Raw genomic sequence first — 65,579 nt, 5'->3', positions numbered from 1 at the left:
CCTTACGAAATTCATGAGGCCTGGCTGTCTTTCGCGAGCCAGGGACCTACTAGAAAATTCATCCCACACACCTGCGCGGTGAATAGAAGTCGTATTTTCACACTTGCCTTCAGTGACTAAAAAAAAAGCTGTGGATACTGAAAGGTGGAACTACAGTGCCCCCAGTGGCGATGGGCCATATCCTCAGCTGGTTCTTCCTGTGGTCTCCAAAGCCTGGGGCTTTGAACAGCCACCACCTGAAGTTCATCTTTAAGTTGCAAAAAAATCAGATTGAATTTTTCAGTACCTTCTGTATTTTATGGATCTTTGAAGTCTAATCTGCCGTTCTGGCTGATTCTTTACTGCTGGTCTTAAAACACATGTACCTGTTGAGAACCAAGGTGCTCAGGGGCCTCTCCGGGTCCAACATCCTCAGGCCACAAAACCAGAGTCTTGCGGTGCTGAGGTTGGCAATCTCCGACGCTGGCCCGATGCTCGGCGGGCTGGGAGATTTCTTTCTCATAGCAGCAGGTAGGCTCCCTGAACAACTCCACACTTCTGACCTGAGAAAACCAAAGATAAAAAACCATAGCAAGAAAGTGTCAAAAAAACTCAGGAAATTCCATCAAGACATTAGGAACACACTCCGAAGCAGCTTTACCTTTTTGCCCCTGTTGATGACGTAAGGGAGATGTAACCACGGTCGAACTTTCATTCCTCACTGATCCTCCAGTCATTCATGCAAGAGGTCTTCCCATTCCTGGGAAAACGTAAAGCACAGAAAAGGGGACTACATCAACTCCAAATAAACAAACAAACTACATATGTGTGTGTTAATAAATCTCCAGTGTTCTTTACAAATAACCGTAAATAAGAACACCGAGTCAAACCTTGACCGTGATGACTCCCTTGCGGCCCGACTTTCTTCATTGCATTGGAAATGATGGTTACCAATCTAAACTCTCCGTTAGCTGAGATTGTACGCAACCTGAAAGGGACAGAGGAAATCATTACACCTGCCGTACATGTATTCTTGAATGACTGTTAGATGTGTCAAAACGTCGTTTCTTTTTATGAATACAAATTTTTTCAGGTCCAGCAGAACTTCCTTAAACCAAACATAAACAACCCAGTTTCACCGTCCTTACAAAAAGAAAACGACTCAGGCATTAAGTCGTGATAGACTCATAACTGAGTAATGACCATTCCACTGTGCACAAATTCCTCGGAGTTGTGACTGGCTTGGAAAAGATTTTTCAGTTCGTTGCATGATAGGTTTCACGGCCACTCATGACTCCGCGGCCGGGATCTCCACGGGGTTGGCGCCTTTGCTGATGGTGTCAAAAAACCCTCTTCGCAATGGCACGAGCCCGCACTGTTGGCAGTGGTGGTGCCATGCCGGCCTTCCTCGTTTAGTGTTGTTAGCCACATCTGCACCAGCTGGCACCAATTTTCTTGTATTTGTCCTTCAGGGGTCGATGCTCTGGCCACCGTCACCACCGTCCTTGGTGCCTTCGGGCTTCCCCCAGCTCTGCTCGATGCTGACCGTGCGACCCTGAAAAGAATTAAAAGTGAGTTAAGGAAGGTGAAATTACATACAGTAAAATGTAGCTGTATTAAAAAACCAAAAAAAAAACCCAACACAATAAAAACACAAACAAACAAAAAAACCACAACACAAAAAACCACACCAAAGTCTGATGCTCCCATAAATACTTAAGTCTAATTATACTTATTTCTGACATTTGTCAGTAGTTCATACAAAAAACAAACAATATTTCATCCGCTATCCTAACTGTTTTTCTCCTAAAGGGGTGAACAACACTACTGGAGTCGATTCCAGCTGTCGGTAGGGAGCGGAGCAGGGTTACACATTTAACTCACAATTTAGTCATTGGCAGAGGCTTTTTAATCCCAAGCCACTTCAAGTTGAGTAGAAGGGCAAGGGATTTAAACGCAATTAGGAGGTTTTTGCCTACCGACCCCCCCAGCGAGAGGTCACCAGTCTATCACCGACCTGGGCATTGTAACAAGCAGACAACCATTTCACACTCACACCTATGACAATTAAGGGATCACCCATTAAAAAAAAAAAAAAAAAAAAAAAAAACAAAAAAACCCCCACGCATTGTCTTGCACTGTGGGAGACGGCTAAAAAGTACACGGAAAGAACCATGCTCCACCCCGGAGTCCTTAGTGACTTATTTCCCTTAAATAACCTCAATTCAGTTCCCTCGGTTCCATCATACTCGACATGTTTGGGACTGGGCAGAAATTCAAGTCTCTGTCTCAGACCTGAGCGGAGCTGTCAAGGGGACCTCTACCCTGAACCCAAATACCAAACCCCACCTCCTCTCTTTAACCTTTGGCCCCATGGTGACGGGGCCACAGCATCGGCAGGCAGGTCCCCCCCCTGCAGCATGAGGGCCACGGGCGTCGGCTCCGAACTTCACCTCTTTAGCGTAGGCTCGTGTTCAGGTGAGGAGGGCCCAGTGCCCGGCACACGGGCCTCACCTGCTTCCTGATGTTGGCAAACGAAACACTCTCTGTAGCAAAGGAAAGAAACAAAAAACACATGAAGGAATTTATTTATATGGTCTGGAGACAGAGTCTTTCATTTAATGTTTCAGTTGTGTGAACTCTGCCATCTCACCGTTTGCAGTTTTTTGGAAAGAGGTGGCATGTTCGCGGAAACAGGGCCCCAAAGACATGGACTAATTATTTTCCAACACCCCTTCGCCCTCCCCCCAGGTGGCGTCACAGGAGGGGTCAGACTGTGTACAAAGCATACAGCGAAATGAATGAAACTTTTAAAAAGGGTCGATTACCCCCAATCTCCTGAAATCCAGACCAACAGCTTCTTAATCACCCCAGACCTCCTGTGGCTGCAAATCTTATTTTATTTGGTTGTCATTCTGTTTTATTTTCTTATTCTTTCAATTAATTCTTTATTAAATTAAGCAAAAATAAAGATCAAGTTCATAAAAAAAATAAATGTAAATAAATATTTTACACCAAACATACAACCGAAAAAACTTACTTTCCTTTAAAACCTCAGAATATTTGGGACATGGTTTTGTATGTTTTTGTGTCGAATAAACTGATTGATAACTGTTGATTTTTTCACTTTTTTGATTTCCAAGGGATTTATGCTTAATTTGAACTGAAAATACATTTGATCTTTTACGTAAAACAGCTTAAAAAAGCTACATAATGGCTAAATAAGCTTTGCTTGCTTTAATCGGTTTTTGTAGAACTCACTATCCTGGGGTTATTTCAATTTAACTTACTTTACATATGATCAATCGAACAAAACAAATGATTTAAAGACCACCATGAAAAAAACTAAATTTACCAAGTAAAAATAATAAAAATGTAATGTGTAATTTCAAGCAGGATAACACAAAACGGGACTTTAGACTAGATTTACAAACTCCAGTATATTAAAAAAATATCAATTACTTGAGATCCTCTGAGATCATATGAAAGGAAAAGGTTTGGTGGTTCCATTTAAAATACAACAATTAACAAACCTGTGTACAGGACTGTAAAGGAGAGGCGTTTATAATGTAATAGTTTTTATATATATAAACTTACTTTATATTTGTGTGCTCTTTATTCTGTTTATCATGCGGTCCTGCAGCAGAGTTCTGGATTAACTGTAGCTTCACATGACTTTATTTATTTGGGTCGACCAGGAACCAAGCCGTCTACTCTACTTAGTTAACAATGTAAACACATTGGCCTTTCACGTTTGCATTATGGAAGTTTGTGCAAATTGACCAAACTTGGAGTCTCTGTGTTGATTAGTTACGGTGTTACTCTGAACTACATTTACTTGTCATTTTATCTTTTTTTACTGTTTTTTAGTTTAACTATCAAAAGATTAATATACGATACAAAATAAATGAAGAAGGCCAGAGTCCACTAACAAAACCATCTGGTTTGCAAAAGAGACTGGAAAACGAGGATTAATCTAAACACATCAACTAACACTTGGACAATTTGTTTTATTTCAGTGAATTAAAAACATTAAAAGTCCACATTTCTTGTAGGTAAATGCGATTTTACCCCACATTGATTCCATTAAGATGCTACACGGACAAAAACAAAATCATCTCTTAACCAATTTCATTTCTGAAAACCCCCGTGTGCTCGTCACAAGGTCACCATTGGAAAAGCGTGTGCGGGTGGGGTTTGGGGGGGGGGGGAACTGCCTCCACTCCTGATCAGAATCAGGATAATGGAGAGGCCCCACCACACTGTTCTTGCCACCGTCTAAATCACTAATACTCAACACTAGGAATTACAGGTACCGACCTATCTTCATTAGGTCTAATCTATTTCCATCCGGCTGCCAAAGAAACCTATAGACTTGAATTAGGAGAAATTACACATGTCAGACGGGTCACGGCACTCCTAACTACATTATATTTACAGGTCGGGGCTATTATAAAACAGGACAGTTATAAAGAAACAGCTAAAGAGGCTAATTAAGGTCTATATTAAACATTTCAGGCATGTATGTCCTGCAGTTGTAAGAAACAAAATGTTAGCTAGCTGAATTTACAGCTCCAGCTAAGAAGAAAACGTCCCAAAACCTATTCAAAGTCTCTTCCCTTGCTAACACAAAAATGTTAAGGCGTTCGCCCAATAAACAGGGGGACGCTACACTTACGTCCTATCAAAGCACGCAGATTTAAGGGGTTTTCATAAAATGTTCAGCACTTACTTGTGAGGTAAAAGACAAGGCTTGTAGCTGCTACAAGGTCTTGCAAGACGGAATGAATTTTAAGGACTGAGGAAGGGAGCGGACGAGGAAGGACAGCCGTTGTGGTGCAAAACCGAGGGGCGGACTGCACATGGGCCTATCACATCCGGGTAATTACCGGCCGCCCGTTACAAAACTGAAAACGAATACATAGCCTATAACACGACCTATTTGACATTGTGATTATAAAACGTATAGTGTGCAACATATTATTGGAATTAACCATATAGCTTCAACCACAATATCATAAATTGTACGTATACCTAATAGTTGTGGGCTATTTTGTCAGAACATAAACAGAATGCTCGTCCCGGGCGGACGGATGTGTTCCATAAATTTCCCGGTGTGCCATTGGAGGAAAAAAAATAAAAGGTCAAAGTTGACCTTGTGCAATTATTACTTCAACCTTAAAATGTGTCCACGACACAATAAAATCACTAAAAAAACAGTTTAAGCATTCATTATGTGTTCGCTGCAGAATGTGTACAAATACAAAAAAGGCTGTTAGGGGTAGATAGTTATTTAAAACCAGGTGTGGCTAGACTTCTTCTTGGAGCTTCAAAAGAGTTCGACTTCTTCATTCAAACCTTATTAAACCATCATTTGTAATATCTGTGCATTTTCAGATCTGCTTTGTGCATAAACGAACAATGTAGGTTTTTATCGTTATGTACCTTATTTGTCGAGCACTCATATGGACTAAATAATAACATTTAATTCCATGGTGGGTCTTTCTCTTCACATTGCGAAATCTGACTTTATGTCATATTGTACAAATATAAAAGCATATTTAATTGATTTGGAACAAAATAAGATTCCGTTTACTTATTGAAAATTTAAGTGCAGCTGTCAAAACCAAGATTTACTACCTACCACAAGCTCAATTGTCACAGACTAAAAAAAAGATTCAAACAATGAGTCTGTGTAAGTATATTAAAATGTAAACCGCAAGTGTTGTACGAAATTCTACCTCCAATGTAATGTTTTGCTATTTGTTTTTATTTATCGTAAATTTTAGGAAACATTTGTTTCATATTTTGCTTGTACATACAAACAGTTTTTTAATAAAGGTTGATTTGAAAAAACGTCCAGGTAGCTACTGCGCATGACATTCTGGAGGGATTTACTCCGTGGGAGACGTCCCCTTCAGTGATCCTCATTCGACGCTCGCCAGAGGGAAACCGGGGGTGCAGCTCCACGCCGACTCTCCGACCTCCAACAAAACTGTTAAGAGATCCAGTTTCCAGAAACACCTTCTTTGTTCATAGGCATGTCAATTTTAAACATCTTTGTCACAGTTTATGTCGCTTTGTGTTTATGATCCTCCAGGCTCCGTTTTCGTTAGCAGCTAAGCTAACGGTTTGATGTTATGTTAGCCATTGTGTAACATCCCCTGACACGGTCAAGCCAGGAAAAAGGTAAAAGATCTACTAATACTACGTGTTATTTTCTTGATGTTAATGCAAGCCTTGTTAAAGCTGTGAGAAGAAGGATTTGTTGGTGCAAAACGCGCAGGGCAGCAGATTGAGAATTACCCATTTTAAAAATCCACACTGTCAAAGATGAATACAATTTTTTTAATCCTCTCATTTAGTTCTTTACTCGCCCATTCGTCATGCAAGATGCTGCTTTTTCTGAATCGTCGTGCAGGCATGCTTGGGATCTTTTGTACAGGACTGGACAGGAGGCGGAGCTGAACCTTCTCAGTGTTCCTGTTTCTACCTGATTGCAAGCTCTGGCTCCATCAACGCAGTTGGTCAGATTCACCTGTCATATGTAAAAAACTATCAGTAGTGCAGCCTTAATCATATTAAGGATAACTTCAATCATTATACTCACGTACTCGAGGCATTGCAAAATAGCACGTAAATGATGAGTAAATCCACCCCCCTATTTCAGCTTTAACATCTGTGATCTTACACATGGGGAATTGCATTAGTAATATAGTGGAGTAGACAATTCTGCAGGACTTTCACATGGTCATGAGTATTTCCATAATGCAGTATTGCTACTTTAATCTAAGTAAAAGTTTTACTAAAAGTAAAACCTACAATATTTAATTTGTTAAATAAAACTGTCAAGCTTTAAATCCCTTTGTATGAATCTAAGATCCAGTTTTCTAGTAACATTTGGTCTTTGAAAAACTAGAAACTCTGCAGGACAACAGTTAAGTATGAGTTTGTCCTGTCAGCTCAGAGATTACACAGTGCTGAGAAGCTTCTGGAAAACTGGACAAACTGGCCTTGAGTGTTATCTTGTCATGGTAAAAAACCTGGAGGACGTTTCATCAGCAGTCAAGGCTCTTTCCAAAGTTTGAATGTTTGGGTGATTGATTCCCTAAAATCCCAAGATGCCTCCTTGTTAACATGACAGCGGGTTATCAGTGACGCGAGCAGGCCTCGTCCCCTGCCCGGTTAACAAACTGGGATTGTCTCCACCCTCCTCCAACTCCCACCACCTCTCCCCCAGACAACCTTCACCCAAGGTCACAGCTCCATCTGCTGTTTTAAATCCTATTAAACCTCCTGTCCTCACCGAGTCACACGCTGCTCATGACTTTACACTTATGACTTCATAATGAAGGTTTTAATCTAATAAACTCAACAAGAAGCTGTTTTAACTTGATCTCCCTTTTTATTTCTTAAACTTTCCCCACAGAGGAGCCTAAGTTGCTGATTAATCACTGTTCTGTTTTAACCTGACCTTTGTACATTCCAACTAAACAATAAGCCAGTGTGTGGAGATGTATCCAGATACTTTACCTGAGTAAAAGTACAATTACTTTAGTGTCAAATGGTCTGTTACAAGGAAAAGTGCTGTAAATATAAAAAAACAAAGCAAAGTGGGCTACCTGGTTATTTTTATTATTGGACTTTGATCTTTTAATGCACTTACCAGCAGACCTCCACCCACCTTACACCAGATTGGAGATTTAATCAGCCACAGTGATTCAAAGCAGGGTGGGGGTGTTAATTCTTTAACTAAGTGGTGTAAATAAAAAAAAAAAATACTTTCAACTACTGACAGTTTTCTTAGTCTATTAATGAGATTGAAAGATTAATTGTACCTGTGGGTGCTTACAATTGTTGCAAAGCCCAGCTTAAAGTCAAAGGGTCAGAGGTCAACTGTCTGGGGTTTGTGTAACGCAGACCCAGTCTCCAACTGCAGGCTGCCCCCTAGTGGTCCCATCATGGTGTTACAGTAGATCTGTTCCTCATGTGAAATGTTATTTCCTCCTCACAGTCTTGGCGTCTTTTCTTTTCTTTTGTTCAGGCCTTCAGAAAATTCCTCCCCCTCTTTGACCGGGTGCTGGTGGAGCGCTTCACAGCAGAGACGGTAACGAAGGGGGGCATCATGCTGCCGGAGAAGTCTCAGGGCAAAGTGCTGCAGGCCACCGTCGTGGCTGTGGGACCCGGCTCTGTCAACCAGGTAATTCTCAACCTGCTGCTGGTGCAGGTTTGGCTCTGACCTCACAACTCATTGACTGATGAGAGGAATCATCTACATGAAGTCTGTTTGGATAATATATAGATATATATTATATATATATATATTTATTTATTTATTTATTTATTTATTTATTTATTATTTATTTAAAACACATTTGATGACTTCACCCTGTTGTTTTTTTGTTATCACTTACAGTATAATATTAATATACAGTATTTTGCTACTCTAACTGTGAAGTAAAAGTACTTCTCTCTCTTTTCTTTTCTAGAAAGGACACGTCCTTCCAGTCAGCGTGAAGGTGGGAGAGAAAGTTCTTCTACCAGAGTACGGTGGCACTAAAGTCGTACTGGACGACAAGGTTGGGTTTTCCCCGAGTCTGAACTTGAATCATGTGTTTTTTTTTTTTTTTTTTTGACTGTTTATTGATTTAATAATTATTTTGTCTTCCAGGACTATTTCCTGTTCCGTGATGGAGATATCCTTGGTAAATACGTCGAATGAGTCTTCGTTGTTTTATGTTTGACGTCGTTCCTACAGAGAAGAAATTAACTTGTCTCATCGTGTCTATTTTTTTTTCTATGTTATTTCAAATGTAAATAATTCTAATCACATTTTGTTACAGTAATAAAGGTGAACTGTTGACTTCCTGTCTCATGAACTTATGTTTTTTATATATATTTCAAATATTCTGATGTCAAAGTTTACTTACTGGCTTTTCTGTCGGCTTTTGACTCAATTAATATTTGATATAACTTAACACATTTGAACAGAAACTTGTCTGTTTAATTATTTTTACTCTGCTACAGTTCAGAGGGAAATGAACTTTCTGTGTCTTGTTTTTATCAGACAACTTCATATGCAGATTCGATTAGTTTGAAAATGATTAACAAGTCATGTACCATAATAATAACAATAATGAATGATTTATGGATCAGAGAGAACCCAAATTCACCTTTGCGTTGCCAGGTGGTGCTCCAGCTTTAGACAGTCATTTTATCTCTTTAACTTATTAGTTAGACTGATGTGACCTCTAGTATCACAAACCAGCTCGGGGAATTTCACAAGCAGGGAGTCTATGCTAAGAGTAAAACAATAAATCCAATATATTAAAACTAAAAAGAGGAGATTTAGGCTGTAGTGAGACAGACATGAAGTTAGTTAGTGTGAGAGAAGAGGATGGGGTTAAATGGAGGCAGATGATTCGCTGTGGCGACCTATGAAAGGAAAGAAGAGTAAAACTAAACAATAAACAGTCAAGATCAGATATATGACAGTGGTTCAGATCTGATATGAAAGAAATTCAGGTCTGGAAGAAATAAAATATGATTTGAGCCTATTAGGTTGATGGTTTAAGTTTATGTGGGAACCAACATGCTTAAATGACCTTGTGCTGATAACAGCTTTATATCTGTTGAACTCAGTATAGTTTGTATTGAACTGAGTAGGAGTTTTCTTTCTGTAGTTTTTATGGCCAGTAACTCGACTTCTTTAAAAACCCAAGAAGTTTTTAGTTTTTCAGCCTATTTCAGAAAAGCTGGAAGCTGAAGAACCTGAGTCGTGCACAAAGCTCCTCGTGTAGGTGGCTGTGATCACTGTTTGTTCCAGGAGGGATTTTACATAACAATAAGCTCTCTGTTGTACTACTGGAGTTAAACAGCAGGGAGAGACAAAGACCGTGTGAAGTGATGATGCTTTCTGCTGCTGCAGGTCTCGTCTGTTCAGCTTCTCCATGAAAAGTTTACACTGAGTGATTTTACATACACCAGGTCAGAGTGCAGTTTCAGAAGTGTGTGAACTTAACTAACAAGTTAAACATACAAATGAAATCTGCAGCTTTCAGGGACGTAAACAGTCACCAAAGAGTAACACTTGGTGCATGTAAGGACAGACATTACTAACATTTAACTACTTTCAACCCCTGAACTCCCTTTAAATAAAACCAGATTTAATTTTAAACACTATTATTGTTATAAAATGTTTTATCCTATTCAACGGTAAAGAGTGAGTGTTGATCGGCCACATTTGAAATAATACCTAAATAAAAAAAGGGCCTCAACCCTGATGGTCAGAAGAAGAAAGCCTTTAATCGTCACATTTACATGTTACAATGAAATTTGTCCTCTGCATTTAACCCATCCCCGGGGGGAGCAGTGGGCAGCTACATACAGCGCCCAGGGAGCTAGTGTGGAGTGTCTTGCTCAAGGATGGGTGATGGGGTATGAACCCCCAACCTTCTGCATTCAAAGCAGATGATCTACCCACTGAGCCACCAGGCCACCACCACCAAGGTGTGCATGTGGCCCCCCACATGCACAGTACAATGTTATTTCAGGGTTTTATTTTAGGTTTTGCAGTGAGTGGATATAATGTATGAGATCACAAAAACACAGAGACAACATTTACTATGTTATACAATAGACAATAGACAGGAGAGGGAGACTCAACTGACCCCCCACAGACAGACTCATCTCACGGTGATTTTGTGAGACAAGGAGAACGACACAGACAATAAAAGAAGACTGTAACTGAAGGTCTGTGAGCTGGTCTGAGACGATCAGAGAGATTCAAGTACAGAAGTGTGAGTGAGGCTGTGGAGCGGCCTGGAGGGACATTCAGCTGGTCCTAATCAAATAAGCCAGTGTAAAATAAAACAGGTGTCCCCCCAACCCCCCACATGGACTCAGATCCAGGCCTGCACATTTTTAAATTACTGATCATCATATAAAGTACTTAACACTGCATGTATATAGAAGGTTATTGTACCTCGCAGTTCAAATTGATCAGGGTCTTGGATATGAAGTTCATACTCAGCGATGACCTGTGCACAGGGAGCTGTTCTTAAACACACAGGACATTAAATCAGTTTTACTAAAAACTGTAGAAATACTACTACAGAGGTCACTGTGCTCCCAATCATCCCCTGAATAACTACCAGTGGTAATTGTAGTATTTCTATACTCTATGTAGAACATTTTATTGTCTGTTATAAGATGATTGACAGTTCTCTGCTGCTCTGACCTATTACATCATACTTTAGGACACTTACATCTGATAAACATTAGCATCAAATGTTTGAAGCACATTTGCATTATTCACTCCACCAGCTGACTGGTTCATTAATTAGGTCTCTGCTGCACAGGTGGGTCAAATTATACTCACACTTCATGTTCTGATGTTACATATAGGCCACATTTGTGAAGTTGGGTGCCCATGTTACACACAGTCTGCGGCCCAAAGCTTATTAGACTGGAGTTGGTAGTGAAATGCACAGTTTCAGTCTGGCCAATTCGCTTTGTTCTGCATCGGCTAACATCAAGTAACTGGTCCGTTTAACCATCCACTTTGGTTTCCTATACCCAGTAAGAACACCGTCCTGCCCGTTATCTCTCTGTATAACTAACTGTTTAAGTTGAGTGTTTATATTGTTGTGTCGCTGCAAACAAGCTGCTTTTGCTGCTGCTGCATTTATTTGTCTCACCGCTTTGCTCAATTAGCAAATACTCAGTTAACCTGCGCCCCCACTGACATGGTGTTTGTGTTTCTAATTAACATTCGTGTAGTAAAAGAGACGGCATCCTATAGACGTAGAGAATGAATCAGCTTCAGCATCACTGCTGATTTTATGTGCGACAAGCAGATGGATTTGAAAGTATCAGAAATAAATTACATGACAAGATCTCAGAGAAGTTCACACTTTAACTTCATTAAAATGAGTTAGTTTTCTGACAGTATTGTGTTTAACTGAGGTTGCATCATGTGTTGATTCTTTGTTTTTTTTTTATCTCGTGTGGATTTTACATCATGTGTTACTTTTAAACGTGGATGTTTTTTAACACCTCTGATTGGAATGATCCCTGTGAGATTACAGTTTGCAGTTTTCTGACATCAGTGGAAGGAGAGCGAGTCATAAGAGAGTCATTAGCTGTAGTAGTGTTTGTTTTGAGTGATGAAGTCTCATGGGAATCTGGAAAGTGAGTGAATCTTAACTTCTCACTATTCTAATAAAGAAGACAGGGGAATAAACATTTCAAAAGTAATGCAAAGAAAAGTTTGAATAAAGTTAGAAGTTAGAATAATGAGGTCAGCAGGAGATAACAGGAAAAGTGATTGTTCCTCGCTAACAAATATCTATAACAGACAAATAAGCTAAAATCACAGTGAGGAGGTTTTTATTTAGTGAGGTCATTGTTGTTTTTAGTCAACAGTAACAAAAATACAGAAAATCCCGACTTTATCCTTTAACCTCCATGTTGCACAATAACATTAGTCATGTAGAAATACAACAATAGGCACAGACACTGCATCGCTGCTGCCTTAAGATCTTAAGATCACAGCCCTGCTACTCAACCATTAAGAGAGGAGACCTGGTCGCCAGCAGGCTCCTGTCAATCAAGGCTTCATCAATGATTTTATATCCTACCACACTGTTTTATTTACAGGGAACTGGGCTCCACGTTCTGGGGTTTGTCCTAAAGTCCAGTATGAATTGTGGGACCTCAAACACACAAGTGTGTAGCTGTGATGTCTGAATTCAAACATAGGGGTTTACTGTAATTGTTTCATTTTCATTTGACAGTTTTATTGACTTTTATTACACAACATAAGACATATAATACATCACAAATATTAAAAACCAAACCGATCCAGATCAGTCATGTTGTCCTGAAGGCCTCAAGGTAAAGGAAGCACACAACAAATCTTCATCAATGACTGATTGTTACCTCTAAGCACAGAGCTGATCCATTCGTGCTGTAATACATTAAAAAAAGGTTATGTAGTAATTTTGTCAGTGGTCAGTACCAACCAAACAGGCGACAGACTCGTGGGTGCCTGAAGCTCACTGATGCATGTGCAGTTGCTGCATGTGGACGTGTGAAGCCACAAATCGGTCAGTGTCCACGCTGACACGTGTCCACTGAACGAGAGCTGCAGAACTGGACCATGGAGCGATGGAAGATCGAGGTCTGTTTATATTTTCTTTTACATCATTTGGATGTGATCAACATTTAGTTTACTCAAGTTTCTGCTCAGTGGTACATAGTGGTTTTGGTTTTGTGATTGGTTCACTATAAAGTCTCTGACTGTTCAGTATGTTTTTACATTCATTTACTATTGGTCATTTACTATTAGTGCCCTAATTCAATCTCTATAGAGATAGAAACAGCAGCAGAGGTGGGGGGAAAGGTGGTGGGGAGGGTGATAAAGACGAGTTAGGTGCATGAATTTGTTCAATAAGCTGCCAGACTTCAGCAGCTTCTCCTCTCTAGTGATGGAGACCTTGGAGGAAACTGAACTGTGCTTTCCACAGCTCCTCAACTCCTCCTGTGTGAAGACAAAGCGTCCTCACTATGAGGCTCTGCTGAGTTACATCCTGCTGTTCTCTATCTCTATGCTCAGTGCATCTCTCAACCTGCTGGTCATCATCTCTATCTCCCACTTCAAGTATCCACTTGTTTTACCTTCAACTTATGAAAGTAGTACATCAGGAAATTAAGAGGATTTTCTGTTCCCACAATTTGTTTTGTATTTCACACTGTATTTGCTTTTTCTGTTTTTGTCTGAACGATGTTGATCTTATTAATAATGATAAATCTATTGCTGGTCTTTCTCTCCAGGCAGCTCCACACTCCCACCAACCTCCTCCTTCTCTCTCTGGCTGTCTCTGATTTCTTCATCGGCCTTCTCTTGATCTTTCAGATTATTCTCATTGATGGCTGCTGGTTCCTTGGTGACTTCATGTGTACTCTCTATCAGTATATAGACTATATTATTACCTCTACCTCAGTGGGAACCATGGTGCTTATATCTATTGATCGCTATGTGGCTATTTGTGATCCTCTACATTACTCCACCAAAGTCACACAAAACAAAGTTAAGATCTGTGTTTGTCTGTGTTGGATTTGTTCTGTCATCTTTCAGAGTCTGATTCTGCAGGATGTCCTGCAGGAACCAGGCAGGTTCAACTCCTGCTTTGGAGAGTGTGTCATTGTTATTAACTACATTGCTGGTCTAGCAGATGTTATTTTTTCCTTCATTGCTCCCATCACTGTTATTGTAGTTCTGTATATGAGAGTGTTTGTTGTGGCTGTGACTCAGGCTCGAGCCATGAGGTCTCACATCGCAACAGTCACACAGGGTTCAGTGAAGGTAACTGCTAAAAAATCTGAACTGAAAGCAGCCAGGACTCTTGGTGTTGTTATAGCTGTGTTTCTAATGTGTCTCTGTCCATATTACTGCGTGGCCCTTACAGGTCAAGACAACTTGATGAATGCTTCATCTGCAGCTTTTGTGATATGTTTGTACTATTTTAACGCCTGTCTGAACCCTGTGATCTACGCCCTGTTTTACCCCTGGTTTAGAAAATCGATTAAACTCATTCTAACTCTTAAAATACTGCAGTCTGACTCCTGTGAGGTCAACATGTTGTAGACAGACACTGCAAATGTATTTAGATTTGTTCATGGTAAAAGCAGGGTTGTTTGAAGTATTGAAAACTGCACAAGAGGCCCCCCCTGAGCTGGAGGGGCACCAAAGAAGTGGGAGAAATATTTGGAAATTTATTTCAGATTGATGCCCATCTATTTTTGACAGTTTGTCATCTATTGTACTCCTGAAAGAATTATATGGCTGCTGCAGTTTATTTGGTGACCTTGCAGTTCATTGACCTACACAGTTACAGTAAAAAAGAATCACACACAAGGTGTAAGTTTGGCCTTAACTGGAATCATGTAATTTTAGTGGCTTTTAACTGTCAGCATCAGCTCAGTATTCTCTGTATAAAGGCTCAGCGTTCTGGATGAGTGACCTGCTGAGCTACAAAATGTACAAATTCAAAATATCAGTCAGTGAGTTAATGAAATGACAACAGCAGCAAACGACTTGACCTTACTTAATACTTAAAATATATAGAAATAAGAAATAATTAGAGGAACAAAGCATTTTGTCTTAAATCAGAGCTACTGAGCAGTTTAACATATCTGAACAGATTAACTCATTTTGATGCAGGCCTGAGGTGTACTCTAAAAACAAACACGTTTCAGAAGATCTAAACTGACAAGAGGAGGATGCCAAAACCCCAGTAAACAGCTGTGAGCAGCTGGATGGATGTCTACAGCACATACTGGGTCTTAAGAAGACCTTCACAGCCACCAGGGAGCTCTGATGGCCTCTGAATGAGTGCTGTGTCGATTAGTTAGAAAGTTCTGGCCCAGTTCTGCCTGTCTGTTGAAGGTTCTGTCTGATATTTACTTTAACTAATTCAGTGATTGATATTCTGCTGTTTTCTGTTTTTCTGCTCGTTATCATCTCAGTCTCTCACTTCAAGAACCCAACTATTTCATACATTAATGAAACTTATAGATAGTAATAAAAAGTTTACTATACTATTAAACGTTTGTGGTAAAGCAAATAACAATGACTTGATGTCCGTATGTGAGGAAGATTGTTTTTTCTGGCTGATTCAGCTGAATTATAATTTATAACATATAATTTATATTATAATGCCAAATCAAATTGGCAAATAATCAAATTATTTCTAATCCGTAGCGTAGATAAGAGCATTTCCACTGTATAATTACTGGAGTGGCAGTCATTAATTCATTTCAGCTGACAACACAACAAGGTCAAATAAATACCTGAATGCACTGAATCACCAGTTTTCACCAGTGCATGGGCATATTCCAAGGTGACAATGTCAGAATTCATCAGGTTCAAATTGTGAAAGTGGTTTAGGAAGTATGAAACACTGACCCCACTGAGAATCTTTGTGATGTTCTGGAGACAACTTAACACAGTGACCCAAACCCCTCATCAATAGTCCTGTCCTGTGCAAACTGACAGAAGGAACAAATATTTAATGATGTTATAGAAAAATAAAAAACTTATTCTGGCTGCAACTACCTTCCCCACAAAAACATATTTGTAATTGTAGTTGAATAGAAACAGATGAACATGTGAATAAGGTACAAGGCTATTTTAAACGTGAAACATGGTGGTGGCAGTGTGATGATTTGGGCCTGCTCTGCTCCTTTTGGACCAGGACAGCTTGCCATTATTGCTTACGTTTTGAACAAGTTAACAAGTTGTTCTACCAAAGAATGGCTGAATCAGTGGAAATTACATTTGTGGACTCCAGATGTGTTTTAGGATTAAATTACTGAAGATTGAAACTAATTATTTCTGTTGTCCTCCTGACGAGAAGGACGAAATATACCTCTTCTAAAGTGCAACATTTATGGCTTTAGCTCGGTGCTCACAGGCAAAGATGGACACTGCACAGATCACAGTCAGCCCTGTCTTAGAGGAAAATGAATCCTGAAAGTTTACTGTAGTACTTCAATCTCCACTGAGACAACTGCAGCAGCAAAGGTTAGGGGGAGGAGGGGTGAGTAGGGAAGATGGAGATAAATCAGATGTGTGATAGAAACCTTTAGTCAACAAGCTGCCAGACTTCAGCAGCTTCTCCTCTCTGACCATGGAGGAAACTGAACTCTGCTTTCCACAGCTCCTCAACTCCTCCTGTGTGAAGACGAAGCGTCCTCAGGATGAGGCCATGCTGATTTACGTCCTGCTGTTCTCTATCTGTGTGCTGACTACGTCTCTCAACCTGCTGGTCATCATCTCTATCTCCCACTTCAAGTATCCACTTATTTTATCATTTTATTGAGCTAGTAGATAGTAACAACAGTTTGTGATGTAGAAAATAGTAATTATCCAATTTAAACAAAACTTATAATAGTATTTGTGTTCCACAAAATGTTTTTTGTATTTCAATGTTTGTTCTTCCTTTTATCTGAATGAGAGTCAATATAATTAACAATGATAAATATGTTGCTGATTCTCTCCAGGCAGCTCCACACCACCACCAACATCCTTCTCCTCTCTCTGGCTGTGTCAGATTTCTTCGTGGGTCCTCTCTTGCTTTTTCAAGTCATGCTTATAGATGGCTGCTGGTTGCTCTGTGATCTTATGTGTTCTCTGTATCAGTATCTAGCAGCCACCATCACCTCTGCCTCTGTAGGAACCATGGTTCTTATATCTATTGACCGATATGTGGCTATTTGTTATCCTCTACATTACTCCACTGAAGTCACACAAAACAAAGTTAAGATCTGTGTTTGTCTCTGTTGGATATTTTCTATAATTTTTCAAAGTCTGATTCTGATGGACAACCTGCAGCAACCAGGCAGATTTAACTCCTGTGTTGGTGAATGTGTCATTGTTATTAACTACATTGCAGGAGTTGCTGATGTTATTTTTTCCTTCATTGCTCCCATCACTGTTATTGTGGTTCTGTATATGAGAGTGTTTGTTGTGGCTGTGACTCAGGCTCGAGCCATGAGGTCTCAGATTGCAACAGTCACACTTCAAGGCTCAGTTAAAGTAACAGCTAAAAAATCTGAACTGAAAGCAGCCAGGACTCTTGGTGTTGTTATAGTTGTGTTTCTAATTTGTCTCTGTCCATATTACTGTGTGTCTCTCTCCAGCCAAGACAACTCGATGAATGCTTCATCTACGTCATATAACTTTGTAATATGTTTGTTCAGTTTTAACTCCTGTCTGAATCCTATGATCTACGCCTTTTTCTACCCGTGGTTCAGAAAATCAATTAAACTCATTGTTACACTGAAGATTCTGCAGCCTGACTCCTGTGAGACCAACATACTGTAGAGAGACACTGCAGATGTATTGGTTCATGGTAATTGTAGTGGCATTTTGAGCACAGATGAGCTCAGTGGTCCCTAGGCTGCCCTCAGCTGGAGGACCAGTATTATTATGAAATTCTTATTGAAATGTGGAGGAAACTTAACACAGTGGTTCAAACCCCTCATCAATACAAGATCTTTGTGAGGCGTTTTTATAACTCTGGTAGAAAATGAATGTAGTAACGTAGTATAAGCCTGTGGCTTGTAAGCAATACATGCTGTAATCAAAGCAAAAGGAAGTCCATGCAATGTTAGAGTGTGCACCTTTTTCCTTTTTGGTTAGGAAGTGTATTAATAATATGCAAAGAATAAATCATGAAAGGAAACAAGTATGTTTTTTCAGTCCCGATTTTTTCAGGTATTAAACACGTCCATACTGATTTTCTAATTTTTATGCAAACATGAAACTGTATAAGAAAATTTGTGAGGGCAACAAATAGTCCTGTCCTGTGCAAACTGACAGAAGGAATAAATATTCAATGATGGTTATAGAGAAATGAAAGTAGTAATTGACTAAACCAGACTTTTTAGGAGAGTAAGTGGCTCTTAATGTGTAAGATTAAAGGCTTAAACACTGATAATGCTGACCACAGACATGTGGCACACAGACATAAAAAGTGGACATATCACAGATGACAGTCAACCCTGCCTTTGATGAAGAGGAGCTAGGATGTCTCACTACTTCAATCTCTGTGGAATAAGAAAAACAGCAATAGAGATGATGAGGAAAGGGGTGGGTAGGGAAGACAGTGATATATCATGTGTGATAGAAGGTTTTGGTCAACAAGCTGTCAGACGTCAGCAGCTTCTCCTCTGTGGTGATGGAGACTTTGGAGGGAACTGAACTCTGTTTTCCACAGCTCCTCAACTCCTCCTGTGTGAAGACGAAGCGTCCTCACTATGAGACCCTGCTGAGCTACATTGTGGTTTTCTCTGTGTCTCTGCTCACTGTGTTTCTCAACCTGCTCGTCATCATCTCTATCTCCCACTTCAAGTAACTAAATAATTCTTACATTTATGACACTGGTAGAAAATAATAAAAAGCAATGTGTGTGATGAAGGAAATAACAATCCCATGATGTCAGTATGTCAGAAAAACAGTAACTTTTGTTTAGCTGAATGTTGATTTATATTAAAACTAATGCCGAACGTGTTGGTCTTTGTCTCCAGGCAGCTCCACACTCCCACCAACCTCCTCCTTCTCTCTCTGGCTGTCTCAGATTTCTTCATTGGCCTCCTCTTGTTCTTTCAAACCTTGCTGACAGACGGCTGCTGGGTTCTGGGCGACCTCATGTGTGCTGTGTATCAGTATATAGACTACATTATTACTGCCGTCTCAGTAGAAACCATGGTTCTCATGTCTGTTGACCGATATGTGGCTATTTGTGATCCTCTACATTACTCCACCAAAGTCACACCAAAAACAGTGCTGGTCTGTGTTTGTCTGTGTTGGATTTGTTCTGTCATCTATGGAAGTCTAAATCTGAAGGATAAACTGCAACATCCAGGCAGGTTTAACTCCTGTGTTGGTGAGTGCATCATTGCCCTCAACTACATTACTTGGGATGTAGATTTTATTGTGTTTTTCATTGTCCCTTTTACTGTCATCCTACTTCTGTATATGAGGGTATTTGTTGTGGCTGTGACTCAGGCTCGAGCCATCAGGTCTCACATTGCAGCTGTTACACAGGGTTCAGTTAAAGTAACAGCTAAAATATCTGAATTGAAAGCAGCCAGGACTCTTGGTGTTGTTATAGTTGTGTTTCTATTGTGTTTCTTCCCGTATTATTGTGTTTTTCTTACAGGCCTAGATACCTTGATGAATGCTTCATCTATAGCCTTTGTCATATGTCTGTACTATTTTAACTCCTGTCTAAACCCTGTGATCTACGCCTTCTTCTATCCCTGGTTTAGAAAATCAGTTAAACTCATCATCACACTAAAGATTCTGCAGCCTGACTCCTGTGAGAACAACATACTATAGAGAGACACCACAACATTACAGGGCTATTATAGACTAGATGTTTGCGTAGGATGCCACCAGTCATAAAGTTAATATCAGATGATCCTTGTACTTGTTGGTCTCTCTTGTCGCCAAATACAGCCCTTACAAACAAACAATCTGCTTATACACTGAAACTACCTACTACTGAAAGAAAACTAGATGCAGCCTGTAACAGGATTCAGTGTTTCTTCCCAGTTTAACATCATTAACCTGGTTATTTGACACAGCTGTGTAAAAATCACGTATGAGTAACCTGGTGACTTATGAGTCATCAAAACATCTAAATGTGATCCACACCTGGATTATTAATAACAATATATGGAGCACCACAGTGGAAAAAAGCTGTTCTTGTGTTGTTATAATTTATTATTATTAGTGTTGTTTGTCTGTATGGACCATAAAATAAAATGATTTTATTAAATATTGACACTATGTGTAAGTGTGCCATCATCTTTAATCATGAAGTAGCCAGTTAGTTGGCATAAAAGTCCAAACAATTAGAGTATTTGTTTTCTTATCATTGCAGACGTTTGCTGTTAGAACAACACTCATTTATATAATAATAAAATGATAGGATTAAGTCTTTGTAGGAGGCAGCTGGTGAGGTAGCTTCATATATCTTCATTAATCTTTGTCACAGCAACCTTTTCCTTAAAGTGAACTTTAGGTATAAACCCTTGTTGAGTGACTGTAGTGTGTGAGATTTGGGGTATTTCAGTGTCAACTGGTCCTAAAATCTGATTAGAGCTTTACCAAGGTTACAATATATCTAAGCTGATTAAAAACAATCATTAACTTTGTTGTAGACAGTTTGTCCATAAGGAACACCATGTTTAAGTATAATGTGTCCAACAGTGCACGTGACACCCTAGGTTGGAGGACGATGATCAACTTCATGATTGTGTCATCTGACCTTTGACAACATGTTTTGGACACTTGGGTGAAGAGAGGGGCTGAGCTGTCAACTGATCACCACCTGGTGGTGACCTGGATCCGGTGGCGAAAGAGAAAGCTGGACAGACTTGGCAGACCCAAACATATTGTGAGGGTTTGTTGGGAACATCTGGCGTAACCCTATGAGAAAAGAGACTTCAACTCCCACCTCCGGGCAAACTCTGGAGTATAATCATGTGATGTGAGCCATGTCTCACAAATAGATATCTCAGTAGACGCACAATGAAACGCTGTTGATTTGCACGTAGCTGGAAATAATTATGGAGTAATCTCAAAGAGTGTAGATATTAATTAGTCCACAGTTAGACAGATTTTCTATAAATGGAGATGATTTGGATCTGTGGATACTCTCAGTGGAAGTGGGCAACCAGCCACAATCACTCCAAAGGAACAATGCTAAACTGTTAATGAGAATAAGGGTGAAAAGAACCATAGAGCAGCAAGCAAAAACTAAAACTTGAAGGATTCAATAGAGTTGGTTACAATCTTTCAACCATACACAAAACATTGAACAGGCATGTTGTCCATGATAAGACATTATGGAAGAAGCCAGTTTCTCTCCAAATGAAACATTGCAAGTTCTAGTTTAGTTCTAATTTCTGCCTAAATTACATTAAGCTACAGAAACTGCTGAATTCGTACTTAACCAATATCTATATTTTCATATTCATGGTTTGCCAGTAGATATCGCGTCTGGATGTGGGCTCTTGTTTTCTTAATATACCTCTGTCAGCCTAAGCATAACTGTTGATGTTGTCCCAGTTCCCAATAATTATGCCCATTCTGCTGGCAGAGGGCACATCCCCGCACTACAGAAGCCTGGTGTAACCCTCCAATCATAACCTTCAACTCAAGTGGGAATCTCGGGAGTTGGCTCCCACGTTTGTTGACCTTATGACATAAGTGATTAATCCAGGCACAGTGAAAGTTTGGTTGATGGACATGTGAAAAAGCTACAAGACCACTTTCTAAATGTTCTGTAGAAAAATTAGACCAAAATAGAACTTTGTGGCTTAAATAAGAATTGTTGGTGATGATCAAACACAATATTTCAGAGCATGAATCTCGTCCAATCTGTGAAACATGGTGGTGGCAGTGTGATGATTTGGGCCTGCTCTGCTCCTTTTGGACCAGGACAGCTTGCCATTATTGCTTACGTTTTGAACAAGTTAACAAGTTGTTCTACCAAAGAATGGCTGAATCAGTGGAAATTACATTTGTGGACTCCAGATGTGTTTTAGGATTAAATTACTGAAGATTGAAACTAATTATTTCTGTTGTCCTCCTGACGAGAAGGACGAAATATACCTCTTCTAAAGTGCAACATTTATGGCTTTAGCTCGGTGCTCACAGGCAAAGATGGACACTGCACAGATCACAGTCAGTCCTGTCTTAGAGGAAAATGAATCCTGAAAGTTTACTGTAGTACTTCAATCTCCACTGAGACAACTGCAGCAGCAAAGGTTAGGGGGAGGAGGGGTGAGTAGGGAAGATGGAGATAAATCCGATGTGTGATAGAAACATTTAGTCAACAAGCTGCCAGACTTCAGCAGCTTCTCCTCTCTGACCATGGAGGAAACTGAACTGTGCTTTCCACAGCTGCTCAACTCCTCCTGTGTGAAGACGAAGCGTCCTCAGGATGAGGCCATGCTAACTTACATCCTGCTGTTCTCTATCTCTGTGCTGACTACGTCTCTCAACCTGCTGGTCATCATCTCTATCTCCCACTTCAAGTATCCACTTATTTCATCAATTTATTGAGCTGATAGATAGTAGTAAAATATGTAATGTAATAGTATAGTATAGTATGTATATGTATATAGTAACTCTCCAATTTAAACTAAATTTATATTAGTATTTGTGTTGTTTTTTGTATTTCTATCTCCTTTATTTTATCTGAATCTATATAAATAACAATGATAAATATGTGGCTGATTCTCTCCAGGCAGCTCCACACCACCACCAACATCCTTCTTCTCTCTCTGGTGTCATGATTTCGGCCTGGCATCAGGCCAAGCTGAGGATTTCCCTCACTGCTCCACCTCACTCTCCCTCTGGACTCCGCCCACCAGCCAGTTCTCTCCCTCTGCTCTTGCCAATCAGCGGCATATTGGACTCACCTGTGTTCCCCTCACACTACATAAGCTCTCCTCAGACTTTCCTCCCCTGTCAGATCGTCGTCGTTCCCCCCACCTGTTTCCAGCGTCATTCCCCCCTCTTGGTTCCAGCGTCGTTTTCCCCAACCTGTCTCCAGCCTGTGGTTCCTGCCTGTTGCTTTCCCTGACTGTTGCCCAACCTTGCTCCTGCTCACTCCTGCTCAGCCCTGTCTGCTTCCCCCCCTGGACTCTGGATTTTGTGCTTTCCCCCCTGGATTCCCTGGACTTTGTTCCCCCTCTGAACTCTGGACTGTGTTACCTGTTTTTTCCCCGTGAGTGTTTTCCTGCCCTTGTGCAGTGGTTTTTGTTTCATCCTTTGATCCCTAAGTTGTTACTTTGTTCTCGTGTTTCTGCATGTTTTTGTAGTGTCGGTGACACCCGCCTTAGTTTCCCTGTTTTGGTACTTTTGCTAATAAATCCTGTTAAGTTCATTCCTGCCTCGTCCCTCTCCTTAAAACTGTGACAGAACGATCTGACCAGACCGCAGCCATGGATCTCTCTGATCCCTTAAATGGCCTACCCAAACTTCCCCCCTGTCCCTGTTTTAAGCACTACGGGCTTTTTTCTGATGCCCTGCGGGAGGAATACCTGGACCTGCGCAGTGCTGCGGATTACCTGTTTAAATGCCTGGACTTAGCAGGAAGCCCAGAGCATATCATGTCAATCACAAAAGTAGCCATAAAAACCCTGACAAAAAAGGACTTTCTCATGTCGTACATAGAATTCAGAAAACTCAAGGACCTTATCCTGTCTCGCCTCACAGCCTGCAAATCCCGGACCCCCACAACCCAGACACCCGTCCACCACTGCAGGCCCGATCCAGACTCCTTGGCCTCCCCTGCTGTTAGCCAGCCTGCTACTCCGTTAGCCTCACCTACTCCCAGGCATGACCTCCCCGCTCAGCCAGCTCTGCTCGACATCCACACCTCACCTTCTCCTCTGACGCCCGTTGCTCTGAGTCCGGAAGAGGCTCGGGACATCTATACCCAGCTGAAGGCTCAGTCAGCCCCAGAACCGGACCTCCGGGTCTCCAGCGAACCCGAGCACTCACCATTCTGGGGTACACGTCTGGTTCTAGCCCCTACACCGATAAGTTACCTGCAATCCAGATACCTGCGGCGGTTCCGCCAGAGGCGTCGGAATGCCACGGCCGCTCCAGTCAGCACGGCCGCTCCAGTCTCAGTCACGGCCCCAGTTCCTGCTCCAGTCTCAGTCACGGCCTCCGCAGCTGCACCAGCTTCAGTTCCTGCCTCGGCAGCTGCTCCTGCTTCAGTTCCTGTCGCGGCAGCTGCTCCTGCTTCAGTTCCTGTCGCGGCAGCTGCTCCTGCTTCAGTTCCAGTCGCGGCAGCTGCTCCTGCTTCAGTTCCAGTCGCGGCAGCTGCTCCAGTCACGGTTCCAGTCGCCGCAGCTGCTCCAGTCACAGTTCCTGTCACCGCAGCCGCTCCTGCTATCGCAACTGCCTCAGCTTCGGCTCCTGTTCTTGATCCTGTTGCTGTCACCACGATCGCCGCTACCCTGGTTGCTGCAATCACCGCTGCTCTGGTCACCACAACAACTCCTGCCCTTTCTCCAGGCGGGTCGACGCAGAGGTCGTCGTCGCCGTCTCTCCTGTCTCCAGGCGGGTCGACGCAGAGGTCGTCGTCGCCGTCTCTCCTGTCTCCAGGCGGGTCGACGCAGAGGTCGTCGTCGCCGTCTCTCCTGTCTCCAGGCGGGTCGACGCAGAGGTCGTCGTCGCCGTCTCTCCTGTCTGTTTTGTCTCCCCAGCCTCTCCTGTCTCCAGGCGGGTCGACGCAGAAGTCGTCGTCGCCGTCTCTCTTGTCTCTCCTGTCTCTGAGCGGGTCGACGCCGAGGTCGCCGTCATCGCCGCCTCTCCAGCCTGTCCCGTTTCTGCCGCCGGAGCATCCGCCCGGCGCTCCTCAGCCGGCACTCCAGACGCCGCCGCCGGAGCATCCGCCCGGCGCTCCTCAGCCGGCACTCCGGGTCTCAGCTCCGCAGCCGGCACTCCGGGTCTCAGCTCCGCAGCCGGCACTCCGGGTCTCAGCTCCGCAGCCGGCACTCCGGGTCTCAGCTCCGCAGCCGGCACTCCGGGTCTCAGCTCCGCAGCCGGTCCTCCAGGTCTCAGCTCCAGGCAGCCGGCTTCCGCTTCGCAGTCCGGAGGCACTCCTGGTCTGTTTGCCGCCTCCTGGCCGTCCGCCGGAGGCTCTCCTGGTCTGCTGGCCGCCTCCGGGACGTCCGCCCGGCGCCCTTCGGTCAGCGGCTCTCCTGGCGACTCCTCCGGGACGTCCGCCCGACGCCCTTCGGTCAGCGGCTCTCCTGCCGCCTCCGGGCCGTCCGCCCGAGGCGCTCCGGGTCTGTTCGCCGGCTTTCCTGCCGCCTCCCGGCCGTCCGCCCGAGGCGCTCTGGTCCTGTTCGCCGCCTTTCCTGCCGCCTCCCGGCCGTCCGCCCGAGGCTGTGCCTTCTGGTTCGTCATCTCTCTGGTCTTGGTTGCCGCCTCCCGGGCGTCCGCCTGAGTCTCTCCTGGTCTGCTGCGCCCGGTCCCTCCTCCTGGCCTCCCTCCGCCCGCCCGGTCTGGTGTTTGCGGGCCCTCCTCCTCGCCTCCCTCCGCCCGCCCGGCCTGGTGCTTTCGGGCCCTCCTCCGGGCCCCCTCCTCCCGCCCGTCTTGGTCTGCTCGTCCTTCCTGGTTTCTCGTTGGGCCGTCTGGGATCCGGCCCTTGCCGGGGGGGTTCTGTCATGATTTCGGCCTGGCATCAGGCCAAGCTGAGGATTTCCCTCACTGCTCCACCTCACTCTCCCTCTGGACTCCGCCCACCAGCCAGTTCTCTCCCTCTGCTCTTGCCAATCAGCGGCATATTGGACTCACCTGTGTTCCCCTCACACTACATAAGCTCTCCTCAGACTTTCCTCCCCTGTCAGATCGTCGTCGTTCCCCCCACCTGTTTCCAGCGTCATTCCCCCCTCTTGGTTCCAGCGTCGTTTTCCCCAACCTGTCTCCAGCCTGTGGTTCCTGCCTGTTGCTTTCCCTGACTGTTGCCCAACCTTGCTCCTGCTCACTCCTGCTCAGCCCTGTCTGCTTCCCCCCCTGGACTCTGGATTTTGTGCTTTCCCCCCTGGATTCCCTGGACTTTGTTCCCCCTCTGAACTCTGGACTGTGTTACCTGTTTTTTCCCCGTGAGTGTTTTCCTGCCCTTGTGCAGTGGTTTTTGTTTCATCCTTTGATCCCTAAGTTGTTACTTTGTTCTCGTGTTTCTGCATGTTTTTGTAGTGTCGGTGACACCCGCCTTAGTTTCCCTGTTTTGGTACTTTTGCTAATAAATCCTGTTAAGTTCATTCCTGCCTCGTCCCTCTCCTTAAAACTGTGACATCTGGCTGTGTCAGATTTCCTCGTGGGTCCTCTCTTGCTTTTTTTAATTGTGCTTATAGATGGCTGCTGGTTCCTTGGTGATCTTATGTGTTCTCTGTATCAGTTTCTAACAGCCACCGTCACATCTGCCTCAGTAGGAACCATGGTTCTTATATCTATTGATCGTTATGTGGCTATTTGTTATCCTCTACATTACTCCACTGAAGTCACACAAAACAAAGTTAAGATCTGTGTTTGTCTCTGTTGGATATTTTCTATAATTTTTCAAGGTCTGATTCTGATGGACAACCTGCAGCAACCAGGTAGATTTAACTCTTGTGTTGGTGAATGTGTCATTGTCATTAACTACATTGCTGGAGTTGTTGATGTCATTATATCCTTCATTGCTCCCATCACTGTTATTGTAGTTCTGTATATGAGAGTGTTTGTTGTGGCTGTGACTCAGGCTCGAGCCATGAGGTCTCACATTGCAACAGTCACACTTCAAGGTTCAGTGAAAGTAACGGCTATAAAATCTGAACTGAAAGCAGCCAGGACTCTTGGTGTTGTTTTAGTTGTGTTTCTAATTTGTCTCTGTCCATATTACTGTGTGTCTCTCTCCAGCCAAGACAACTCGAATGCTTCATCTGCGTCATATAACTTTGTAGTATGTTTATTCTGTTTTAACTCCTGTCTGAATCCTATGATCTACGCCTTTTTCTACCCGTGGTTCAGAAAATCAATTAAACTCATTGTTACACTGAAGATTCTGCAGCCTGACTCCTGTGAGACCAACATACTGTAGAGAGACACTGCAGATGTATTGGTTCATGGTAATTGTAGTGGCATTTTGAGCACAGATGAGCTTAGTGGTCCCTGGGCTGCCCTCAGCTGGAGGACCAGTATTATTATGAAATTCACACTTAAAAACACTTCAGGTCTGTGGACTGACTCACTGCTGAAAGTTCATTCTCACTGAAACTTAAAGCTCAGCTGCTGCTTATTTTGTGACTCAGGTTCATTTGCTCACACAGCTGTGTAAGAACAAATGTAAGTAACCAGGTCACTCACATCCCACATCAAGCTGAGATACACATCATGATTTTGTAAACATGCACAAAGAAAATAAGTTTTAAAGTTTTTTTGTTATTTTCTCAATTACTGTAAATATCTTAATCCACATGCATCATGAAATAAAACTAATTTAATTAACATGGACATGTGTGTAAATGTGCCCTCAACTTAACACTTCAGACAGCAGCGTGTTAGTTAGAGAGCCCGTAGTTGTAATGAGACTCAATATTAGTCTTTGAACAACAGCTGTGTGCAGCCGTTAAAACTCTAAAGGTGTGGTGAGCAAAAATATATATAAAATATTTAAAAAGTATGCCGGTGAGTTTTATCAGCAGCTTTATAATATGACCGAGTGGTGATTTTCGGTCTGTTCAGTGCGTTATTGCAGGTAAAATATTTAATATTTAACCAAGGTTAATGCTGGTGTCAGCATGTATATCTCTACATCCTGCTGCTGCACGAGTTTCAGATTGATATGTACAGTAATGTACAGTACAAATACTAAAGAAAATATTAACATGCTAATAATAAAAATTATAGGAAATAACCATATTCTTTTAATAAAGATGTTAAATATAGATAAATAGATTTATCTAATTTCGATGCCTGAGTGTAGAACACACTGTAATCTGAAATCAAAGAACTAACACTTCACTTGAATCATACAAAGATATGAGTAACATGATAAAGTTATGTTCTATATCATATCTAGAGCACGATTAAAAACAGAATAAGACACACTAGGGATTAGGTCAGTATATATCCCCACCTACAGCACAGTTAAACCCATCATTAACATTAACACACTGCACAGGTGTAAATCTGCTTTTTGCAGGCCTCCCTCAACAACCTTCATCTGTCCTTTATCCCATCCTTCAAACCAGTGAACCATTTTCATCCTAACTGCTTCATACTGGTACAGTGATTCAGAGGCAGAACAGAGTCAGGATCACAGGTTGATGACATGATACAGAGCAGAAGCTGAGTTAAGCTGAGTTAGGTTATAATCACAGATAATAAAGTTCTCGTGCCATAAAAAAACCTACAAAATCACTCCTGTCAGGGTGAATACAGTCCTACTATACATTTAGATAGAAATTCTTTTTATTGGATCTCTTCAGTGGAAAATAAGATGTATGACAGATGATATTCAGACAAACAGCCCTGTCATTGGAGAAGGTGAGGACAGAAGCTTTACTGTGTTACGTTTGTCTCTGTGGAGAGAATACACCAGCAGAGGGGAGGGGAAATGAGGGGAGAGAGGACAGAGATAAATCAGATGTATGACAGGAAGCTTTGGACTAAAAGCTGCCAGATGTCAGCAGCTTCTCCTCTGTGGTGATGGAGACCTTGGAGGAAACTGAACTGTGCTTTCCACAGCTCCTCAACTCCTCCTGTGTGAAGACAAAGCGTTCTCACATTGAGTCCCTGCTGATTTACGTTGTGGTGTTTTCTATCTCTGTGCTGACTGCGTTGCTCAACCTGCTCGTCATCATCTCTATCTCCCACTTCAAGTATCCAAAAACTTAATCACTTTGTGAAACTGGTTCATATTAAAAACTGTTAATAATAATAATAATAATAATAGTTTAAATGTTAAACGTTTTTATATTTCAGTCTTTGTTACGTCGTTGTTGTTGATCTTATTAATAATGATAAATCTATTGCTGGTCTTTGTCTCCAGGCAGCTCCACACTCCCACCAACCTCCTCCTTCTCTCTCTGGCTGTCTCAGATTTCTTTGAGGGTCTGATGTTGCTCTTTCAAATTGTGCTTATAGATGGCTGCTGGTTCCTCGGTGATCTTATGTGTTCTCTGTATCAGTATCTAGCAGCCAGTGTCACCTCTGCCTCTGTAGGAACCATGGTTCTTATATCTTTTGACCGATATGTGGCTATTTGTGAACCTCTGCATTACTCGACTGAAGTCACACAACGGAGGGTTAAGATCTGTGATTGTCTGTGCTGGATATCTTCTATTACTTTTCAAGGTCTGATTCTGATGGATAACCTGCAGCAACCAGGTAGATTTAACTCCTGTGTTGGTGAATGTGTCATTGTCACCAACTACATTGCTGGAGTTGCTGATGTTCTTTTTTCTTTTGTTGCTCCCATCACTGTTATTGTAGTTCTGTACATGAGAGTGTTTGTTGTGGCTGTGACTCAGGCTCGAGCCATGAGGTCTCATACAGCAGCTGTTTCACAAGGTTCAGTTAAAGTAACAGCTAAAAAGTCTGAATTAAAAGCAGCCAGGACTCTTGGTGTTGTTATAGTTGTGTTTCTATTGTGTCTCTGTCCGTATTACTGTGTGGCTCTTTCAAGCCCAGACAACTCAATGGATGCTTCATCTGCTTCTTATTACTTTGTAGTATGTTTGTTCTGTTTTAACTCCTGTCTGAACCCTGTGATTTACACCTTTTTCTACCCGTGGTTCAGAAAATCAATTAAACTCATTGTTACATTGAAGATTCTGCAGCCTGACTCCTGTAAGACCAAGATCATGTAGAGAGACACTGCAGATGTATCAGGTCATGGGGGCTGCTGCTGATTTATGAACCTGTGGTTCATTTGCTCACACAGCTGTGTAAGAATCACATATGAGTAAGGTATGAGTAGGTGTTTTCTCATGTAATTTCTCAATAAACCTAAGTGCCCTTCATCCGTATGACTCTTAAAATGTATAGATTCAATATTGATATGTTCCCTCAATTTAAATAATATATGCATCAATCCAGATTCATGCTCTGGGAACTGCAACTGTTAGAATTAGCCATGAGGTCTCATACAGCAGCTGTCAGACAGTGTTCAGTTAAAATAACATCAGAATTAAAAGCAGCCAGGACTCTTGGTGTTGTTATAGTTGTGTTTCTAATGTGTCTCTCACAAGCCAAGATAACTCGATGAATGCTTCTGCACTACATAACTTTAATGTAATATGTTTGTCCATCTTTAATTCCAGTGTAAACTCTGTGATCTATGCCTGTTTTTTTCAATTAAGCACATTGTTAGACTGAAGATACTGCAACCAAATTCCTGTGAGACCAACATGTAGACAGACACAGCGAATGTATCTGGTCATGGTAGTAGCAGGTTCGTTTGAGGCACAGGTACGCTAGTTGGCTAGTCTGATAATGAGAGAAGCCTGCAGGCGCCCTCACCTGGTTAGTTGTTGTTAGGACAATGTTGGGTTCAGATTCATATGAGGAGATGCAATATTCACACACAGCAAGCTGAAACATGTTGTGTGCTCTGATATCTACATTTTTTCAATGTGGGTCCATCACAACATTAAAACCACCAGGCTGTGAGTTACTGTCAGTGTAGTCACTCACTTTAAAGCTCATCCAGGCTGTAGACTGTTTACAGGCTGCCCACTACCCACCACATTAGTCAATAGATACCTATGTTCATGCGCATGATTTAAAAGGAATATGTTCTTTTACCTCTATTTTTGTGGGTCATGCACTAAATATCTACAGGTTCCTGTTCTGGTGCAGGACTCTGTGTGGAGGTCCACCATGGAAATAAGCCTTTGGGTTTCCTTTAGTTGTGATCATCGATCATTAAGATTATTCTTAGTCTGAATGAAGCATAAAGTACATTTTGTTGATTCTGCATGTTTTGCATGTTTGTCTGAACAGAAATCACATAGTAGTCAATTAGTCAGATGCACGCATGAAATGAGCATTGTACGTTGTATAATGAAAGAAAACGTCACTAAAATAGTTAAATCATGAAAGATGATCAAGATATTTACAAGTAAAGGTCTCATGCTAATGATGATCACATAATGTTATAACCCAACTGGTGTATTTGTATAAGCAGGTTATGTTCAATCTTATGCTCAGCATAATGAAAGTCAGGAAATTACAGGGATGGGCCTTCGTGAGGGGAGGAGGGAGGATAGAGATAAATCAGACGTGTGACAGAAAGTTTTAGTCAACAAGCTGCCAGACTTCAGCAGCTTCTCCTCTCTGGTGATGGAGACCTTGGAGGAAACTGAACTGTGCTTTCCACAGCTCCTCAACTCCTCCTGTATGAAGCCGAAGCGTCCTCATGATGAGTCCATGCTGATCTACATTGTGCTGATCTCTGTGTCTCTGCTCACTGCATTTCTCAACCTACTGGTCATCATCTCTATCTCCCACTTCAAGTATCCACTCATTTCACCAGTTTATGAACCAGATTGATAGTATTAATATTTACTGATAAACTATTTACTAAATTGAGAAAAAAACTGTGTTTTACTTTTTTTGTTTCAGTGTTTTTTGTGTTTTTGTCTCCAGGCAGCTCCACACTCCCACCAACCTCCTCCTCCTCTCTCTGGCTGTCTCAGATTTCTTTGAGGGGCTCCTCTTCTTCTTTCAAATTATGCTCATAGACGGCTGCTGGTTCCTGGGTGACCTCACATGCACTCTGTATCAGTATCTAGCATATATTATTACCTCCACCTCAGTAGGAAACATGGTTCTCATTTCTATTGACCGCTACATGGCCATTTGTTATCCTCTACATTACTCCACTCAAATCACACAGAAAAAAAGTTAAGATCTGTGTTTGTCTGTGTTGGATTTGTTCTGTCATCTTTGAAACTCTGATTCTGCAGGATGTCCTGCAGGAACCAGGCAGGTTTAACTCCTGTGTCGGTCAGTGTGTAATTGTCATTAACTACATTGCTGGAGTTGCAGATGTTATTTTTTCCTTCATTGCTCCCATCACTGTTATTGTAGTTCTGTACATGAGAGTATTTGTTGTGGCTGTGACTCAGGCTCGAGCCATGAGGTCTCACATTGCAACAGTCACACAGCGTTCAGTTAAAGTAACAGCTAAAAAATCAGAACTGAAAGCAGCCAGGACTCTCGGTGTTGTTATAGTTGTGTTTCTAATGTGTCTCTGCCCATATTACTGTGTGACTCTTACAGGCCAGGACAACGTGATGAATGCTTCATCCTTTGTAATTTGTTTGTATTATTTTAATGCCTGTCTAAATCCTGTGATCTACGCCCTTTTTACCCCTGGTTTAGAAAAACTATTAAACTCATTGTTACACTGAAGATTCTGCAGCCTGACTCCTGTGAGACCAACATCCTGTAGAGAGACACTGAAAAAGTATTTGGTTGTGCAGGTTTAGGTCTGTTTTAAGCAGAGTTGGAGTAAGGAACATAAATAAAACCAAATATATCACATGTATTTTAATTCTGATGTCTTTGCCAACACACAACTGACTCCTCTGAGGGTTTACTCTTACTGATTCATGCTGGTGCCCTTTAACAACCTGCAGAAAAGATTACTCTGACTTATTCCAGCGTATTGAAATTGCAGTAGCTGAGGAGAGGGAATTAAAATATGAATGATAGTTTACATCTTTTACAGACAGGAATGATTAGTTTTTTTACATGTCACAAACAACACCAGAATTCTTATCCATTGATGGAACCTGGGCTGAACATCTTAACTACATAAATATGTCAGATTGTCTGAAATGTGTTGTGTTTCTATTCATCCTCAATAGCGACAGCTCTCACTCCCCAGCTTCCTGAAAATGCATCTATCCACACAGGGACCAGTGTTCATGTAAAAACATCTTAGCTCAATAACAAAAATACTGAAATTAATTCCAATTAATGTGTTACTGTTCACATGTCATCATAACTTTCCATGAACATGTCCTTTTTCCCAACATTACAAAGAATAAACACATAAGTAATAATACTTTACTCTCTACAAAAAAAAAGAAAAAAAAAAGAAAAGAGCGGCACAGGTGAGTGGAGGGAGGGGAAGGTAGAGATAAATCAGATGAGTGACGGAAAGTTTGAGTCAACAAGCTGCCAGAGTTCAGCAGCTTCTCCTCTCTGGTGATGGAGACCTTGGAGGAAACTGAACTGTGCTTTCCACAGCTCCTCAACTCCTCCTGTATGAAGCCGAAGCGTCCTCACTTTCAGACCCTGCTGAGTTACATCCTGCTGTTGTCTATCTCTGTGCTCACTACATTTCTCAACCTGCTGGTCATCATCTCTATCTCCCACTTCAAGTATCCACTTATTTAATTGAAACTGTTTTTTGCTCCAAATGTTTTTATATTTCAGTCTTTGTTACGTCTGTTTTTATCTGACTGATAATTGATCTTATTAATAATGATAAATCTATTGCTGGTCTTTGTCTCCAGGCAGCTCCACACTCCCACCAACCTCCTCCTTCTCTCTCTGGCTGTCTCCGATTTCCTTGTGGGTCCATTGTTGCTCTTTCAAATAATGTTCATTGATGGTTGTTGGTTACTCGGTGACCTCATGTGTTCTCTGTGCCAGTTTGTAGCATACATTCTTTCCTCTGCCTCAGTAGGAATCATGGTTCTCATATCTATTGATCGCTACGTGGCTATTTGTGTTCCTCTGCATTACTCCACTCTAATCACACAAAACAAAGTAAAGATCTGTGTTTGTCTGTGTTGGAAATTTTCTGTAATCTTTCAAACTCTAATTCTGAAGGACAACCTGCAACAACCAGGTAGATTTAACTCCTGTGTTGGTCAGTGTGTCGTTGTCATTAACTACATTGCTGGAGTTGCTGATGTAATTTTTTCCTTCATTGCTCCCATCACTGTTATTCTAATTCTGTATATGAGAGTATTTGTTGTGGCTGTGACTCAGGCTCAAGCCATGAGGTCTCATATTGCAGCTGTCTCACTGCAGGGTTCAGTTAAAGTAACAGCTAAAAAATCTGAACTGAAAGCAGCCAGGACTCTTGGTGTTGTTATAGTTGTGTTTCTATTGTGTCTCTGCCCATATTACTGTGTGGCTCTTACAGGTCAAGACAACTCAATCAATTCTTCATCTGCTTTGTACACGTTTGTGACAAATTTATACTCGTTTCATTCCTGTCTAAATCCTATGATCTACGCCTTTTTTTACCCCTGGTTCAGAAAATCAGTGTATTTCATTGTTACACTGAAGATTCTGCAGCCTGACTCTTGTGAGACCAACATGTCCTAGAACAGAGATAGTCAACTGTAATTTCAGGAGATCAAGTTATTGAAAGTTCAGACTGTGTTTTACTACACTTCAGTGTTTTATTGAATATTCAGTTCTCTTTAAATCAATCTTACTCTAACATTCTCTTCATCTTACTCTTTTACACCTGCAGAACATGCTTAGCCTTATTCTTATTACTCCTTTTAACATATATATTTTATAAGTTACTTATCTTATTAAGCGTTATTACATTATGCAATGCATGACATCTTCTCAGGTCTGAATATACAATTTCCCCAAGGGGATCAATAAAGTCACCTCATTATCACAACACCGACCTTACAATTGTGGCATCGACCACCTCCCAGGAACCACTCCTGCACACGGCTAGTTCTACTCCCTGTCTGCACCTGACAGAGAGGGAATGCAACATTACCTAGACAGTGTTGACACTAGAAAACTACAATGTACTGACATTTCTTGGCTTTGCAAACTTTTACAAGTGGTTCATCTGGGGTTATTTCATTTTCTGGATCAAACATTTCAACCCCATATTTTAATTCCCTCTCCTCAGCTATTGAGATTTTCAGTACACTAGAAAAATCCTTCCAGCAGATTGTTCAAAGGGCACCAGCATGCATCCTATTGCAAAAAAAGAAAGGGAGAGCACATCTCCCCTCTGCTGATCTTTCTTTACTGAAACATAAAATAGATTTCTTAGGGCACCATGTTACATCTCTGAAACATCCTCCACTATTCCAACTCCATGCCCCTTAGATCTGAGGGAACAACTCAGTGTGTGATTTAATGGCAGCTTTTGAGACTTTTCATTGTAAATTAGATATATTGAAGAAAACACTGAAACTGAAGAAACTAAAGAAACAAATTCAGGGAGAGAGACACAGGCTTATCTCATGATGAGTTTATACAGAACCTCAAAGGAAAGTTCAGTGATCACTTTGGCTGGTGGCACGAGAGCCTGGAGGAGTGGCAGCACTGAAGCACCTTTGACAGGAGGCGGTCTGGGACATGTAGGTGGAGGGCGGACTGAGGGAGCTAGAGCATGAGCTTGGAGGATTTGGGTGTCCAGGTTGGTAACTCCAAGGTCACTGCAGAATTTGGGTTCAGGTTTAGATTTGTGGGGGGGGAGGCAAACTTTCAGCAAAGCGCATCCACCTTCCCTTCCATTATTGGTTGTGGGTACGTAAGACAAGGTAAACTTAAAATGACTTAAGAAAAGAGTCAGTCGGGCTTGATGGGAGTTTAACTGCTAGGTAGTTTTCAGGTACTCAGGTTAGTGAGGACTATGAAAGTGTTCTCAGCCAGCGGCAGCAGTGTTCCAGTGCCAATTTCACAGCCAAGATATCATCAGGGATCCAGACGAACTTGGATTTGTTGGAGGTCGGCCCTCTGCATAGGACTGGTGATGGTAGAGCCAATCTGAGGAAACGCTGCAGAGCTTTATGGTTCTCCAGGTTCAGAGAGTCCTGTACTGCCTCCACCTTGGCTGTGTCTATTTGAATGTTCAGAGCTGAAAAGATTTTCAGGCTCCTGATTCTCATGTTCATTCAGCTGCTCCCCATTTTCTTGCTGGGCCCAAAAACAATGACAGCACAAAAGCCATCTCGGGTTGCTCGGAGGGAAGAGCTGAAAGTTGAAGTTTGAAAACAATGAAGGAGAAAACAGTCACAGGTAGTTGGAGGAGGAGGGTCCGCCACTGAAACCGTAGGGGTGGATCTCGGCAGGGTCTAGGACAGGGGTCGGGAACTTATGGCTCGCGAGCCAGGTGTGGCCCTTAATGATTGCATCTGGCTCGCAGATAAAACAAAATATTCTCACTTGTTTTAATCCATCCATCGATTTTTCACTGCTCATGTGCAGTTCAGGGCTGCAGTTTGCTGCAGGTGCAATTGTCCATTTTTTTAATTGGATGATACTGGCCTGCGTTGGCTGTGCTGGTAAACGCCCACTTTTGAATCAGTCTGCTCGGTCATTAGCTCAAAGCTAACCCTTCGACAAAGAAGATGGGAAAAAGATAAAAAGATGACGAGTATCATACATTTCGAACTGAAGAATTTGTCTTTGATCTCCACCAGCTAGCTGGCTTCACCTCCAGTCTCCTACAGTCCTTCAAAGCACACTTTGGAGAATTTCGTGAGCACACTCGTCTTTTTAATTCATCACCCATCCAAACGAGTGTTCACTGAACACAGCCGACCTGAGTTACATTGCTGGTGTCTCCATCAAAGATTTTGAAGCAGAAGTGGCTGACCTGAAGGCCTCAGACATGTGGGTAAAAAGGTCAAGTCACTGAATGAAGATTTGGAAAGAATCACACGACAGAAAGCAGAATTGGCGAGCAAGCACATGTGGACAGAAATGAAAAAACTTCAACCCGAAGACCAACTCATTCTCAAAACTTGGAACGCGCTTCCTGTCACATACTACACACTGCAGCGTGAGTATTGCTGTATATGCATGTAAGCAGTCATTATCACATCTTAAAAACATCAAGTCCAATTTACGATCACGTTTAAGGGATGAAACTCTCAACGCTTGCATGAAGCTTAACCTCACCAAGTACCAACCAGACTACAAAGACATCAGCAAATCCATGCAGCACCAGAAGTCGCATTAATGGTGAGTATTATAACATTATTTAAAAGAATAAATTCAGAGGCTTATTATACTGACATTTAGTTGAATTCACTTTTAAATATATTATATGGCTCTCACTGAAATAAATTTCCAAATATTTTGCTTTCATGGCTCTCTTAGTCAAAAAGGTTCCCGACCCCTGGTCTAGGAGAAAGTGAGTTAAGGTAGGAGAGTAAGGCAACAGACGATTAACAGGTAACAGAGTACAAAACTGGAGAGGGACTTCATAAGTGAAGTGACACATTCTGGTTATACAGGGCGAAGTGAGGAGAGCTGAACCAGATCAGGTGAGCAGTGCAGAGAGGAGAGGGAGAGCCACAGGCAGAGAGCAGTAATTAGGCCAAGTATGGTCATGGCAAGAAGTCAGACTAGAAAACATTACACAGGCAAATAAAATGCTTCTTACTCACACTAAACAAGATAAGTAACAAATCATATATATGTTAAGGATGTAATAAGAAGAACATTAAGCATGTTCTGTAGGTTCGAAACTTTTTGTTTATTCAATCACATTTTGTTCTTTGTTCTCTACAACATGTTGGTCTCACAAGAGTCAGGCTGCAGTATCTTCAGTGTAACAATGAAATGCACTGATTTTCTGAACCAGGGGTAAAAAAAGGCGTAGATCATAGGATTTAGACAGGAATGAAATGAGTATAAATTTGTTACAAAAGTGTACAAAGCAGATGAAGAATTGATTGAGTTGTCTTGACCTGTAAGAGCCACACAGTAATATGGACAGAGACACAATAGAAACACAACTATAACAACACCAAGAGTCCTGGCTGCTTTCAGTTCAGATTTTTTAGCTGTAACTTTCACTGAACCTTGAAGTGAGACTACTGTTGCAATGTGAGACCTCATGGCTTGAGCCTGAGTCACAGCCACAACAAATACTCTCATATACAGAACTAGAATTACAGTGATGGGGGCAATGAAGGAAAAAACAACAACTGTAAGTCCAAAGATATACTTAATGACAACGACACACTGACCAACACAACTCTTAAACCTACCTGGTTGTTGAAGGTTATCCATCACCATCACACTTTGAAAGATTATAGAAAATATCCAACACAGACAAACACAGATCTTAACTTTGTTTTGTGTGATTAGAGTGGAGTAATGCAGAGGAACACAAATAGCCACATAGCGATCAATAGATATTAGAACCATGGTTCCGACTGAAACTGAAGAAAGAATGTATGCTACAAACTGGCACAGAGAACACATGAGGTCACCGAGTAACCAACAACCATCAATGAACATTATTTGAAAGAGCAACAATGGACCCACAAGGAAATCTGAGACAGCCAGAGAGAGAAGGACGAGGTTGGTGGGAGTGTGGAGCTGCCTGAAGACAAAGACCAGCAATAGATTTATCATTATTAATAAGATCAATTATCAGTCAGATAAAAGCAGACGTAACAAAGACTGAAATATAAAAACATTTGGAGCAAAAAACAGTTTCAATGAAATAAGTGGATACTTGAAGTGGGAGATAGAGATGATGACCAGCAAGTTGAGAAATGTAGTGAGCACAGAGATAGACAACAGCAGGATGTAACTCAGCAGGGTCTGAAAGTGAGGACGCTTCGGCTTCATACAGGAGGAGTTGAGGAGCTGTGGAAAGCACAGTTCAGTTTCCTCCAAGGTCTCCATCACCACAGAGGAGAAGCTGCTGAAGTCTGGCAGCTTGTTGACTAAAACTTTCTGTCACACATCTGATTTATTTCTATATTCCCCACCCTTACCTCCTCCCCTCTCACCTCTGGTGCTTCTTTTCTCTCTGTACAGACTGATGTACCATGGCTTCTGTGTTCCTCTGTCCCAGTAGACGGAAATGCCACTCACAGTACACAGAATTCATTCCACTGATAGATTTGTAAAATAGCTTTCAAAAAACCACTGGTTCTCCACCACCAGCTCTTTTTTCCCCTCTCTTTCCTCCTGCCCAAATCCGTGAACCTTCTGTCTGCCCACCTGATCATTACAGTGGCAAGAAAATCTTTGTGAACCTTTTGGAATTTCATGTTTTTTTGCATGAATTGGTCATAAAATGTGCTCTAATCTTCATCTAAGTCAAAACAATAGAAAAACACAGTCTGCTTAAAATAATAGTACACAAACATTATATGTTTTCATGTTTTTATTGAACATAACATGTAAACATTCACCGTGCAGGGTGGAAAAAGTATGTGAACCCCTAGCCTAATGACTTCTCCAAGAGCTAATTGGAGCAACCTTGAGTCCAGTCAGTGTGATGATATTGGATGTGTTGCTGAAAGCTGTCCTTCCCTTTAAAAACACACACCAGTCTTGGGTTCACTGTTGCAGCACTGTTGCTACTCTCCCTAGGCGTGGTCGTCCTGTAAAGATGACTACAAGAGCACAGCGCAGAATGCTGAATGAGGTAAAGAAGAATCCTAGAGTGTCAGCTAAAGACTTACAGATATCTCTGGCACATGCTAACATTTTTGTTGACACATCTACAATAAGGAAAACATCAAACAAGAATGAAGTACATGGGAGGACACCACTGAGGAAGCCATTGCTGTCCAAAAAAACATATTGCAGCAGTTTGAAGTTTGCAAAGAAACACCTGGATGTTCCACAGCACTACTGGCAAAATATTCTGTGGAAAGATGAAACCAAAATTGAGTTGTTTGGAAAAAACACACCACACTATGTGTGGAGAAAAAAAGGCACAGCACACCAACATCAAAACCTTATCCCCACTGTGAAACATGGCGGAGGGAGCATCATGGTTTGGGGCTGCTTTGCTGCCCTAATTGCTGCCTTGTTGTCATTGATAATAAAATGAATTCCAGAGTTTATCAATACATTTTGCAGGAAAACTTAAGACCATCTGTCCCCAACTGAAGCTCCACAGAGGATGGGTGATGCAACAGGACAATGACCCAAAGCATACAAGTAATTCAACAAAAGAATGGCTTCAACAGAACAAAATACACCTTCTGGAGTGGCCCAGTCAGAGTCCTGACCTCAACCCAATTGAAATGCTGTGGCATGGCCTTAAGAAAGCCATTCACACCAGACATCCCAAGAATATTCTACACTGATACAGTTTTGTGAAGAGGAGTGGTCCAAAATTACTCCAGATCGTTGTGCAGGTCTGATCTGCAACTACAGGAAACGTTTGGTTGAGGTTATTGCTGTCAAAGAAGGGTCAGCCAGTTATTAAGTCCAAAGGTTCACATACTTTTTCGACCCTGCACGGTGAATGTTAACTTATTATGTTCAATAAAAACATGAAAACATATGTTTGTGTAGTATTATTTTAAGCAGACTGTGTTTTTCTATTGTTTTGACTTAGATGAAGATCAGAGCACATTTTATGACCAATTAATGCAGAAAACCATCAAATTCTAAAAGGTTCACTAAGCTTTTCTTGCAACTCTATGTGGGAACCCAGCTAGCTGCCACTCTTTACATTTTTCTTTTTCATGCAGAGTTAACTTCAATCATCTGTTTCCTCTCCAAGTAATCAAAAGTAGCATTCAGCATTCATTCTCCACATAATTGATCAGGTGGTGCAGACAGAAGATTCACGGGTTTGGGCAGGAGGACAGCAGCAGGTGGAGGAGAAGAAAGAGCTGCTGGTGGAGAACAAATGGGTTGTTGAAAGCTCTTTACAAATCTATCCATGGAATGAATTCTGTGTACTGCAAGTGGAATTTCCCTCCACTGGGACAGACTGAGAGCAAAAGGACAATGATCTAACAATGAACACAGAAGCCATAGTAAATCAGTCTCTACACAGAGAAAAGAAGCAGCAGAGGTGAGAGGGGCGGAGGGCAGGGTGGGAATATAGACATAAATCAGATGTGTGACAGAAGGTTTTAGTCAACAAGCTGCCAGACTTCAGCAGCTTCTCCTCTCTGGTGATGGAGACCTTGGAGGAAACTGAACTGTGCTTTCCACAGCTCCTCAACTCCTCCTGTATGAAGCCGAAGCGTCCTCACTTTCAGACCCTGCTGAGTTACATCCTGCTGTTGTCTATCTCTGTGCTCACTACATTTCTCAACCTGCTGGTCATCATCTCTATCTCCCACTTCAAGTATCCACTTATTTCATTGAAACAGTTTTTTACTCCAAATGTTTTTATATTTCAGTCTTTGTTACGTCTGCTTTTATCTGACTGATAATTGATCTTATTAATAATGATAAATCTATTGCTGGTCTTTGTCTCCAGGCAGCTCCACACTCCCACCAACCTCCTCCTTCTCTCTCTGGCTGTCTCCGATTTCCTTGTGGGTCCATTGTTGCTCTTTCAAATAATGTTCATTAATGGTTGTTGGTTACTCGGTGACCTCATGTGTTCTCTGGTTCTTTTTGTGGCATCTTTTATTTTCTCTGCCTCAGTAGGAACCATGGTTCTAATATCTATTGATCGCTATGTGGCTATTTGTGTTCCTCTGCATTACTCCACTCTAATCACACAAAACAAAGTTAAGATCTGTGTTTGTCTGTGTTGGATATTATCTATAATCTTTCAAAGTGTGATGGTGATGGATAACCTTCAACAACCAGGTAGGTTTAAGACTTGTGTTGGTCAATGTGTCATTGTGATTAAGTATATCTTTGGACTTACAGTTGTTGTTTTTTCCTTCATTGCCCCCATCACTGTTATCCTAGTTCTGTATATGAGAGTATTTGTTGTGGCTGTGACTCAGGCTCGAGCCATGAGGTCTCACATTGCAACAGTCTCACTTCAAGGTTCAGTGAAAGTCAAAGCTAAAAAATCTGAACTGAAAGCAGCCAGGACTCTTGGTGTTGTTATAGTTGTGTTTCTATTGTGTCTTTGCCCATATTACTGTGTGGCTCTTACAGGTCAAGACAACTCAATAAAGACTTCATCTGCTTTGTACATTTTTGTAACAAATTTATACTCATTTCATTCCTGTCTAAATCCTATGATCTACGCCTTTTTTTACCCCTGGTTCAGAAAATCAGTGAATTACATTGTTACACTGAAGATACTGCAGCCTGACTCTTGTGAGACCAACATGTCGTAGAGCATAGATAGTCCAGTTAGTCAAAGTTCAGACTGTGTGTTACTACACTTCAATGTTTTATTGAATAATCAATCTTTAAATCACATTAAAACATTTCAAATATCTGTTGAACTGATAATCTTGGATAACAACAAAATGTGATTGAATTAAAAACTATTTTACACCAACATAACATGCTCAGTCTTATTCAACCTTTTCACATCTTGTCTTCATGTTACTAATCTCATTTAGTGTAAGAAAGAAACAATGAATTTCCCTGTTTGAATGTTGAAATAGTTCTTTACCCAAATAGATGTGCAATGTTCATTCATTCGTTCATTCGTTCATTGTCACATTCTTCCACTACACTGGAAACATTCTGCTGCAACCTCAGATCTCTCAACCCAGAGCAGTTTTCTTCCCTTGTTTCTGCAACGCTGCCCTCACCGCAGGTTCTCTCCACCTCTAACACAGACGCAGCCACGGACCGACTCTGCAACACGCTTTCATTCTGCCTGGATAGTCTGTGCCCGATATCTACTAGACCTGCTCGTCCTTCAGCTTCCAACTCGTGGCTCACTGACCAGATCTGTGAACAACGCACTGTGCTCCGGAGTGCTGTGAGGAAGTGGCGCAAATCCAAGTCTCAACCTGCTCTAACTGAGTATCAGGATTTGCTTTAATCTTTCTCTCACAGTGTCCCTAGGGCGAAGACTGAATATTACCAGGACAAGCTCAGCAACACCACAGACACCGGAAAGCTGTTCTTCATTTTCAAGTCTCTACTCTATCCACCCCCACCTCCACCACCCACCTGTCTTATAGCTGACGACTTTGCCTCCTTTTTTACCAACAAGGTGGCAGCCATCGGCTCCCAGTTCTTGCCTCCTGACGGTGACATTTGGCTAACTAAACCCAAATGGTGCATCTCTCTTCATATTCTCAACACTATCAGAGGACGATGTATCCACCCTCCTCCTCTCCAATCGCCCGACCTCCTGCTCTCTGGATCCGATCCCCTCTACTCTTCTTCAAGCTATTGAACCAACACTAATACCAGTCATTACACAGATCATCAACACTTCTCTCCCAACAGGCACCTTTCCCACCTCGTTCAAGCAGGCCCAGATTACTCCACTGAAGAAGCCTTCTCTGGATCCCTCCCTTGTGGAGAACTACAGACCTGTCTCTCTTCTTCCATTCCTGGCCAAGACCCTGGAACGTGCAGCCTTCAATCAACTCTCTGACTTTCTTTCCTGGAACAACCTCCTCAATGTCAATCAGTCTGGCTTCAAGAGTGGTCACTCCACAGAAACAGCACTTCTGACTGTTGTGGAATCCCTATGGGTGGTAAAAGCTGCAGGTAACTCTTCTGTCCTTATTCTATTAGACCTATCTGCAGCCTTTGACACTGTGAACCATCAGATTCTTATGACTGCACTCTCAGACTTGGTCATCTCTGGATCAGCTATAGCCTGGCTTCGGTCATACTTGTCCGAACGAACCTTGAAGGTATCCTGGCAGGGGCGTGATTCCTACTCTCAAAACTTCTCCACCGGTGTACCGCAGGGCTCAGTCCTTGGTCCTCTTCTTTTTTCATCTATACTTCTTCTCTCGGCTCTATCATCCATTCTCATGGTTTTTTTATCACTGCTATGCGGATGACGCACAGCTCGTCCTGTCCTTTCCGCCTGATGACTCTACTGTCTCGTTGCGCATCTCTGCCTGTCTCTCTGACATCTCTGCTTAGATGAGAGAAAGACACTTTCAACTTAACATTCCCAAGACTGAAATTCTAGTCTTCCCTGCCAGACCTTCGACACAACACAACATCAGCATTAACATTGGACCTGCGGTGATTGTCTCCGCTAAGATGCCCAGAAATCTCGGGGTCATCATTGATGACCAACTGACCTTCACGGAACACATGGCCACAGTCTCTAGGTCGTGTAGATATGTACAGGCATTGATCATATCTTGTCTCGACTACGGCAATGCACTGCTGATGGGGTTACCAGCATCCACGCCCAAACCCCTAAAGATAATCCAAAATGCAGCAGCACGCCTAATTTTCAATCAACCAAAAAGGTCTCATGTCACACCGCTCTTCAGCTCTTTGCATTGGCTTCCTGTGGCTGCAAGGATCAAGTTCAAAGCCCCGTCTCTTGCCTACTGAGTGGTTAACTCTACAGCTCCAACTTACCTCAACTCAGTAATTCCGGTCTACAAACCCTCCCGTCCACTGCACTCGGCCAGTGACAGACAGCTGGTGGTACCAGCACCACACAGTAGACACCAAGGAAAACTCTTCAGCCCAGTGATCCAACGATGGTGGAATGAGCTGCCAAACTCTGCACTTTTTAATATTTAAAAAACTGCTGAAAACAGAACTCTTCCGATTCTTCCTTTACACTTTGAAAATAAAAAAAAACTTTTCTGCTCTCTTGTTCCTAGATCTCTTGAAACAGAAACACTTACTACACCACTGTGCCACCCCCAACAGAAACCAGTGTTCAAATAAAACATTTTACCTCAATAACAAGTATGCCAAAATGGTTGAAATGGTTTTAAATGGACTTCAATTAAAATTAATGTTACTGTACAGATGTCATCATAACTTTGAATTACATGTATGAATGTGAACATGCCCTTTTCCCCACCATTGCAAAGGATAAACACATAAGTGTTAGTAGTTTACTCTCTACAAAAAAAAAAAAAAAAAAAAAAAAGAGCAGCACAAGTGAAAGGGAGAGGAGGGAGGGGATGGAAGACATAAATCAGATGTGTGACAGAAGGTTTGAGTCAACAAGCTGCCAGACTTCAGCAGCTTCTCCTCTGTGGTGATGGAGACCTTGGAGGAAACTGAACTGTGCTTTCCACAGCTCCTCAACTCCTCCTGTATGAAGCCGAAGCGTCCTCACTTTCAGACCCTGCTGAGTTACATCCTGCTGTTGTCTATCTCTGTGCTCACTACATTTCTCAACCTGCTGGTCATCATCTCTATCTCCCACTTCAAGTATCCACTTATTTAATTGAAACAGTTTTTTACTCCAAATGTTTTTATATGTCAGTCTTTGTTACGTCTGCTTTTATCTGACTGATAATTGATCTTATTAATAATGATAAATCTATTGCTGGTCTTTGTCTCCAGGCAGCTCCACACTCCCACCAACCTCCTCCTTCTCTCTCTGGCTGTCTCCGATTTCCTTGTGGGTCCATTGTTGCTCTTTCAAATAATGTTCATTGATGGTTGTTGGTTACTCGGTGACCTCATGTGTTCTCTGGTTCATTTTGTGGCATCTTTTATTTTCTCTGCCTCAGTAGGAACCATGGTTCTAATATCTATTGATCGCTATGTGGCTATTTGTGTTCCTCTGCATTACTCTAATCAAATTACACACAAAAAAGTTAAGATTTGTATTTGTCTGTGTTGGATATTTTCTATAATCTTTGAAAATCTGATTCTGAAGGAAAACCTGCAACAACCAGGTAGATTTAAGTCTTGTGTTGGTGAGTGTGTCATTGTTATTAACCACATTGCTGGACCTGCAACTTTAGTTTTTTCCTTCATTGCTCCCATCACTGTTATTCTAGTTCTGTACATGAGAGTATTTGTTGTGGCTGTGACTCAGGCTCGAGCCATGAGGTCTCACATTGCAGCTGTCTCACTGCAGCGTTCAGTTAAAGGAACAGCTAAAAAATCAGAATTAAAAGCAGCCAGGACTCTTGGTGTTGTTATAGTTGTGTTTATATTGTGTCTCTGCCCATATTACTGTGTGACTCTTACAGGTCAAGACAACTCAATAAATACTTCATCTGCTTTGTACACTTTTGTAACAAATATATACTCATTTCATTCCTGTCTAAATCCTATGATCTACGCCTTTTTTTACCCCTGGTTCAGAAAATCAGTGCATTTCATTGTTACACTGAAGATTCTGCAGCCTGACTCTTGTGAGACCAACATGTCGTAGAGCAGAGATAGTCAACTATAATTTCAGAAGGTCAAGTTAGTCAAAGTCCAGACTGTGTGTTACTACACTTCAATGTTTTATTGAATATTCAATCTTCTTTAAATCACATTAAAACATTTCAAATATCTGTTGAACTGATAATCCTGGATAACAACAAAATGTGACTGAATTAAAAATTATTTTACACCAACATAACATGCTTAGCCTTATTCCAACTTTTCACATCTTGTCTTCATGTTACTAATCTCATTCAGTGTGAGGAAGAAACAATGAATTTCCCTGTTTAAATGTTGAAATAGTTCTTTACTCAAAGAGATGTGCAGGTGTTCATTGACCCAACAGAGACCACTTGTCCATTCAAGGATCACAGGAATGCTGGAGTCTATACCAGCGGGAGTGTCACCTTGAGTTTACATGCTGCTCTTTGCTGGGATAGACTCAGTGCAAAATCAAATGACAAGGCCAACACTGATCTCATCGTTTGGGCAACATTCATGGCTTAAGTCTTGACAATGTTGATGTCAGAAATTTGGAGCACGGTCAAAGGTAGACATAATACATCTCCCAATCATCACTGTCGTTTAGAAAGAGGAACACAGACGCCACATTACATCAGTCCCTACAGAGAAAAAGGAGCAGCAGAGGTGAGAGGGGAGGAGGTAAGGGTGGGGAATATAGAAATAAATCAGATGTGTGACAGAAAGTTTTAGTCAGCAAGCTGCCAGACTTCAGCAGCTTCTCCTCTCTGGTGATGGAGACCTTGGAGGAAACTGAACTGTGCTTTCCACAGCTCCTCAACTCCTCCTGTATGAAGCCGAAGCGTCCTCACTTTCAGACCCTGCTGAGTTACATCCTGCTGTTGTCTATCTCTGTGCTCACTACATCTCTCAACCTGCTGGTCATCATCTCTATCTCCCACTTCAAGTATCCACTTATTTCATTGAAACAGTTTTTTACTCCAAATGTTTTTATATGTCAGTCTTTGTTACGTCTGTTTTTATCTGACTGATAATTGATCTTATTAATAATGATAAATCTATTGCTGGTCTTTGTCTCCAGGCAGCTCCACACTCCCACCAACCTCCTCCTTCTCTCTCTGGCTGTCTCCGATTTTCTTGTGGGTCCATTGTTGCTCTTTCAAATAATGTTCATTGATGGTTGTTGGTTACTCGGTGACCTCATGTGTTCTCTGGTTCATTTTGTGGCATCCTCTATTTCCTCTACCTCATTAGGAACCATGGTTCTAATATCTGTTGATCGCTATGTGGCTATTTGTGTTCCTCTGCATTACTCTAATCAAATTACACACAAAAAAGTTAAGATTTGTGTTTATCTGTGTTGGATATTTTCTATAATCTTTGAAAGTTTGATTCTGAAGGAAAACCTGCAACAACCAGGTAGATATAAGTCTTGTGTTGGTCAGTGTGTCATTGTTATTAACCACATTGCTGGACCTGCAACTTTAGTGTTTTCCTTCATTGCTCCCATCACTGCAATTCTAGTTCTGTATATGAGAGTGTTTGTTGTGGCTGTGACTCAGGCTCGAGCCATGAGGTCTCACATTGCAGCTGTTTCACTGCAGCGTTCAGTTAAAGGAACAGCTAAAAAATCTGAACTGAAAGCAGCCAGGACTCTTGGTGTTGTTATAGTTGTGTTTCTATTGTGTCTCTGCCCATATTACTGTGTGACTCTTACAGGTCAAGACAACTCAATCAATTCTTCATCTGCTTTGTACACTTTTGTAACAAATTTATACTCGTTTCATTCCTGTCTAAATCCTATGATCTACGCCTTTTTTTACCCCTGGTTCAGAAAATCAGTGCATTTCATTGTTACACTGAAGATACTGCAGCCTGACTCTTGTGAGACCAACATGTCGTAGAGCAGAGATAGTCAACTATAATTTCAGAAGGTCAAGTTAGTCAAAGTTCAGATTGTGTGTTACTACATTAATGTTTTATTGAATATTCAATCTTCTTTAAATTATATTAAAACATTTCAAATATCTGTTGAACTGATCATCCTGGATAACAACAAAATGAAATTGATTTAAAAACTATTTTACACCAACATAACATGGTATCCTTATTCCACCTTTTCATATATTGTGTCATTCAGTGTGAGGAAGAAACATTGAATTTCCCTGTTTGATTGCTGAAACAGTCCCATTGTTACAAACAGGCCAACTAGCGAACCCAGTTGCAGAAGGACAACAAAAGCAGAGTGAGATTTCCCAAAAACATTTATTAACATATTAAGTAACAATAAATGCAGAACAGACATAATGAAAATGAGGAACAAACTAAAGAACACTGCAAAAGTCAGGAAAACTAGAATCTCACTAGTCTAAATAACAAACTGAGAAACACAGTAAACGCGATACAAAACGAAAATCAAAATAACAGCTGAAGCTGGAACTAAGAAAACAAAACCACAGGAAAAGCTGGGTCTAATAAACAAAAGACTACTCAGCTGAAACTGGAACTAACGAGAAACCAAAAAATGCAGCTAAACTCTGGAACAAACAAATAAGAAAACTAAACACAGCAAACGCTGCAACAAACTACAAGGCTAAAGCTAAAGCTAATAAACAGACTGACTTTACTAACAAGACTTAAGAACCATGGTGATGAAAGAAGTTGGGAAAAGATGGATGGAGGAAGCAAGGAACAAATGAAATTGACAGTTGACACAGTAGAAAATGAGAAGAGAACAGACATGAACTTAAATACAAGACACAGTAATGACAAACACAAAACACCTGTTAAAAACACACACCTGCTGTCACTTGAACCAGCCAAGACATGTCCCCAGAAGTGAAGTAAAACACAGAACAGGCAAAAATACAGAGACTTCTGGGGACACAGCGTCAGCTGGCCGGAGGAGGGAAATATAACAGAGCCCCCCCCACACACACACCAGTTCCTGGTCCAGGATAAACCGGGACGGAATCCAGGACCGCTCCTCTGGGTCGTACCCCTCCCAATTCACCAGATACTGGAGGTCCCGGCCCCGACGTGGGTGCCGACAATGAGCCACTTTCACTTTCATGCTGGCCGGAAGGGCCAGCTTAACAGCAGCAGCATTGACAATTTTAAACGGACCAACAAAATGAGGTGACAGTTTACGATTTTCTACCTTTAGAGGCAAGTCTTTAGCGGAGAGCCAGGCCACATCCCCCACTTTGTAGGCAGGGGCAGGCTTACGTCCCCCTCTGCTACCCCCGCAGGAGGTGCCTGCGCACTGGTCCCACGTAGACTGGCTCTCTCTGTTGAATGGGGGCTGTGATGGAGGGCACAGAGGCCCGGGAAAAGCGGAGGCTGGTAGCCGCACGCCGCCTCGAATGGCGAACAGCCCAGGGTGAATGACAGAAGAGAGTTGTGGGCGTATTCAATCCAGGGGAACTGCTGTGACCAGGTTGAGGGATTTGACGAGGCCATACACCAAAGCAGCCTCTCCACTTCCTGGTTGACTCGCTCCGTCTCTCCATTAGTCTGAGGATGGAAACCTGAGGACAAACTTACGGTGGCGCCGAGTGCCTGACAAAACTCTGCCCAAGCCGCTGCGGTGAACTGTGGACCTTGTTCCGACAAGATGTCCTCCAGCAAACCGTTCAGCTTGAAAACATGGTCCACCAAAAGCAAAGCCGTCTCCTTGGCGGTTGGCAGCTTGGGCAAAGGCACGGTGTGGACCAGTTTGGAGAACCGGTCCACCACAGTCATAATAATAGTGCTACCACTGGAAGGAGGTAAACCAGTCACAAAATCCAAGGAAATATGCGACCATGGTCGAAACAGAACAAGGAGAGGTCACGGCAAACCTGTATGTGCTTGGTGGGGGTTCTTATTGCAGGCGCAAGTGCCACAGGCAACCACGTAGCTCTATGACAGGCCAATTTAGAGTCATGCCCTCACTGAAGCACCTGTGGATGAATAGAAGTGGGGACAATAGACGACCCATTGTGCAACCACGGGGAATTGGATCAACATGAGAGGCATTTCTTACCCTCTCTATGTCCCACCGCAGGGATCGGACCTCGACTGGAGCGGCAATATGGCGATTGCTGACGTCATCACCAGAGTCTGTGTCCCCCTCCTCGAATTGATGGGACAGCTTGTCTGTTTTGCCGCTTCGGGGACAAGGCCTAAAAGAAAGGACAAAATCAAGTCGAGCAAAGAACAACACCCACCGAGACTCGCGAGCATCGAGTTTTCTGGCCGACTTTATGTACTCCAAGTTGAGTTGGTCGGCCCACTCTAAGAAGGACTGGTTAGCCCCCTCCAATCAATGTCTCCACTCTTCCAGGGCTAACTTCACAGCCAGAAGCTCTCGGTTGCCAACGTCATAATTCCGCTCTGCATCTGAAAAGCGGTGGTAGAGGAAGGCACAAGAGTGCACCTTATTGATAGCGTGGGCTCTCTGGAACAGGACCACCCCGGCCCTGGTGCTGGCTTCATCCACTCCAACAATGAATTGTCTCTTGGGGTCGGGGAGGTTGAGGATGGATGCCGAGATGAACAAAGCCTTGAGACGAACGAAGGTGTCCTCAGCCGCCGGTGACCAAACAAACGATACCTTGGGGGAGGTGAGCATGTGAAGGGGAGCAGTGACCTTGATGAAGCGGCAGTAGAAATTCACGAAGCCGAGTAAGCACTCTGGAGCTGCTTTCGGTCCCTGGGGGTGGGCCAACCTCGAACCGCCGTCACCTTGTCGGGATCTATGGATAGCTTCTCTGGTTCCAGAACGAACCCCAGGAACAAAGTCTTCTGAACATGGAATTCACATTTCAAGAAGAGCTGATTTTTAATAGGCGCAGCAGTACTGCTCGGACGTGTGGACATGTTGATCGAGATTCTGGGAGTAAATTAGGATGTCGTCCAGGTAGACAAACACAAAGTAGTTGATCATGTCCCTGAGGACGTCATTACCCAGGGCCTGGAAGACAGCGGGGGCATTGGTGAGTCCAAATAGCATTACTAAATACTCGTAATGGCCACTATTGAAAGCCGTTTTCCACTCATCTCCCTCTCTTATTCTGACCAGGTGATAAGCGTTATGCAGGTCGAGTTTAGTGAAGATCGTGGCATCCTGCAAAAGTTCACATGCAGACGAGATGAGTGAGATAGTTGATGAGAGGGGGAATAAAACATGAATGATAGTTTACATCTTTTACTGACAGGAATGATTTAGTTTTGCATTTATTTATCAAATTTTTATTTCGAATCACAAACAACACTGGGATTTGTTGCCTAGAAGGTCATTGTCAGTGATGGAGTCTTGGGCTGAACAACAACCTTGATTATGTTAAAACTTCAGTGTGTATGCAACATGTTGATGTGTCACAGAGTTTTAATTACGTCAGCTCCCAGTACATCAGTCTCTGCAGAGAGAAAGAAGAGTGAACATGAGGAGGGAGGGGAGAGGATAAAGATAAATCAGATGTGTGAAAGTTTTAGTCAACAAGCTGCCAGACTTCAGCAGCTTCTCCTCTCTGGTGATGGAGACCTTGGAGGTAACTGAACTGTGCTTTCCACAGCTCCTCAACTCCTCCTGTATGAAGCCGAAGCGTCCTCACTTTCAGACCCTGCTGAGTTACATCCTGCTGTTGTCTATCTCTGTGCTCACTACATTTCTCAACCTGCTGGTCATCATCTCTATCTCCCACTTCAAGTATCCACTTATTTCATTGAAACTGTTTTTTACTCCAAATGTTTTTAAATGTCAGTCTTTGTTACGTCGGCTTTTATCTGACTGATAATTGATCTTATTAATAATGATAAATCTATTGCTGGTCTTTGTCTCCAGGCAGCTCCACACTCCCACCAACCTCCTCCTTCTCTCTCTGGCTGTCTCCGATTTCCTTGTGGGTCCATTGTTGCTCTCTCAAATAATGTTCATTGATGGTTGTTGGTTACTCGGTGACCTCATGTGTTCTCTGGTTCATTTTGTAGCATACATTCTTTCCTCTGCCTCAGTCGGAACCATGGTTCTTATATCTATTGATCGCTATGTAGCTATTTGTGTTCCTCTGCATTACTCTAATCAAATTACACACAAAAATGTTAAGATTTGTATTTATCTGTGTTGGATATTTTCTATAATCTTTCAAAGTCTAATTCGGATGGAAAACCTGCGACAACCAGGCAGATTTAAGTCTTGTGTCGGTCAGTGTGTCTTTGTCATTAACTACATTTCTGGAACTGCAAATTGTACTTTTAACTTTATTGCTCCCATCACTGTTATCCTAGTCCTGTACATGAGAGTATTTGTTGTGGCTGTGACTCAGGCTCGAGCCATGAGGTCTCACATTGCAGCTGTCTCACTGCAGCGTTCAGTTAAAGGAACAGCTAAAAAATCAGAATTGAAAGCAGCCAGGACTCTTGGTGTTGTTATAGTTGTGTTTATATTGTGTCTCTGCCCGTTATACTGTGTGACTCTTACAGGTCAAGACAACGCAATAAATACTTCATCTGCTTTGTACATTTTTGTAACAAATATATTCTCGTTACATTGTTGTCTGAATCCTATGATCTACGCCTTTTTTTACCCCTGGTTCAGAAAATCAGTGCATTACATTGTTACACTGAAGATACTGCAGCCTGACTCTTGTGAGACCAACATGTCGTAGAGCAGAGATAGTCAACTATACACTAATGTTTTATTGAATATTCAATCTTCTTTAAATCATATTAAAAGATTTCAAATATCTGTTGAACTGATCATCCTGGATAACAACAAAATGAAATTGATTTAAAAACTATTTTACACCAACATAACATGGTATCCTTATTCCACCTTTTCATATATTGTGTCATTCAGTGTGAGGAAGAAACATTGAATTTCCCTGTTTGATTGCTGAAACAGTCCCATTGTTACAAACAGGCCAACTAGCGAACCCAGTTGCAGAAGGACAACAAAAGCAGAGTGAGATTTCCCAAAAACATTTATTAACATATTAAGTAACAATAAATGCAGAACAGACATAATGAAAATGAGGAACAAACTAAAGAACACTGCAAAAGTCAGGAAAACTAGAATCTCACTAGTCTAAATAACAAACTGAGAAACACAGTAAACGCGATACAAAATGAAAATCAAAATAACAGCTGAAGCTGGAACTAAGAAAACAAAACCACAGGAAAAGCTGGGTCTAATAAACAAAAGACTACTCAGCTGAAACTGGAACTAACGAGAAACCAAAAAATGCAGCTAAACTCTGGAACAAACAAATAAGAAAACTAAACACAGCAAACGCTGCAACAAACTACAAGGCTAAAGCTAAAGCTAATAAACAGACTGACTTTACTAACAAGACTTAAGAACCATGGTGATGAAAGAAGTTGGGAAAAGATGGATGGAGGAAGCAAGGAACAAATGAAATTGACAGTTGACACAGTAGAAAATGAGAAGAGAACAGACATGAACTTAAATACAAGACACAGTAATGACAAACACAAAACACCTGTTAAAAACACACACCTGCTGTCACTTGAACCAGCCAAGACATGTCCCCAGAAGTGAAGTAAAACATAGAACATGCAAAAATACAGAGACTTCTGGGGACACAGCGTCAGCTGGCCGGAGGAGGGAAATATAACAGAGCCCCCCCCACACACACACCAGTTCCTGGTCCAGGATAAACCGGGACGGAATCCAGGACCGCTCCTCTGGGTCGTACCCCTCCCAATTCACCAGATACTGGAGGTCCCGGCCCCGACGTGGGTGCCGACAATGAACCACTTTCACTTTCATGCTGGCCGGAAGGGCCAGTTTAACAGCAGCAGCATTGACAATTTTAAACGGACCAACAAAATGAGGTGACAGTTTACGATTTTCTACCTTTAGAGGCAAGTCTTTAGCGGAGAGCCAGGCCTCATCCCCCACTTTGTAGGCAGGGGCAGGCTTACGTTGCCCTGTGCTACCCCCGCAGGAGGTGCCTGCGCACTGGTCCCACGTGGACCGGCTCTCTCTGTTGAATGGGGGCTGTGATGGAGGGCACAGAGGCCCGGGAAAAGCGGAGGCTGGTAGCCGTACGCCGCCTCAAATGGCGAACAGCCCAGGGTGAATGCCAGAAGGGAGTTGTGGGCGTATTCAATCCAGGGGAGCTCCTCTGACCAGGTAGAGGGATTTGATGACACCATACACCAAAGCAGTGTCTCCACTTCCTGGTTGACTCACTCCGTCTGTCCATTAGTCTGAGGATGGAAACCTGAGGACAAACTTACGGTGGCGCCGAGTGCCTGACAAAACTCTGCCCAAGCCGCTGCGGTGAACTGTGGACCTTGATCCGACAAGATGTCCTCCAGCAAACCGTTCAGCTTGAAAACATGGTCCACCAAAAGCAAAGCCATCTCCTTGGCGGTCAGCAGCTTTGGCAAAGGCACGGTGTGGACCAGTTTGGAGAACCGGTCCACCACAGTAATAATAATAGTGCTACCACTGGAAGGAGGTAAACCAGTCACAAAATCCAAGGAAATATGCGACCATGGTCGAAACAGAACAAGGAGAGGTCACGGCAAACCTGTATGTGCTTGGTGGGGGTTGTTATTGCAGGCGCAAGTGCGACAGGCAGCCACGTAGCTCTATGCCAGGCCAATGTAGAGTCATGCCCTCACTGAAGCACCTGTGGATGAATAGAAGTCGGGACAATAGACGACCCATTGTGCAACCACGGGGAATTGGATCAACATGAGAGGCATTTCTTACCCTCTCTATGTCCCACCGCAGGGATCGGACCTCGACTGGAGCGGCAATATGGCGATTGCTGACGTCATCACCAGAGTCTGTGTCCCCCTCCTCGAATTGATGGGACAGCTTGTCTGTTTTGCCGCTTCGGGGACAAGGCCTAAAAGAAAGGACAAAATCAAGTCGAGCAAAGAACAACACCCACCGAGACTCGCGAGCATCGAGTTTTCTGGCCGACTTTATGTACTCCAAGTTGAGGTGGTCGGCCCACTCTAAGAAGGACTGGTTAGCCCCCTCCAATCAATGTTTCCACTCTTCCAGGGCTAACTTCACGGCCAGAAGCTCTCGGTTGCCAACGTCATAATTCCGATCTGCATCTGAAAAGCGGTGGTAGAGGAAGGCACAAGAGTGCACCTTATTGATAGCGTGGGTTCTCTGGAACAGGACCACCCCGACCCTGGTGCTGGCTTCATCCACTCCAACAATGAATTGTCTCTTGGGGTCGGGGAGGTTGAGGATGGATGCCGAGATGAACAAAGCCTTGAGACGAACGAAGGTGTCCTCAGCCGCCGGTGACCAAACAAACGATACCTTGGGGGAGGTGAGCATGTGAAGGGGAGCAGTGACCTTGATGAAGCGGCAGTAGAAATTCGCGAAGCCGAGTAAGCGCTCTGGAGCTGCTTTCGGTCCCTGGGGGTGGGCCAACCTCGAACCGCCGTCACCTTGTCGGGATCTATGGATAGCTTCTCTGGTTCCAGAACGAACCCCAGGAACGAAGTCTTCTGAACATGGAATTCACATTTCAAGAAGAACTGATTTTCCGATGGGCGCAGCAGTACTGCTCGGACGTGTGGACATGTTGATCGAGATTCTGGGAGTAAATAAGGATGTCGTCCAGGTAGACAAACACAAAGTAGTTGATCATGTCCCTGAGGACGTCATTAACCAGGGCCTGGAAGACAGCGGGGGCATTGGTGAGTCCAAATAGCATTACTAAATACTCGTAATGGCCACTATTGAAAGCCGTTTTCCACTCATCTCCCTCTCTTATTCTGACCAGGTGATAAGCGTTATGCAGGTCGAGTTTAGTGAAGATCGTGGCATCCTGCAAAAGTTCACATGCAGACGAGATGAGTGAGATAGTTGATGAGAGGGGGAATAAAACATGAATGATAGTTTACATCTTTTACTGACAGGAATGATTTAGTTTTGCATTTATTTATCAAATTTTTATTTCGAATCACAAACAACACTGGGATTTGTTGCCTAGAAGGTCATTGTCAGTGATGGAGTCTTGGGCTGAACAACAACCTTGATTATGTTAAAACTTCAGTGTGTATGCAACATGTTGATGTGTCACAGAGTTTTAATTACGTCAGCTCCCAGTACATCAGTCTCTGCAGAGAGAAAGAAGAGTGAACATGAGGAGGGAGGGGAGAGGATAAAGATAAATCAGATGTGTGATAGAAAGTTTTAGTCAACAAGCTACCAGACTTCAGCAGCTTTTCCTCTCTGGTGATGGAGACCTTGGAGGAAACTGAACTGTGCTTTCCACAGCTCCTCAACTCCTCCTGTATGAAGCCGAAGCGTCCTCACTTTCAGACCCTGCTGAGTTACATCCTGCTGTTGTCTATCTCTGTGCTCACTACATTTCTCAACCTGCTGGTCATCATCTCTATCTCCCACTTCAAGTATCCACTTATTTCATTGAAACAGTTTTTACTCCAAATGTTTTTATATGTCAGTCTTTGTTACGTCTGCTTTTATCTGACTGATAATTGATCTTATTAATAATGATAAATCTATTGCTGGTCTTTGTCTCCAGGCAGCTCCACACTCCCACCAACCTCCTCCTTCTCTCTCTGGCTGTCTCTGATTTCCTTTCGGGTCCATTGTTGCTCTTTCAAATAATGTTCATTGATGGTTGTTGGTTACTCGGTGACCTCATGTGTTCTCTGGTTCATTTTGTAGCATACATTCTTTCCTCTGCCTCAGTCGGATCCATGGTTCTTATATCTATTGATCGATATGTAGCTATATGTGTTCCTCTGCATTACTCTAATCAAATAACACACAAAAATGTTAAGATTTGTATTTATCTGTGTTGGATATTTTCTATAATCTTTCAAAGTCTAATTCGGATGGAAAACCTGCGACAACCAGGCAGATTTAAGTCTTGTGTCGGTCAGTGTGTCTTTGTCATTAACTACATTTCTGGAACTGCAAATTGTACTTTTAACTTTATTGCTCCCATCACTATTATTGTAGTTCTGTATATGAGAGTATTTGTTGTGGCTGTGACTCAGGCTCGAGCCATGAGGTCTCACATTGCAACAGTCTCACAGGGTTCAGTTAAAGTCACAGCTAAAAAATCAGAATTGAAAGCTGCCAGGACTCTTGGTGTTGTTATAGTTGTGTTTATATTGTGTCTCTGCCCGTTATACTGTGTGACTCTTACAGGTCAAGACAACGCAATAAATACTTCATCTGCTTTGTACATTTTTGTAACAAATATATTCTTGTTACATTGTTGTCTAAATCCTATGATCTACGCCTTTTTTTACCCCTGGTTCAGAAAATCAGTGCATTACATTGTTACACTGAAGATACTGCAGCCTGACTCTTGTGAGACCAACATGTCGTAGAGCAGAGATAGTCAACTATACACTAATGTTTTATTGAATATTCAATCTTCTTTAAATCATATTAAAAGATTTCAAATATCTGTTGAACTGATCATCCTGGATAACAACAAAACGAAATTGATTTAAAAACTATTTTACACCAACATAACATGGTATCCTTATTCCACCTTTTCATATATTGTGTCATTCAGTGTGAGGAAGAAACATTGAATTTCCCTGTTTGATTGCTGAAACAGTCCCATTGTTACAAACAGGCCAACTAGCGAACCCAGTTGCAGAAGGACAACAAAAGCAGAGTGAGATTTCCCAAAAACATTTATTAACATATTAAGTAACAATAAATGCAGAACAGACATAATGAAAATGAGGAACAAACTAAAGAACACTGCAAAAGTCAGGAAAACTAGAATCTCACTAGTATAAATAACAAACTGAGAAACACAGTAAACGCGATACAAAATGAAAATCAAAATAACAGCTGAAGCTGGAACTAACAAAACAAAACCACAGGAAAAGCTGGGTCTAATAAACAAAAGACTACTCAGCTGAAACTGGAACTAACGAGAAACCAAAAAATGCAGCTAAACTCTGGAACAAACAAATAAGAAAAATAAACACAGCAAACGCTGCAACAAACTACAAGGCTAAAGCTAAAGCTAATAAACAGACTGACTTTACTAACAAGACTTAAGAACCATGGTGATGAAAGAAGTTGGGAAAAGATGGATGGAGGAAGCAAGGAACAAACGAAATTGACAGTTGACACAGTAGAAAATGAGAAAAGAACAGACATGAACTTAAATACAAGACACAGTAATGACAAACACAAAACACCTGTTAAAAACACACACCTGCTGTCACTTGAACCAGCCAAGACATGTCCCCAGAAGTGAAGTAAAACATAGAACATGCAAAAATACAGAGACTTCTGGGGACACAGCGTCAGCTGGCCGGAGGAGGGAAATATAACAGAGCCCCCCCCACACACACACCAGTTCCTGGTCCAGGATAAACCGGGACGGAATCCAGGACCGCTCCTCTGGGTCGTACCCCTCCCAATTCACCAGATACTGGAGGTCCCGGCCCCGACGTGGGTGCCGACAATGAACCACTTTCACTTTCATGCTGGCCGGAAGGGCCAGTTTAACAGCAGCAGCATTGACAATTTTAAACGGACCAACAAAATGAGGTGACAGTTTACGATTTTCTACCTTTAGAGGCAAGTCTTTAGCGGAGAGCCAGGCCTCATCCCCCACTTTGTAGGCAGGGGCAGGCTTACGTTGCCCTGTGCTACCCCCGCAGGAGGTGCCTGCGCACTGGTCCCACGTGGACCGGCTCTCTCTGTTGAATGGGGGCTGCGATTGAGGGCACAGAGGCCCAGGAAAAGCGGAGGCTGGTAGCCGTACGCCGCCTCGAATGGTGAACAGCCCAGGGCAAAAGCCGGAAGGGAGATGTGGGCGTATTACTCCACTCAAATCACACAAAACAAAGTTAAGATCTGTGTTTGTCTGTGTTGGATATTTTCTATCTTTTTTCAAAGCTTCATTCTGAAGGAAAACCTGCAACAACCAGGTAGATTTTAGTCTTGTGTTGGTCACTGTGTCATTGTTATTAATCACATTGCTGGACCTGCAACGTTTGCCGTTTCCTTCATTGCTCCCATCACTTTTATTTTAGTTCTGTATATGAGAGTATTTGTTGTGGCTGTGACTCAGGCTCGAGCCATGAGGTCTCAAATTGCAGCTGTATCACTGCAGCGTTCAGTTAAAGGAACAGCTAAAAAATCAGAATTGAAAGCAGCCAGAACTCTTGGTGTTGTTATAGTTGTGTTTCTATTGTGTCTTTGCCCATATTACTGTGTGACTCTTACAGGTCAAGACAATGCAATAAATTCTTCATCTGCTTTGTACACTTTTGTAACAAATATATACTCATTTCATTCCTGTCTAAATCCTATGAACTACGCCTTTTTTTATCCCTGGTTCAGAAAATCAGTGAATTACATTGGATTACATTGGATTACAATGGATGATAGAGCCTAGAGAAGAAGTATAGATGGAAAAAAGAAGAGGCCCAAGGACTGAGCCCTGCGTAACACCGGTGGAGAGGTTATGAGAGTCGGAAACACGCACCTGCCAGGATACCTTGAAGGTTCGTTCGGACAAGTATGACTGAAGCCAGGCTAGAGCTGATCCAGAGATGCCCAGGTCTGAGAGTGCAGTCATAAGGATCTGATACTTCACAGTGTCAAAGGCTGCAGATAGGTCTAATAGAATAAGGACAGAAGAGTTACCTGCAGCTTTTACCACCCATAGGGATTCCACAACAGTCAGAAGTGCCGTTTCTGTGGAGTGACCACTCTTGAGGCCAGACTGATTGAGATCGAGGAGGTTGGTCCAGGAAAGTAAGCCAGAGAGTTGGTTGAAGGCTGCACGTTACAGGGTCTTGGCCAGGAATGGAAGAAGAGAGACAGGTCTGTAGTTCTCCACAAGGGAGGGATCCAGAGAAGGCTTCTTCAACCATGGAGTAATCTGGGAATGAAAAAGGTGTTAATGATCTGTGTAATGGCTGGTGCACTAGCTAGAAGAAGAGTAGAGGGGATCGGATCCAGAGAGCGGGTGGTCGGGAGATTCGAGAGGAGGAGGGTGGATACATCGTCCTATGATAGTGTTGAGAATATGAAGAGAGATGCAACATTGGGTTTAGTAAGCAGAATGTCATTGTCAGGAGGAGAACTTGGGAGCTGATGGCTGCCACCTTGTTGGTGAAAAAGGAGGCAAAGTCGTTAGCTGTGACACAGGTGGGTGGTGGAGGTGGGGGTGGATAGAGTAGTGACTTGAAATTTGAGAACAGCTTTCTGGTGTCTGTGGTGTTGCTGAGCTTGTTCTGGTAGTATTCAGTCTTCTCCCTGGTGACACTGTGAGAGAAAGATTGAAGCAAATCCTGATACTCAGTTAGAGCAGGTTGAGACTTGGATTTGCGCCACTTCCTCACAGCACTCCGGAGCACAGTGCGTTGTTCACGGTCTGGTCAGTGAGCCACGAGTTGGAAGCTAAAGGATGAGCAGGTCCTGGGCAGAGACTATCCAGGCAGAATGAAAGTGTGTTGCAGAGTCGGTCCGTGGCTGCGTCTGTGTCAGAGGTGGAGAGAACCTGCGATGAGAGCAGCGTTGCAGAAACAAGGGAAGAAAACTGCTCTGGGTTGAGAGATCTGAGGTTGCAGCAGAATGTTTCCAGTGCAGTGGAAGAATGTGACGGTCTAGAAATGAAGACTGTGAGCTGAATGAAGAAGTGATCCGACAATTGCAGAGGAGGGACAGATGTCGTCCACAGTGCAGTTCCGGATCAGAATGTGGATCAGAGTGTTGCCAGCTTTGTGGGATGGAGTAGTGGAGATTAGTCTCAGGTCAAATGTGTTCAGAAGAGCAAGCACGTCAGTTGCCTGTGGTTTGTCCAGGTGGATGTTCAGATCTCCTAAGACAATGAGAGAAGTGCCCTCTTTAGGGAATTAGAACAATAGCATATCCAGCTCGTCACAAACCAGGGTACATCCTGGACAGGTCTCCAGTCCAACGCAGGGCCTACATACAGAGACAGACAACCACATTCACACATAAGAGGCCGGAGTACCTACACAGAAAGGTAGCCGGCTAACCTGTGGACTCGAACCATGGTCCTTCTTGCTGTTCTAGTCACTACACAATAACAACTATGCCAAAATAGTTGAGATGGTTTTAAATGGACTCCAATTCAAATTATGTTACTGTACAGATGTTGTCATAACTTTCCATGTCATGTATGAATGTGAATATGCCCTTTTCCCCACCATTCAAAGGATGAACACATAAGTAATAGTACTTTACTGTCTACAAAAAAAAAAAAAAAAAAGAAAAGAAAAGAGCAGCACAAGTGAAAGGGAGAGGAGGGAGGGGATGGAAGACATAAATCAGATGTGTGACAGAAGGTTTTAGTCAACAAGCTGCCAGACTTCAGCAGCTTCTCCTCTCTAGTGATGGAGACCTTGGAGGAAACTGAACTGTGCTTTCCACAGCTCCTCAACTCCTCCTGTATGAAGCCGAAGCGTCCTCACTTTCAGACCCTGCTGAGTTACATCCTGCTGTTCTCTATCTCTGTGCTCACTACATTTCTCAACCTGCTGGTCATCATCTCTATCTCCCACTTCAAGTATCCACTTATTTCATTGAAACTGTTTTTTGCTCCAAATGTTTTTATATTTCAGTCTTTGTTACGTCGGCTTTTATCTGACTGATAATTGATCTTATTAATAATGATAAATCTATTGTTGGTCTTTGTCTCCAGGCAGCTCCACACTCCCACCAACCTCCTCCTTCTCTCTCTGGCTGTCTCCGATTTCCTTATGGGTCCATTGTTGCTTTTTCAAATAATGTTCATTGATGGTTGTTGGTTACTCGGTGACCTCATGTGTTCTCTGGTTCCTTTTATAGCATCTTTTAATTCCTCGGCCTCAGTAGGAACCATGGTTCTTATATCTATTGATCGCTATGTGGCTATTTGTGTTCCTCTGCATTATTCCACTCAAATCACACAAAACAAAGTTAAGATTTATGTTTGTCTGTGTTGGATTTGTTCTATAATCTTTCAAAGTCTGATTCTGAAGGAAAACCTGCAACAACCAGGTAGATTTAAGTCTTGTGTTGGTGAGTGTGTCATTGTCATTAACCACATTGCTGGACCTGCAACTTTAGTTTTTTCCTTCATTGCTCCCATCACTGTTATTCTAATTCTGTATATGAGAGTGTTTGTTGTGGCTGTGACTCAGGCTCGAGCCATGAGGTCTCACATTGCAGCTGTATCACTGCAGCGTTCAGTTAAAGGAACAGCTAAAAAATCTGAACTGAAAGCAGCCAGGACACTTGGTGTTGTTATAGTTGTGTTTCTATTGTGTCTTTGCCCATATTACTGTGTGACTCTTACAGGTCAAGACAATGCAATAAATTCTTCATCTGCTTTGTACACTTTTGTAACAAATATATACTCATTTCATTCCTGTCTAAATCCTATGATCTACGCCTTTTTTTACCCCTGGTTCAGAAAATCAGTGAATTACATTGTTACACTGAAGATACTGCAGCCTGACTCTTGTGAGACCAACATGTCGTAGAGCAGAGATAGTCAACTATAATTTCAGAAGCTGAAGTTATTGAAAGTTCATGACTGTGTGTTACTACACTAATGTTTTATTGAATATTCAATCTTTAAATCATATTAAAACATTTAAATTGTCTGTTGAACTGATAATCCTGGATAACAACAAAATGTGATTGAATTAAAAACTATTTTACACCAACATAACATGCTTAGCCTTATTCCACCTTTTCACATCTTGTCTTCATGTTACTAATCTCATTTAGTGTAAGAAAGAAACAATGAATTTCCCAGTTTGAATGTTGTAATAGTTCTTTACCCAAATAGATGTGCAGGTGTTCATTGATCATGCTCGGACAGTCATTTAATTTGATAAATTGTGATAATGTCAGGTCGAAAATTGATTCAACTATATTAATCTCAGAGGGAAATTGTTTTGCCTCATTGCGATGTTCCTAAAACAGACAGAAAGGGAACCACAACCAGGAAGGGTCAAAACCAACATAAATACACAATAACATCAATAGAGAAACCTCAATTTACAGAATATGTGAGATGAATGAAAATGACTTAATATTTATAGTCCATGGTGGAATGACCGCAGTTATATGTCAAGAAATTGTCAGTTCCCCCACCCCTTACAGAGGGGGGAGTAATTGTATATAATAATAGAGCTTGATGGCCACAGGTAGGAAGAACCGCCTGTGGTTCTCTGTGGAGCAATTATTGTTAAAAAGTCTTTGGCTGAACGTGCTCTTCTGTCCAGCCAACACACTGTGCAGTTGGTGGGTGGGAGGGATTGTCCAGGACTGAGAGGAGTTTGGACAGCATCCTCCTCTCAGCTACAACATGTAGAGGGTCCAGCTCCACCCCCAGAACAGAACCAGCCCTCCTGATCAGCCTGTTAGTGTCTGCCACCTTCATGTTGCTGCCCCAGCAGACCACAGCATAGAAGATGACACTGGAACCATAGACTCATAGGACATCATCAGCATGGTGCTGCAGACGTTGAAGGACCTGAGTCTCCTAAGAAATTACATCAGGCTGTGAGCCTTTTTGTACAGTGCTGCTGAGTTCTTAGTCCAGTCCAGTTTGTTGTTCAAGTACACTCCCAGGTATTTGTACTCGGACACCATCTCCACCTCCTCCCCCTGTATAGAGAGAGGAATGACAGGACTCCCAGATATCTTAAGTCCATCACCAGCTTCTTTGTTGTATTGATGTTCAGTTGAAGGTACAGTAGTTGACCTAACACAAGTCAACAAAACTGTCCACCACCCTCTGGTACTCTGGGACATCTCCACCCTTAATCCTATGATTGCAGAGTCATCAGAGACCTTCTCAAGATGGCAGGACTCTAAGTTGTACCTGAAGTCTGAGGTGTACAGGGTGAAGAGAAATGGAGACAGAACTGTCCCCTGTGGAGCACCTGTGCTACAGACCACAGTGTCAGACACACAGTTCTGCAGGCGGATGTACTGCGAACAGTCAGTGGGGTAGTCCATGATCCAAGAAATCAGGGGAGTGTTAACCTGCATGTTTTTTAATTTCACTCCCAGCAGTGCAGGCCGAATGGTGTTGAATACACAGGAGGAATCTAAAAACATGATCCTCACTAAGCCCCCAAGCTTGTCCAGGTGGGTGTAGGTGCGATGGAGCAGATGTATGATGGCGTCATCCACTCCAACTTGGTGTTGATAGGCAAACTGGAAGGTGTCAAGTGAAGGTTTGACCAGAGGTCGGAGGGACTCCAGGATCAGCCTCTCAAAAGCATCATAATGTGTGATATCAGAGCCACTGGTCTGAAGTCATTGAGGACTCTGGGACGTGGCGTCTTATTCACAGGAACAAGGCACGACTTTTTCCACCCAAGAGGAACTCTCTCCAGATAAAGGGTGAGGTTGAAGATGTGCTGGAGAAAACCACAGAGCTGAGGAGCACAGACTTTCAGCACCCTTGGGCTGACTCCTTCTGGACCTGCAGCGTTTGTGGGGTGAAGCCTGTTCAGCTCTCTTCTCACCTGCTCAGCTGAGATCATTTGGGTCTATCTCAGTCGTGGTGGAGGGACTGAGGAGCCATTAGTGAACTGCAGTGGGCTCTGTGGCTCAGCCTGGAATCGATTGAAAAAATGATTTACTTCGTTGGCCCGGTCCACTGTCCCCACAGTCTCCTGGCTGCTGGACTTGTAGCCAGTGATGGTCCTCATGCCCCTCCACACCTCCCTGGTGTTGTTCTGTTGAAGGCGTTGTTCCAGTTTTCTCCTGTAAGCCTTCTTCCCCTCCCTGGTCTTGACAGACATCAGTGTCTGGACCCTCCTTGCTGCCTCCCTGTCTCCTGATCTGAATGCCTTCTTTCTGTCATTCAGGATGGTTCTGATGCCTTGAGTGACCCAGGGCTTGTTGTTTGGAAAGCAGCAAATGTTCTTTGTAAGTCGGTGGGTGTCCACACAGAAATTGAATGTAGTCATTGATGCACTTCATCAGTCCGTCAGTGTCCTCACCGTGAGGTTTTCTTTTACTTCCAATATGTATCTTCATAGCAAACCCAGCAGGGCAAAGTGTGCACCCTCTGTCCACCTCTTTACGGTTTTAATGGGGGCTGAACAAGGCCTTGATTACTTTGAAACTTCAGTTTATATGCAACATGTTGATGTGTCAAAGAGTTTTAATTAAGGCAGCCCCACTCCACAGCACGCCGTAAATTCATCTTTATCTTAGAAAGTTCAACACTACCATGAATCATTTCTGAAGAAATTTATAAGGAAGTGTTTTATAGTAACAATAATTAGATAATGTTAGAATCATACAGAAATATGTAAAACCATACCTCAACATAAAACCACACAGGGGCCAGTGTTCAAATAAAACATTTCAGCTCAATAACTTGAATGAACTCCAATTCTAATTAACATGTGCAGTAAATGTACAGATGTCACCATAAATTTCTTATCATGTTCTGTAAGTGAGATTTGTCTCTGCTGAGTGCAAAAGGGCAAAACTGTTCTAACATGTCTCATTCACTGCCCTAAAGAGAGAAAGAAGAGCGAACATGAGGAGGGAGGGGAAGGTAGACAT

The 65,579-nt window shown here is 42.5% G+C and overlaps 9 protein-coding genes and 1 pseudogene across 9 annotated transcripts; 8 read left to right on the top strand and 2 right to left on the bottom strand.

Annotated features, from left to right (window-relative positions):
- Nucleotides 1–1,235: 1,235 nt before the first annotated feature.
- Nucleotides 1,236–2,690, bottom strand: LOC113173401 (annotated as a pseudogene).
- A 5,291-nt stretch (nt 2,691–7,981) lies between these two features.
- LOC113172672 (10 kDa heat shock protein, mitochondrial-like) lies at nt 7,982–8,847 on the top strand (the record flags this gene model as incomplete). The annotated part of the gene is made up of 3 exons (XM_026375663.1): nt 7,982–8,179; nt 8,469–8,558; nt 8,651–8,847. Coding segments are annotated over 3 exons (339 nt in total), but the record flags the coding sequence as incomplete, so codon positions are not given.
- A 4,622-nt stretch (nt 8,848–13,469) lies between these two features.
- LOC113172664 (trace amine-associated receptor 4-like) lies at nt 13,470–14,629 on the top strand. The gene is made up of 2 exons (XM_026375655.1): nt 13,470–13,642; nt 13,816–14,629. The coding sequence occupies exons 1-2, from the start codon at nt 13,470–13,472 to the stop codon at nt 14,627–14,629; spliced, it is 987 nt and encodes a 328-aa protein (XP_026231440.1).
- A 2,065-nt stretch (nt 14,630–16,694) lies between these two features.
- On the top strand, nt 16,695–17,869 carry LOC113172669 (trace amine-associated receptor 8a-like; the record flags this gene model as incomplete). The annotated part of the gene is made up of 2 exons (XM_026375660.1): nt 16,695–16,837; nt 17,047–17,869. Coding segments are annotated over 2 exons (966 nt in total), but the record flags the coding sequence as incomplete, so codon positions are not given.
- A 15,420-nt stretch (nt 17,870–33,289) lies between these two features.
- LOC113173398 (trace amine-associated receptor 13c-like) lies at nt 33,290–34,420 on the top strand. The gene is made up of 2 exons (XM_026376813.1): nt 33,290–33,462; nt 33,598–34,420. The coding sequence occupies exons 1-2, from the start codon at nt 33,290–33,292 to the stop codon at nt 34,418–34,420; spliced, it is 996 nt and encodes a 331-aa protein (XP_026232598.1).
- Nucleotides 34,421–37,585: 3,165 nt separating this feature from the next.
- LOC113172658 (trace amine-associated receptor 4-like) lies at nt 37,586–38,719 on the bottom strand. Its single transcript, XM_026375649.1, has 2 exons — nt 38,547–38,719; nt 37,586–38,411 (listed from the first exon to the last, which is right to left on the bottom strand). The coding sequence occupies exons 1-2, from the start codon at nt 38,717–38,719 to the stop codon at nt 37,586–37,588; spliced, it is 999 nt and encodes a 332-aa protein (XP_026231434.1).
- A 2,246-nt stretch (nt 38,720–40,965) lies between these two features.
- LOC113173397 (trace amine-associated receptor 4-like) lies at nt 40,966–42,096 on the top strand. Its single transcript, XM_026376811.1, has 2 exons — nt 40,966–41,138; nt 41,274–42,096. The coding sequence occupies exons 1-2, from the start codon at nt 40,966–40,968 to the stop codon at nt 42,094–42,096; spliced, it is 996 nt and encodes a 331-aa protein (XP_026232596.1).
- A 2,822-nt stretch (nt 42,097–44,918) lies between these two features.
- Nucleotides 44,919–46,049, top strand: LOC113173395 (trace amine-associated receptor 4-like). Its single transcript, XM_026376809.1, has 2 exons — nt 44,919–45,091; nt 45,227–46,049. The coding sequence occupies exons 1-2, from the start codon at nt 44,919–44,921 to the stop codon at nt 46,047–46,049; spliced, it is 996 nt and encodes a 331-aa protein (XP_026232594.1).
- A 751-nt stretch (nt 46,050–46,800) lies between these two features.
- LOC113173393 (trace amine-associated receptor 4-like) lies at nt 46,801–47,931 on the top strand. The gene is made up of 2 exons (XM_026376808.1): nt 46,801–46,973; nt 47,109–47,931. The coding sequence occupies exons 1-2, from the start codon at nt 46,801–46,803 to the stop codon at nt 47,929–47,931; spliced, it is 996 nt and encodes a 331-aa protein (XP_026232593.1).
- A 13,459-nt stretch (nt 47,932–61,390) lies between these two features.
- LOC113173391 (trace amine-associated receptor 4-like) lies at nt 61,391–62,521 on the top strand. The gene is made up of 2 exons (XM_026376806.1): nt 61,391–61,563; nt 61,699–62,521. The coding sequence occupies exons 1-2, from the start codon at nt 61,391–61,393 to the stop codon at nt 62,519–62,521; spliced, it is 996 nt and encodes a 331-aa protein (XP_026232591.1).
- The last annotated feature ends 3,058 nt before the right edge of the window (nt 62,522–65,579 follow it).

Source organism: Anabas testudineus, chromosome 21 (genome assembly GCF_900324465.2).
Source record: "Anabas testudineus chromosome 21, fAnaTes1.2, whole genome shotgun sequence".
NCBI lineage: Eukaryota > Metazoa > Chordata > Actinopteri > Anabantiformes > Anabantidae > Anabas > Anabas testudineus.
The sequence above is the reverse complement of the archived record's forward strand: the minus strand, read 5'-3'. Positions and strand labels throughout refer to the sequence as shown.

Bases quoted from the DNA above. Each gene is read 5' to 3' on its own strand.
- LOC113173395 (XM_026376809.1), top strand. From the start codon at position 44,919: ATGGAGACCTTGGAGGAAACTGAACTGTGCTTTCCACAGCTCCTCAAC. The intron at 45,092-45,226 runs GTATCCACTTAT...CTTTGTCTCCAG, and splicing joins ATCTCTATCTCCCACTTCAA to GCAGCTCCACACTCCCACCA.
- LOC113173393 (XM_026376808.1), top strand. From the start codon at position 46,801: ATGGAGACCTTGGAGGAAACTGAACTGTGCTTTCCACAGCTCCTCAAC. The intron at 46,974-47,108 runs GTATCCACTTAT...CTTTGTCTCCAG, and splicing joins ATCTCTATCTCCCACTTCAA to GCAGCTCCACACTCCCACCA.
- LOC113172664 (XM_026375655.1), top strand. From the start codon at position 13,470: ATGGAGACCTTGGAGGAAACTGAACTGTGCTTTCCACAGCTCCTCAAC. The intron at 13,643-13,815 runs GTATCCACTTGT...CTTTCTCTCCAG, and splicing joins ATCTCTATCTCCCACTTCAA to GCAGCTCCACACTCCCACCA.
- LOC113173391 (XM_026376806.1), top strand. From the start codon at position 61,391: ATGGAGACCTTGGAGGAAACTGAACTGTGCTTTCCACAGCTCCTCAAC. The intron at 61,564-61,698 runs GTATCCACTTAT...CTTTGTCTCCAG, and splicing joins ATCTCTATCTCCCACTTCAA to GCAGCTCCACACTCCCACCA.
- LOC113172658 (XM_026375649.1), bottom strand. From the start codon at position 38,719: ATGGAGACCTTGGAGGAAACTGAACTGTGCTTTCCACAGCTCCTCAAC. The intron at 38,412-38,546 runs GTATCCACTTAT...CTTTGTCTTCAG, and splicing joins ATCTCTATCTCCCACTTCAA to GCAGCTCCACACTCCCACCA.
- LOC113173397 (XM_026376811.1), top strand. From the start codon at position 40,966: ATGGAGACCTTGGAGGAAACTGAACTGTGCTTTCCACAGCTCCTCAAC. The intron at 41,139-41,273 runs GTATCCACTTAT...CTTTGTCTCCAG, and splicing joins ATCTCTATCTCCCACTTCAA to GCAGCTCCACACTCCCACCA.
- LOC113173398 (XM_026376813.1), top strand. From the start codon at position 33,290: ATGGAGACCTTGGAGGAAACTGAACTGTGCTTTCCACAGCTCCTCAAC. The intron at 33,463-33,597 runs GTATCCACTTAT...CTTTGTCTCCAG, and splicing joins ATCTCTATCTCCCACTTCAA to GCAGCTCCACACTCCCACCA.